Consider the following 72,089-nt stretch of genomic DNA (forward strand, 5'->3'; position numbering starts at 1 on the left):
CATGCAGAGTACATGGTCTTGGAGGGGGCACTAACTGAAAACAGCTGTCTCTTTGACCAGAAAAGCCTGAAACTATGGTATCATGCCACTGAAGAGAATGGAGGATTCTTGGAAGGAAAAACGCAAAAGAGGGTTTCACCAAAGTGCCTACCCATATTTCTGAGTGACCCCTGAGCCACGTATGTGTGAACACATATTTAATCAACTGAGCCACCCAGGTGCCCCAACCTGGAATTCTATATCCATGAAGAATGAAGATAAAATACAGACAGTTTCAGATGAAAGAAGACAGAATCCATCACCATCACCCACCACATAGGTCATGAAACCTACATGACCAGAAATTCTAAAGGAAGTTGTTGAGGCTGAAAGGAAATGATACCAGATGGAAAGCTGGATCCTCAAAAAAAAAAAAAAAAAAAAAAAAAAAAACAGATGCTAACAAAAGATAAACATCTGGAGACACAAATGATGGTTTTCTACTCTCCACTTTTTCCCCTTTTAAATTTTTTAAAGTCATAGAGTTGTTTAAAGCAAAAATTATAAAAATAATTTTGTTCTTGGTAATCACAAGTCAAATGTTTATTTACTCAGTATATGTTGATGAGCACCTATGTGGACAAAGGTATATACAACTTACTATAAGCCAGGCACCACATCCAGCCTTTTCCGTATCCGTTTCATTTACCATAGTAGTCCCAGAGAAGGGGGTAAACCCCCTTTTTACACCAGAGGAAACTGAATGTGTGAAAACATGAGTGACTTGCCAATGGCTGCCCTGCTCATGCATAGCAGAGCTGGTACCTGTTCTGTCTAATCCTCAAGCCGGGCCTCAACTCCTTACGATATCCTGCCTCTGGAAGAACCAATCTATCTGGTCTATAAGATTTGGGTCTGTGCGCCATGAAAGAGATAAAGAGGAGAAGAGCCTGTGGTGTTGTGGGAGGAGAGACTGCAGAGAAGCAGGGAAACCCTCAGTGAAGAAAGGGAGATTTTAATACGCCTTGAACAATGGTTCAGGTTTGTACTGGCACTAAAGTAGGAACAGGCAAAACATTTTGGTGAGGGAGTAACCCTATTAGACTTACCCAAGTATTTCGTGCTGGAAACGGGTGTGAAATTGGTTTAGAGAAGTAAATTGGAGCCAGACTAGAAAACCTCGGCTACCAGGTAAGTTACAGCCACACACCTGTGCACGTGCGTATGTATTTGCGTGTGGGCGCACATGTGCGTGCTTGTGTATCTCATATTCGAAGCCCTTTCCCAAACCCCAGACACCTCATGTGTTATAACCCTCTGTCCTGTCCTTCACATCCTCTTCTGGTTACACGGGCTGGGCTTGCCCTCCTACCCTCACCTCCTGCTGGCTTGTCAGTCCATGGAAATCTGGATGTTGTCTTCATCACCCCCTGAAATTGGTCATACTAAAGTCTCCAGTGATCTCTCAAGTTTCAAATCCAGAGTGCTTATCTTACAGCAATTAACGTTCCTAAGCACTCGTGTTGGAAGCAGAAGTTCCTGTTTGTCAGATTCTCTGTGTGGGTCAGCTTCACAATCTCTTCTTCCTTTCTCTCTTAATGGTTGCTGTTCTTGCACGTTCTCGTCTTTCTCGTGTTTCAAGTAGCATTCCTGCTCCCCCCACCCCCACCCAACCTCCCCAATCAGCACCTGGGACTTCAACCCACCTATACTCCAATGAGACCCCGGTTCTGAACTCCCGATCTGGATTTCTAACCATCTCTGGCCGGTTCTGTCCAGAACTGTGAAGAACCTGAGATTTATCTCCTTCCTGCCAGAGTTTTGTGGGTGCTGCTAAAAGACACAGGGATGAAAGGCAGTGCATTACTCGCAGCAAATGCAGTACCCAGAACATCAACCTTTTTGCGCTGGTTCCCAGAGCCCCAGTTCCCATTCGGCAAATAAAGAAGGCCAAGTGAGACTCGCACATGCAATGGACCACCTCATAGGAGAGGAGCCCTGAGCTTGGAGGATGCAGATCTTTCCCGCGGGCAGCAAGCATGCTCTTCTTTTGTTCCAGAGGGAGACACTCTTTTTCTTCAAAAGCCGCTCAAGTTTCTTTAGATTGTTTGCCACACAAACATCCCTAAAAAGATAGTCTGAAACAAGGAGCAGTCTGTGCCTTGCTCTCAAGATGTGCAGAAACTCAAGAGACTCGTGGAGAATGGTTTCTCAACGAGTTTCATTTTGCTATCCCACGGTCTCTTAAACTCAGTACAGAGTTAAACCAAGCTCATCCTCATCTTCTGAATTGGTGCCTTTCTGTCTTCACTATGTTGGATTAATGATAGTACCATTGATTTCCTTACCTCTCTACATCAGTATAGGCTAAAAGCCAAAAAAATACTTATAAAATCCAAAAATCTCAATGGCCTAAAACCAATAAAACTTTACATTACTCTTATGCAAAACCCAGTTCAGATGTTCCTGGGAAAGTGACTCTCTTGAGCAGCTCTCTTCCAAAAAATAAATGAAGTATCCAGGCTCCTTCTGTCTGTGGCTCTACCATCTTGTGGCTTCAGAGCCCCTTTGGCATAATCCCATGAGCAGAGTCATTCAACCCAACAGATTTACCTCTCTTATCATCTTCCTCTAGACCACTGCAACTGCCTGCCTCCAGTCTTACAACCTGTCACTTTTGCTACAGCAACCCATCAAAACTCATATCTGATTGTGTCACTTTCCCCCTGAAAATCCTCCATTGTCTTACCATTATGTACAAAGTAGAAAGTCCAAACTCCTTAGTAGAATATAAAGGCTCTCTTTGATCTGGTCCCTTCCTATCTTTCCAGCATCATTTCCCATATGACTAACCCACATGCACCCTTTGTTCTTACCAAATCCAATTACTAACAGCCTCCTGATTTTTAGTTGCTCTGCTTTACTTCCGTACTTTTGCACCTGTTATTTCTCTTGCCCATATTCATCTCCTCCACTACCCATCCACCCCACACAACATACACGGCACACAGGTATGTGCATTTGCCTATTTAGCAAACTTCTCATCCTTAAATTCTCAGTTTGAGTGTCCCTTCCTTGGGCTCCGGCATTCTGACAGCACAGAGACCGCACCTGAAGAACACTCGAGGGAGGAAAACATAGAGACAGTGTAGAGCAGCTTCCCCATTCACCATCACAATCTGGGAGTGCTTACAGGGATGAACCAGAACTGGCATTAGCCTCTGAAAGAGGAAGCTCAGTCCTGCCTTATTTCATGCACATGAGCACCTGCATAGTAGGGTAAGTACCAGGTCCTCCCCCGGCATGACTGCAGTCTGGGGCCCATGCCCTGTAGCTGCAACAGTGTGACAGGTGGATCCCTGGCTTCCAGCCCTGATCTGCCCCTCGGCACTCAGGACCAACTGTACTGCCTTAGACGTTCAGCTGAGGCCAGTGTGTGTGAAGCCTAGTCTAGTTCCGGTGGTCCTGTTCCACACGGGGCCAACTCCATCTCTGGAAGGCCACTCTTCAAGGATGAGTCCTTACCTCTCAGTTCACCTCCCTAAATTCAAAGGACACCTCGTCCCATCAGTATTTCACACCATTTCAACCACAAGGACTAAGAGTCCAGCCTTGACATCACTCAAAAGAGACATCACAGGACAGACCGGAGGCCATCAATCCAGATCCAGCCAAGAAAAGAGGTCACAGGGTCAAAGTCCACTAACTGGGGGCAGCTGCACAGAGCCCATTGCTTATAGGTCTCCAAACTTGATGTAATGCTCCGCTATACGGTCTTGACATTTTTAGTAAGGTTCGTACTAGGCCTGCAAACTAATATAGCCAGGCCTGTCACTGTGTTCACTGGGACATCATAAACAACCATCCTTCTCGCTTTGTGTGTAGGAGACTGATCTTTCTACCTGACCATTGGTATTGATCCATATTCAACATGATGTGTTGGCCAGCAGGCAGACAAACCCTTAGCTGGCCAACAGAAAGTCTGGAGCGATCCTGTTATCTAAAACTGCCCTGGCCAAGGAGGCAGGCCGTCTGCTGGGTCTCTATGGCATGGGAAGTCTCGCCACGTGTTTACCAAGCACAGCTAACAGATTGGGATTGCTGTCAGCTCCCCTCCCCACCCTCCCCACCCAAGTGACTGGAGGAACTCTGGTGCCTCCTATATTCCATCAGAATATTCTATCGCTGCAGGAAGGCTGTTCACTCACACTGGGGTCAGAGGATGGCTGTCTGGACAGCATCATATATAATCACAAGGATCAGTCAGTGGCCATTCTCCCCAGCCATGGGCACAGCGATGGCATGAGAACAGGCCAACCATGGCTCACCACGGTCTGCAGCTCGCAAGCATCCTCCCTCCAACAGCATTTCTTGTCATCTGGCAGATGAGTGTGGCCTGCTTGGCTCCGGGGCCAAAAGTCCATTGCTGGCAGTTGGTCTTACCTCAATTTTAGCAACTGTCACATGGGGTTTGCACCGTTAATTACCCTGTTTCTACCACTAGTCTTGGACCATGAGGACCAAGATGCACTTTGCATTTGAATTCCCAGTGTCCACAGAGCAAGCACCAACCAATGTCCACTGCATGAATAAACGGAGGCCGGATTAGCCCGATGATGCCGGCATAGGCTTAAACATGAACCGAGCTAGGACGTCAAGCTCACTTCACTTTGCTGTTTTCCATTAACCCCTTAATTTGCAGGCACGTGTGCTTATAATTCACCTCAGCTCATCTGTCACATCTTGAATGAACAATTGTTGCCCGAATGACCAACACCTCGGTCACTTAAGAATATTTTTGTGTCAACCTATTTTTCACACCTTGCCCATGACTTTGGCTTTTCCTGAGTTTCTAACATTCAGTCATGTGTGTTTATAAGATGAACCAATAAGATATATTATTTCAGATGCTGCTACTCACATCACCTAAAAGAAATTCCTTTCAAAAGTGAGTTTACAGGGGCGCCTGGGTGGTGCAGTCGGTTAAGCGTCCGACTTCGGCCAGGTCACAATCTCACAGTCCATGGGTTCGAGCCCCGCGTCAGGCTCTGGGCTGATGGCTCAGAGCCTGGAGCCTGTTTCCGATTCTGTGTCTCCCTCTCTCTCTGCCCCTCCCCCGTTCATGCTCTGTCTCTCTCTGTCCCAAAAATTAAAAAAAAAAAAATTAAAAAAAAAAAAAAAAAGGGTTCAAAAGTGAGTTTACGAATTCAGCTAACCAGTGCTTTGTTTTTCGCAGTTACCTTGTTGGATAAAACTAAGTTATTCAAAGCTTTACAGGCAAACTTATAAAATGCCACTTGGTTCAACTTCTTTGCACTAATACAGTCATACACGGAGGGCAGACAGGACTCTGTTTTCGGAGTTTAGGCCCAGACTCGAAGGCCAAGAAGAATGCAGCAGGTGGGAGCTGCTGTCCAGGTGGAAAGGTGCCCACGTGCAGGCCCAGGAGAGGCTTCTCTCTTTGCCCTCTGAAGCTGTCGGGAGTCGGGTCTTCTGGTCGGGGCTTGTTTGGGGGTGACTGGTGTTCTGTGCAGGGCCTAGGTGGGAAAGAGGCTGCCAGCTGACCACTCAGGAGTTTGACCTGTGTTCCTCGGAGTTGGAGTTAATGCTATTGAAGGGTTTATTGCAAACTTGAAAGAAGTATCACCAAACAGTAAAGAATGGTTTGACACACCATGTCATAAGCGACAAGCCCCAGTAACAAGAGCATCCCGACCCCGTGGGACATTCTCAGACAGGACCTACCATTTCCCGCGTTCCCACCAGCCCCTCTGACCAACAGCCTGGTGGCTTGGGGCATCTCGCAGGTGAAATTCCCAGCCATGGCTCAGCCGGTCGCTACAACAGGCAGCCTGTAGTGGCACAGCACCCAGTACAGTTGACCTTTGGACAACGTGGGGATCAGAGGCGCCAACCCCCCACAGTCAAAAATCCATGTATTACGCGGGACTGGGTCTGACTCTTAATTTCAGCCCAGGTCATGATCTCATGGTTCAGAGGATCAAGCCCCGTGTTGGGCTCTGTGCTGACAGCACTGAACTTGCTTGGGATTCTCTCTCCCTCCCTGCCTGTCTCTCTCTCTCTTCCTCTCTCTGCCTGCCCCTCCCCCACTCACACTGTTTATAAATAAACATTTTTTTTAAATCCATGTATTACTTTAACTCCCTAAAAACTTAACTACCAGTAGCCTGCCATTGACTGGAAGCCTTACCGGTAACAAAAACAGTCAATTTACACGTATTTTTTAATGTTTTATGTATTAAATATCGTATTCTGGTAATAAAGTAAGCTAGAGAAAAGAAAATATTGTTAAAGTGAGAAGGAAAATACAATTTACATTACTGTACTGTGTTGAAAAAGATTTGTGCGTGAGTGAACCTGCGTGGTTCAAACACACGTTCAGGGATCCACTGCACGTCTCCCTCAGCCCTGAGAGCCACTCAGAGCACGTTTGTTTTCATCAGCTTGGCTTCAAAGCAACCACAGCCAGCTACCTCATGGGATCTTTGAGGAACTCCCAAAAGTTCTCTTTGAGGGGCGCCTGGGTGGCTCAGTCGGTGAAGTGTCTGACTTCAGCTCCAGTCAAGATCTCGCGGTTCATGAGGTCGAGCCCCGCGTCAGGCTCTGTGCTGACAGCTCAGAGCCTGGAGCCTGCTTCAGATTCTGTGTCTCCCTCTGTCACTCTGTCGACCCCTCCCTGGTTTGCACTGGCTCTCTCTCAAAAATAAATAAACATTAAAAAAAAATTCTCCTAGAGAGGAAAAGCTGAGACACACATCCACCATCCAGAGGGACTAACGGCAGACCACAGCCCCATGCCTCTGAAGGCTTTCCCTCTCCCCACCTAGCCCCCAGGAGTAAGAAACAGGCTTCACAGCAAGTTGGGGAGACTGGGAGAAAAGAGGAAGAGCCGGTCACACCACCCCCAGCCCTCAGCCACCCCACTGTAGACCACCAAACCCAAAGCTGGCTGAGTCACAGGACGGAAGAAGCTTCCAGCTGGATGAGAGTCAAGTTCTGACTGTTGCACTGCATTAGATTCATTTAATATTAAAACAGGAGGTTTAAGTATCTTAAGAGTGATCAGAGGGACTCCTGGGTGGCTCAGTCGGTTAAGCGTCTGACTTCGGCTCAGGTCATGATCTCATGGTTCACGAGTTTGAACCCCACGTCAGGTTCTGTGCTGACAACACAGAGCCTGGAGCCTCCTTTGGATTCTGAGTCTCCCTCTCTCTCTCTGCCCCTCCCCAGCTTGTACTCTGTCTCTCTCTCTCTCAAAAATAAAATGAAACAAAAATAAGTAAATAAAGACTGATCAGAAAAGCCAAGAATCTGTCTGTTTCATTCAGGAAGCAAGGAGAAACAGGTCCACAGAGTGGGCTTAACAAGCCAGTGGGGGAAGCATACAGTTGTGTTCTGCCCGCCCCCTCTCCAGTCCAGCTTGTTCCATAATCTGGGTACACGGCCAAGGGGTGAAATGCATTCATTAAATGCTATGAAGGTGCACTTCTCAGACATTGCCACTGTGTCTAGTGTGTTGCATTTCATTTCACAACTGTTTATCTTTTTCTGCACATAACACAAAGGAAATGCAAACATACGTGTTTAGAGAACACTGAGTTTCTAAACAGACATAGCACCAGGCTGCCATCTTGCCGTGGTAAATTTTAATGCTTCGACCACTGGCAGGGTCCCTGAACTGTGAGTGAAAAACTACTATAATCGATAGAAAATATCAGGTATCTACTTCACGTCTTTTATTCTGATCCTTTTAGGAAAAGTCCTTAGAAATTTAAAAGCTTCCCCAAATGACAGGAATCCATACCATTTTGCACAATGCTGAACTGAATCAATTTAGTCGACAGAGTTCTCAATATTTATCTTCAAAGAGCTATATCTAGTTATCTTGTTTTTAAAAATCTATCAGAAAATGAGAACGGAGTTTTTAAACATCAACTAGTAGACTGAAAAAGCTCCTTGACAGCTGAACCTAAAAGAAACACATTACAGGCATTCTTGCGTTTGGAGGAGATTCAGGGCGGACCCCCGACATGCGGGCTGTGGCGGTGGCACCTCGAGAACTCAGCATCAGTGCGCTGACAGCTCATCAAGCAATGTTATGGCTCCAGCCTGTGGTTAGCCTGCTGTTCTAGAACTTGTTTAACACCAGACACTGAAGCAATAAAAATCAGGGGTTTATTTCCCCAAGGTCTACAAATTAGGCAATATTATTCAGTAGATTAGCTCAGCCTGATGGGTCATCCAAGACCATCCCAGCACATAATGTGTGTCTGATGAATGTTAATTTTTAACATGAGAACAATACTGAATGAGAACTATTGCCTTTGACCAGACACACAGAAGTGAGTTCACTGTATCTTATGGATAGATGTATTCGCTGTTGCTACATTAACACCTCTGTACACATACAAGGAATGCCATTTGCAGTTTGCCTCTCTTAAATAACTATGCAGAGAAATAACATAGTACTTCCAAAAGATGTTGAAAACATACTATGTGTTCCACGTAGGAAATCGTGTGTACCAAATTCTTTTTTCTTTGCTCTTGCGTCTGGACTGTAGAAATTGTTTCGTTCTAGCTTCTGTATTAATGTCTGGGCAAGGATGAAATCTGGGAAGGAGGAGAGAGAAATCGTTTTTCAGAAAGGAATGACATCAGATTTGTATTTTGGCGGTTTTGTTTTTGTTTCTATTTATTTTGACAGAGAAAGACTGGGGAAGGGGGAGAGAGAGAGAGGGAGGGAGGGAGAGAGAAAATCCCAAGCAGGCTCCGTGCTACCCGTGTCCCCTCACCCCTTGATGTGGGGCTCGAACTCACCAACCTTGAGATCATCATCTAAGCCAAAAATAAGATCAGACGCTTAACTGACTGAGCCGCCCAGGCGCCCCCCGATTTGTATTTTTTGAAGATAATTCTAGCAGAGCTTCAAAATAGATTTGCAATAAGACTGAAAACAGGAAGGTACACTTCCAGTTGTCTAGACAAGAGATCGTAAGGCAAGAGAGGGTGAGGGTTGAAAGTAAGAGCCAGTCATGAGAGACAAAGCTGAGAGATTACAGATGAAGCGAAGTGTGTAAATTAACAAACTGAGAGAAGATGAAATCAAATTTAGGTGAAGAAATTGGACTAATTAGTTGCTCTTTGAGTCTCAGTTTTCACAATTCTAAAATGGGGATGGGACAATATGTTCCCCCGGCCTCATCACAAGGTTCTTGTAAGAAATAAAATAGGTCTCACTGGGTTTCAGAAGCAATCCACAAGTATTGGTTGTTAGTTTTCGCTGTAATTGTTTTGTTTTGTTAATGTGAATTTATTTTTGAGAGAGAGAGAGAGACAGAGTGTGAGTCAGGGAGGGGAAGAGAGACAGGGAGACACAGAATCCGAAGCAGGCTCCAGGCTCCGAGCTGTCAGCACAGAGCCTGATGTGGGGCTCGAACTCATGGAGTATGAGATCACAACCTGAGCCAAAGTCAGATGCTCAGCCGACCGAACCAACCAGGCACCCTGCTGTAATTGATTTTTTAAAACTCCATGTGCTGGGGTGCCTGGGTGCCTCAGTTAAGCATGGGACTTGGGCTTAGGTTATGATATCACAGTTGGTGGTTCGAGCCCCAAATCAGGCTCTCTACTGTCAGCACAAAGCCTGATTCGGATCCTCTGTCTCCATCTCTCTGCCCCTCCCTCCCTCTCTCCCTCTCTCTCCCTCTCTCTCTCTCACTGTCTCTCTCCCTCTCAAAAATAAACATTTTAAAAAATTATAAAAAAGAAAGAAAATGTTTAATTAAAAAAAAAAAAAAAAAGAACCGCCCTAAGAAAAATCCATGCAAAAGGGTCACCGACAGGTGAAGCTGAGGGTCGTTTGGGCAACAAATGTACACGTGTATTTGCTACATGCCGGGCACTACTCTTCTAGACCTGATAACAGCTGTCCCGAAAAAGCCTTGCCCTCACAAAGCTCCCACTTGCACGACAGACGCAGGAGGAGCCGTCGCGAGCCCACCCTGCCTCTGACGGGGGAGAGTCGAGCAGAGCGGTGCCCGGGGCAGGAGGGGGGGCTGCCGATTTGCAGGGAGCCACGTGGCCGCTGCGGGTGTGGAGCGCAGTCGGGGTGGGCTGTCGGGAGACACCGTCGTGGAGGCGTGTGAGGAGCTGTGGGGGAGGGAGGAGAGCGTGGACCGGAGGAGAGCGTGGGTTTGGAGGCCCCATCATCAAGGTCAGAGCTGGGTCAGAAGCTTCAGAGGCCCTGGGGGTCGAGAGCGCAGAGGCCGCCGGCCAAGAGCTGCAGAGGGGCAGGTGCCGCTCAGCAAGGAGGAAGGAGTCGGTGAGGGGACCGGACGATACGGTGGGAAAACAGGAGAGGAAAACTGAAGAGATGAGTGGATAGAATGGAAGCTTGGACTTGCTTGTTAAGAAATCACGTACGCTCCTTTAGGCAGCCCTTCATCTTACTTTAAAATTAACTTAACTGGCAAAAATCAAACTTTATACAGACCCCACATATACATAAGCGGCATCTAAGAAAACCGTACCCAACCTTTCCACATTTTCAGACCCAAAACTAAAATCAGTCATGACAGACTATTAAAAGAATATCAGATTCTCTAAAATGAGCATATCAACACCTAATTGGTTTCTGAAGAAAGTGGTGAGCAGTTTCTTTCTGACGTTGATACAACGTCATGCTACGTTTCATCGTTCAGGGCAATGTCATCCAGTGAAATTTTACTCCCACACCTTTCCCCACAGAAAAGAAAGGTTGAATGGTGGCTCCCCAAAGACATCCACCCCCTAACCCCCAGCACCTGTAAAGATGTCGGCTTCCGCAGAAAAAAGATGTGATTGAAGTAAGGCTCTTGAGATGGGGAGAGGATCCCGGATGATGCAGCTGGGCCCAATGCAATCGCAAGTCACCTTGTAAGAGGGAAACAGGAGGGCCAGCGTCAGAGGTGGCGATGTGATGAAGGAAGCGGAGGTTGTAGTGATCTGTGGCCACAAGCCAAGAAACGTGGGCAGCCTCTAGACTTTGCTGGAAAAAAGCAAAGAAATATATTCTCCTCCAGAGCCTCCCGAAGGAACCGGCTCCACTAACACCTTGATTTTAGCCAATGGAAACGAAGTTTTGGCTTCTGACGTCCAGAATGGTTAAGATAATGACCGCGTACTGCTCCAGAGTCCCTGAGCGTGTGGTCATTTGTTACAGCAGTGAGAGGAAACTGACACACCTAATGAACATTTTTAGAGGAAGAGAGACCCTTAAAGTCAGGTGAGTGAATTGTCGAGATTCCTAAAACTTCAGGGATTCCTTGTACAGACTATCAGAAACCAAAACAAATCACAAAAAGCAAACCTATTCTCTGGAGTACATTAATAATCGACATGCCCACTGTCATGTTGCTGTTGATGGCATAGCAATTGCCACCCTCGGGTCTACTCCAGGAGAATTTTGTGCACATGTGGCCTCAAAAACCCCTGGGTGTTGAGACTTGTTTAATTTTCCATATTTGTTCAGATTCGTACAATACTTTTTCTTCTTCCAAGTTTAAGTATTCTGTAAGAACTTGACCCACGATAACAGAAAACACTGGCTATGGGCACCAGGTGAATGATTGTTCCCTGCACTACCCAAGCCATCAGCACAGCCTTGCACACAGCGGGTGCTCGATAAATGTCTGTTCAATAAATGAGCAGAGTGAGGCACAGCCCCCAGTGGGGAAGCCACAGCAGGGGAAGGTCCATCAGTTTGCTCATTCCCCTTCCTGCCTTTGCCCACTGCGGGCCTCAGCAAGAGCACCTGCTTGACGTCTCCGCCGGATGTGTGAGTACCGCGGGTGACAGCATCCTGCTGTCTCTGGCTTACTCCTCACCCTCAGTGACCGATGTCAAAGATGGTGTCAAAAGTCCTCCTCCACTTTCATCTGTGACCCTCCCGCAAATGCCCGCTTTTGAAGTCAATATAAATGTGACGTGTCTCATGCCTCCTGAACATCCTGCAAGGAACCTTCCTTGCAGGGTTTGAACGGGCAGTGCCGTGGGACTCCAGCCCACGAATGTGCAACGTGGACTCCAGCAAACGTGACAGGATCCTGGCTGCTGCAGGCATGGACACCTGCAACAGACACTTACCAGTGCAAGCGCCCAGAGCGTGTGAGGCTTTGTCGAGCGTGGAGGGTGATAGCTAAGTGAGGAAGACTCTCACGCTAAGCTCCCTGCGCTCGGCATGCAGCCTCCCGGACGCCCCAGATTTAGTGAGGTGTCATTATCCCCCTCGGTGCATGGGGAACTCACACCGCTGAGGTTAAGTACTGTGTCCCGAGGTCACACAACCATCCCAAAGCAGGGCCAGGACCCACAATCAGCCGGCTGGCTCCAGAGGCCCTCTCCCCACACCGCCTCCTCGTGAGCCTGGCAAGGAGTCAGCTAAGCGAATCAGGAAATGGGAATCTTAACTCCAGAAATTATGTTTACGTGCTAATTTTCAAGAGCCCTGACACCACATTAAGAAAAAAGTTGGGTTTTCAAGATTAATGCTGGTGCCGCGTTTCTGGTCATGTTTAGACCATATAGAACCTCAGAAAGTTGGTGTCACTTTAAAATAAAAAGTGACCATATTCACATATTTCACACAGGATTTCATTAAGGATAGAGCTAGTTCAACATAAATAAAGTAGAATAACAGTTTAAATGACACTTCTTCCCAGAAGGTCAAGAGAACAGTTTAGTTTATACATTTGTAATTTATCGTTCCTTTTCTCTCTCTCTTTTTTTCTTGGTAGTATCCATTAGGTTGCAATGCTTGGATTTTCCCTACAGGTAGACAAATATGTCCCTGATTCCGAGGAAAATTCATCACTTAAAATTTCCTTAAAATTCAGTTTCCCATTTTTCAGTTAGTATAAACAACAAAATATCCCTGAAATGACTCATCTACTTCTGGTCATTGAAAACAAAAACAAAAACAAAACAAAATTCATTTCCTCTATTTAGGAAAAAAAAAAATGTAATGGCAAATAAAACCTATCTATAGCAATTTCTTAAGCACACACGACACAAAGGACTCATAAATACACAAATTTGGTATTTCTAATACTTTCACTACTTGTGTAGTACCTGCTAAAACTATTCCTAACAAAATCACAAACAAGTAAAATATGTTTATATGGCATACCTAGTATAAATTATCATAATTTTAGGAGATCTAAAGACTACGGTGTTATAAATGCATCAACATCACTCATGTAAAATATTGGTCATTACTTTAATAATCTTCATACAATCTTTTTATCAGAGTCCTGTCAGCTAACATATTTCCACTGGACTCAGCCGAGCCATTCTTTCTGTATCCGAAAAGTGGGTCCTGTGGAAAATCATACTGTTTGGTCAGTAGATTTTTTCAATGAGATCACTGCCTTATATTAATGTGATTTTTTACATATTGTGTGTGTGTATCTATATCTATATCTATATCTATATCTATATCTATATCTATATCCTCACAGGGTACCTACTTTATCCAAGATCATTCTTAATCCTTTGCATCAAGAAGATTTTGACCACAAGACTTTGAATCATCTATTTATTTTTGGATGGGGAAGAAGGGTCAAAAACGTAAAGACTTCTGTTTTGTGGTTCTCTATTCAATCTATAGATTATTCACGAAACCTTTTTCTTAACACAGTTGTTTTCATTTGTGAGTCAGAAAAAACATAGGCCACTATCCATTCTTTCCGAAATAAAGAAAAGTAACATAAAAAGATAGCATTCAACAAGGAAAGGCTCAAGATCTTGCCTGTCAAACCAGTACATTTGAAGGAAGAAGGCAGAGCGCACATCTATGCCATGAGGGAGAAAACATCATCTGGTCTTTATACTTTGTCATTTATTTCCTCCATGAATATTTATTTAGTACCTACATATATCAGGCTCTGCTTTTGTGGCTAGGAACACGATGCAAACAAACACAGAAAGTTGCTGTCTTGACTTTTGCATCTTCTGGAAATGAATAAATAAAACCCAGCCCCCCTTCAATTAGCAAGCTCTGTCAGCCCCGTAATGATCATTATGAGATCCTCCTAAAAGTCATTTTTAAACAACACTCTTTTCAAGGAATGTGTGTTGATTCAGCGGGTCCCGGGTGGGGCCTGGGTATCATCTATTTAAAAGCTCCTCAAGGCAGTGGACTGTGCAGACACACACACAGTTGAAAAAGCTGAAAACCTCTTAGCGTTGTTTCTTCTCTGGGCTCTTTCATAAATGATGGTTTCTTTATCCTTTTTTGACCCAGAATATACTTCCCAATGTTACAGAAAAGGTGGAATTGGACCCAGCAAATTAGGAGCCACTGGCAGACCCTAGCAATTCTTGCCAATCTCTCAGTGCCCCCAGGACAGCGGCTGGTGGGGAGTAGGAGCCATATCCACAGTACCGGGGGAAATATGGTTCCGCTAACCCCATCCGCCTTCTCCCTCCATCTGCTACATGAAGTGGGCAGTTCAAAGCATGAATGAGAATTTGTGTCCACTGGGGGGAAATGCCAAAATTGTGCCTTTTGATGAAAATGACTATAACCAATTTGTATCTTATTTACTTTGGTATTGGTAAGAACAATTTTATAATCTATCCATTCTTATTCAGAAATTTAGGAGATATCTAGATTTTAAGAACACAGTCATGGATTTTATTATTATTAATATTGGCTCTGGCCAATATTACAATGGTAAAATAGTAGTATATAATCAAAATCATGAAGTATTAAAGCTTCAAGTTTAAGTAAGAGTTATCTTTTAATTGATCAGTTTTTAGTGTGACATATATATATATATAAAATTGTATATAGTGTGTGATAGATGTAGATGTAGATATAGATATAGATATAGATATAGATATAGATATAGATATAGATATAAAATACCTGGGGCACCTGGGTGCTCAGTTGGTTATCTGTCCAACTCTATTTCAGCTCAGGTCACGATCTCATGGTTCGTGAGTTCGAACCCCACGTTGGGCTCTGCGCTGTCAGTGTGGAAACTGCTTGGAATTCTGGCTCTCCCTCTCTCTGCCCCTCCCTTTCTCTCTCTCTCTCTCTCTCTCTCTCTCTCTCAAAGTAAAAAAATAAACTTTAAAAAAATAAATAAAATTCTTACAATATGAGAATTTTATGTCCCATAACTTGCTTTGGTTGAAAATGTAATTTTAACAAGAGGTAGTTTATGAGCATGAAAGTTGACAATGTACCGTAAGTTATAATGAATCAGACCGGGTGGAAAAGTCTCACAGCGTGTATACTATGGTCTGACCAATCCTGACATTTAGCTTATTGACCTCATATCACATTATTTTAGCCTCATATCATGTTATTTTAGCCTCATATCATGTTATTTTAAAACGATTTCATAAGTACCAAGACATACCCAACGCAGAATGTAGCACTTTTGAAGATAGAATCTCTCCCTACCCTTCAAGAGCTTCCAAATTAAGCAAAACTAAATATTTTGAATTGCTGTCTGGGAGAACAAAGGGGAGCTTATAGTTCTTGATAAAAACCACATACGCGTCTATAATCTGGAATTTGTCAGAGACCACTAATAATTTCCTTTTCTCCATGCGCTCATTCCTTCATTCCTTCTGCAAACATTTATCTCACTCCTAGGACTTCAAGACCCAAGGCTGAACGAGACAGACAGGGTCCCCCCCTACACAGAGTTCAGACTACCGCAATTGAAAGTTGCACCTCAAACTTCGGTTTGTTTTCCTGCAGAACAATCCAGGGTGTGCACAAACGCCATAAACAGCAATGGGGGTTTAGCCCAGACCCGGCACACATCGAGAACTGATAACAATGGTGGAGAGTCTTGATTTCATAGTAATCGTAAAGCATGACCATCTGGAGGCGAAGAGTGGAAAGACTTTTTTGTAAAATTCAAATTATACTATTTAAATATCTGAAACTAGCATTGACAAATAACTGCACTTAGGAAGGACAATTAGTTCTTTGAAGCATGGTACCGTTTAGTACCTGAGCAGGTCTAGCAACATGTTCTTTATGGTGTTTAGAAATATCGTGGATGTTGATTGCATTACCCCCAAACCTGATCCTCCCCAGAGCCCAGGAAAGGGAGGCATTATGTTTCACCAGTATTCCTCCTTCAGCTTCGGTTAATTCACTGACTCAAGAATCGGTGTTAAGAGACACTACACACCACCTGCTAAACGATTCTGATACTGACTTCAGACCGCACCAAACACTCCCCAGGAACAGAACACCTAAGTCAGCACATCGACTCTTTGAAACCAGCAAGGCTGCATCGGGCAGGCTCTGCAGGATCTGAAGGCAGAGCAATTAGGCTGATGTTGGAAGCCACTCAATCCTAAACCCCTTTTTGGAGCCTCTGAGCTTCTGGGAAAGAGCCTCACACAATTCATCCAGTTGAATTCAATATGCGACAGTGCAAGGTTAACAAAAGAACCCTTATAAGTTACCCGCTTCACCACCCTGAACTCGGACATAGGACCCAGGATGTTAGCCAGTGGGTTCCAAGGCCCTGAAATATGGGGAACACAGATAAATGAGCTTCCTGCTGCCAAAGAAACTCTTGGGACCAAAGATTCTGAAATGACGCAATAATGTTCCCATAAATACTTGAGTCGCCCCACACTTAAAAACAATACAATCAATTTCACTTACTTATCAACAAGACAGTCTAACCTATACTTTTACAGTAATTCTATAAATATACATTTAAATATTTTTGCATTCTTACTGTTTCTGGGTACTAAATAAAAATAGTAGATTTTGTAAATAAAGTTCTTGATCTAGCATTCTTAACTGAAACAAAAGTAACTTGCAAAAATACAAATGAGGCTTTCAGTTTGCTCTTAGGGCTTGAGGTGGAAAACTCCCCCGCCTTCTGTCCTCCCATGATTAGTGGCAACACGCATTCTTAGGGGATGTTGTAAGGGCAGTGCCCAAGGACTCTGAATGCTTAATTGGAAATCTCATTTGGTCATTCTGAATTGTTAGTGCAAAATGGTATCTCTTATAATCCGCTATCACATATGAAGGAAAACTAGTAAAAGGATTATGTACATTCCATGATCACATTCTCCATTGTGTGATCAGACAATACAAGCAACTATTTTAAACAAGGTTTTTCCTGGAAAATCCAACAGCTTTACTACACAAACGAATTAAATGTTTATGCATTTTATATTACAGAGACACTGTACTTCTGAAAGAACACACAAAACTGTATTTTTTCTCTCCTGGCTTACAATTTAATGCTGCTAAAGCTGTCGAAGAAGAAAATACTCTTATCTGATAATAAAGTCCTTGTGGGTTTTCTGCTTTTGAGAAACGTAAAAGAACAGTCCATAGTTGTGAAATGCAATTCCAGCATGCAGACAAAACCATGGATTTAAACACATTTACCACCTAGGTGGTAGTAGTCCAGGAAAATGAGCTTGCTACCCCTGAAAAAGATTTCGCTTGAATTTCAAGTTTTGGAAGCTCTGTTTTCATATATACATAACAGTTTTCATTGTTTTGCATGCACTGTCACTTTTCCCACTATGTATTCTCGTTACATAAAGTGACCTTACCTGGGATTTCCCACACAGCCTAAGCAATTTAGATGAGATTAATAACTTTTTAATGTTCATTTATTTCTGAGAGAGAGAGAGAGATAAGGAGACAGAGAGAGAAAGACAAAGCATGAGCGGGGGAGGGGCAGAGAGAGAAGGCACAGAATCCAAAGCAGGCTCCAGGCTCCCAGCTGTCAGCACAGAGCCCAATGCGGGGCTCAAACTCACAAACCTCGAGATTATGACCTGAGTTGAAGTCAGACGCTCAACTGACTGAGCCACCCAGGCACCCCAAGATCAAGTATTATTTTTTTTAATGGTGGTAAAGTTTCCACTACTGGCAAAATTGAGATATTTTTGCGATACTCTTACCAAGAATAATTAGGAAACCCAGACAGAATATAATAAAAGTGGGTTTGAAGGTGTCAGAGCTCTCCCAAGGCACTGAGTGTCTTCAGAGCTAAGAGAAGAAAGCTGTGGGAACCCAAGAGAAGTAAGCAGAACATCTGGGGCCACTTCTACCCTTGAGGCAATTGTAGACTTAGAAAGCAAAAACAGTGGCTGACAGGTTAAGAAGATGAGCAGAGCTTTTGACAATTTAAGGGCTTAAGGACTATTGAAAGAGCAGACCTAGGCCGGCTGACTCCATTTTGTTCTGTGTCCTCCATCTTGTTCTGTGTCCTCCATCTTGAGTGACTATGTCCCCGACATGGCCGCAGAAAGAAATTCCCGCTCAAACCGCAGACCACGCTTCCTCCCCTTGGGTAACTTCCCGATCAAACCACGCCCCGCAACCTAAGTAACGGGACTCTGGCCCTTCCCCAGCCAATCAGCTAAGGCCACGACCATTACCTCACCGACTACCCCTAGACCCCTATAAAACCTTTGTGCTTTTGAAACTCGCTGTCTCTCTCCGGTATCTCACCACTGCATCGGTGCAGGTAGGGGAATGAGCTTGAGCTAGCTCGAATAAAGGCTCTTTGCTTCTGCATCAGACTCAGCTCCCTGGTGGTCTTTGGGGATCACGAATTCTGAGCATAACACTATAACTGGCATTTCTGAGTCTGCCCCGGAGGAAGAGCCCTTGTCAGCACCCTCAGGTTTTGGTTGGGACCACAATTGCTAGATCCTTAGAAGAAGAGTAAACCAAAAATAGACAACTCTAAAAAAAGACTGGAGCCCAGGGGTGCCGAGTGGCTCATTTGGTTAAGCATCCGACTTTGGCTCAGGTCATGATCTCACGGTTCATATGTTCGAGCCCCGTGTCGGGCTCTGAGCTGGCAGTGTGGAGCCTGCTTGGGGTTCTCTCTCTTACCCACTCTCTCTGCCCCTCCCTGACTCGTGCTTTCTTTCTATAAATAAATAACTTAAAAAAAAAAAGATTGGAGCCCAGCTGTGAACCATCTCATTCTCTGACAAAGTCAGGATCTTTCCTTACCCAGCTGTCTGCCGAGGACAAGAGGGAAACCTCTCTAGAGGAAGACGACATCATGCAGAGCCTCAAATTATCACTAAAAATGTTGTATATAACATCTGGCACGCATTCAAAAATAACCAGAACTTAAGAGAAATCTGGAAAATTCCTTAGCCACGTGATCAAAACAGACATCCCTAAAAAAGGGACAGTCTGCGATCACAGGCCTCCTTAGTGATGCACCAAGAGGGACACAATCTCAGTTATAAGGTGCTTCTGCCAAACGAGTGGAACCTGATTCTACGCAATCAAACCCAAATAGAGAAACCTTCTCTAAAACAACTGGCCTGGCCTGGCCTCATCAAAACCGTCAATGTTACAAAACAAAGAACGGCTGAGAGAATATCTCACATTAAAGAAAATTAAAGAGACGGGACAAATAAATGCAAGAGGCGACCCTGGCTGGGTCAGGGATAAGGGAAAAATAGAAGAGATTGCAACGAAGGACATAATAGGAAAATTGGTGAAATTGGAATGTAGATTGTATTCAGACAAAACTGTAATATCAGTATTAAATTTCTTCAACTTGACCCTTGTGTTGCAGTTGTGTAAAAGAATGTCTTTGTTCTTAAAACACATACGCTGAAGTAGTTAGGGGGGAAAGGTTATGATGACGGCAACATATTCCCAAAACTACTACGTGTGTAACAAAAGCAGTACTAACAATAATATGGTGAGGGAGAGAGGGAGAAATGGTAAAATGTTAACAGCAACATTAGGTGAAGGTCTTATTCTCTGTGTTATTCTCGCAACTTCCCAGCAGACCTGGAATTTTTCCAACAGAAAAGCTCAAAAGGATATAAGCAAATGGTACAAATTAAATAACACTTTTAATTAACCCACGGATCAGAGAATAAGTCACGAGGCAACTTAGAAAATATCTTGAACTGAGCTAAAATGAAAATACAACATATCAAAATTTGCACACTCTACCAAAGGTTATGGAAACATTTACAGCTTTAAATGCTTATTATAGAAAAAATAAAGGCCTAAAATCCTTATCTAAGCTTTGACCTTAAGAAAATACAAAAAGAGTTAACTCAAAGCAAAAGAAAGAAAATAATAAAGATCAGAGCCGCAGTTGGTGAAAAAATAAGTAAATAACAGAAAAAATAACAGAAGACAAAAAGGACAAGAGTCAATGAAACCAAAACTGCTTCTTTGAAAAGAAAAAGAAAATTGATAGATCCTTAGCTAGACTGGTCAAGACTAAAACAAGACACAACAGATGAGCGCCTGGGTGGCTTAGTTAAGTGTCTGACTCTTCATTTTGGTTCGGGTCATGGTCTCACGGTTGTGAGATCTGTCCCCACATAGGGCTCTGTGCTGAGCATGGAGCCTGCTTAGGATTCTCTCTCCCTCTCCCTCTGCCCCTCCCCACCTTGCACACCTGCGTGTGTGCCCTCTCAAAAATATAAATCAATCAATCAATCAATAAATAAATGTCACAATGGAAAATAAGGGGGAGGAGGACACCACTAAACTGATAATCAAAGAAGAATATTAATGAACTTAAAAGTGTAATAAGGAAATGTTATGAAAAGTTTATGTCAACAAATCTAAGAACTTAGATGGAATGAACAAATTCCTTAAAAGATACAACTTACCAAATTCGAGAAGAAATTTTAAAATCTGAATAGACCTATATCGAGTAAAGAATCTGGCATTCCTGGGGCGCCTGGGTGGCGCAGTCGGTTAAGCATCCGACTTCAGCCAGGTCACGATCTCACGGTCCGTGAGTTCGAGCCCCGCGTCGGGCTCTGGGCTGATGGCTCAGAGCCTGGAGCCTGTTTCCGATTCTGTGTCTCCCTCTCTCTCTGCCCCTCCCCCGTTCATGCTCTGTCTCTCTCTGTCCCAAAAATAAATAAACGTTGAAAAAAAAATTAAAAAAAAAAAAAAAGAATCTGGCATTCCAGAAATACCAAGGCTGTGAGACCAAAATGGGGTAAGCAAGTAGACTGGGAAGAGGGAAGTTTGAGGCCATAACAGGACCGAATCACGTTCACCTGGAGGGTTGTTGGCAGGATTCCATTGGCTTTCCTCTAGGTGAAACGCAGAGTTAATGCAAGATTTTGAGACTAGGAAGACCTATTATCAATTTATTTCAATGGCATGTCAGCATCACCAACTCCTTAATAAAGAAGATTGCCCGGAGGACACAACTTCCAGGTGTCAAGGTGGAAAACAGTAAGAACGATTTGCAGGAGTTGAGAGCTTCTGTCCAGCAGCCTGCTTGGGGGCGTGTGCAGGGGGCAGAGATGAGGCATCAATAACTACGTTGCCACTATGTGATCCTGTGTCCCCTCTTCCACCTCTCCTTTGCTGACGCGCCCGTAAGAAAACGAGTGACCCAAGGTAGACACATGACACACTGTCGTCACATAGCAAGCTGGAATTTTAAAGAAAGAGACAGAAAACAACAGAGACTGGTAATTGCTAGTATCGGTCATATTAAAGGCAGTGCACTAAAGAGAGGCTTCCAGTTCCCCAGGTCTCCGGAGCCTCCCTTGGTCCTGCCCTTTCAAACAGTTGTTCCAATTCCCTGAAATCCCCTGGCCTCCTTCCAGTGAATTCTCCTTGGTTCAGAATAATTACAGAGTCGGTTTCTGATACTGGAAACCCAAACAGCCTCAGCAATTACAAGTAGATTACTCCAAAGCTTCAAACCTTGAAATGCAGTGAATGCAGAAGTTCCTGGGGGGTGGGGGAGTGGCATCTTGGCTGGTTGTAATAATTGTTTAAATAGTAATTTAATGATCATCTCTCTACCTCCTGCCACTATCTCTTCAGACAGAAATGACTTTCTAACACCCTTTGGAGAGCTGAAAGAGAACTCCAAACCTAGCTCGTATGTATTCTCCCACGCCGGCCTACTGCCACAGCCCGTGTGCTACATTATTTGATTATAATTTTTTGTTTGAAAGAGAGAGAGAGTGAGGGTGCAAGTGAGCAAAGGGCAGAGACAGAGAGAATCCCACAGGAGCAGAGAGAGGAGAGGGAGAGAGAGAAAACGAGAGAAGCTGGGTTCATGTTTTGTTTTGTGTTTTTTTACCTGCAGCGGGCTCGTGCTCACCCAATATGGAACTCGAATTCATGAACCATGAGATCATGACCTGAGCTGAAGTCAGATACTTAACGACCGGGCAACCCAGGTGCCCTGATCGTATTTTTGAAAGGGATTGTTTCTTGGTAACGATAGCCTGGCTCCTATAGTTTCACACAACTATTGGGAGGAAGGTATGGCCCCTGTTAGGTTTGTTCAGCTGGGCACAAAATCATGCTATGTGCCTCTCTCCACTTATGACAAAAGGGAGAGTTTGCACTCTATTAAAATGCTTGGCTGTATTGACCAATCAGGAGAATGAACTGGAACGTGCCATCCAAAACGTATTAATTTTAGAACACTTGATTTTCATAAACTGTAGCCAAATGATTATCACTTGATGTATGCTCACCTACTAAACAAAGTTTGTGCTAGATCCATCCTTCTGTCTCATTCAGTCACATCAAGTTCTGAAACATTAAAAAAATAAAGCAAACACTATTTACTTTAACTGGGTATTTTAAAATTTGTCATGCTGAGAAAAGGCTACCTCTCTTAGCTTCCAGGACAAGCACAAGTGGGCCACTCCTCAGTAAAGAGAATTCCAGCACTTTCCAAACTTCCCCATAGCAAGAATTATCTGGTTGCTTGTTAACCACACAGCCCCCAGGTGATTCTGACTTAGAGGGTCTGGGGTGGAGCCAGGGTCGTTAACAACTACTGCGTAGTTGTTCTCATCAGGAAAGCTGGACTTGATCATGGCTCTGTTCCTTCTCTGTTGCTGCTGCTCTTGATGACTTTGATTTGCAACAGTTGAATGATGTGTTCTCCAAGTGTCCAATCAAGCTGGCTGATAGTGTTGGTCAAATCTTCAGTAACATACTGATTATCTACCTGTTCTGTCAATTACTGAGAGGGGCTCTTAGAAATCTCCAATTATACCTGCAGATTTTTCTATTTCTCTCTCGTCATTTTTTGCTTCATGCATTTTGAAACCTTTTCATCAGGCGTATGCACATACAAGATTTTTAGGTCCCTTTTGCAACTGATCCTTCATAATTATAAATTTTCCAACTTTTTCTTTGGTAAGACTCATCTTGAAGTCTTCTTTGTATGATACTAATATAATCACATCAGTTTTCTTACACTTACCGATTACATGGTACAGCTTTTCCATCCTTTGACTTTCGACCTGTCTCTTTGTATTTAAAGTATGTCTCTTACAGCATAGAGTCTTCCTTTTTTCCAATCTGACAATCTGTAGATTTTTTTTTTCAACGTTTTTTATTTTTATTTTTGGGACAGAGAGAGACAGAGCATGAACAGGGGAGGGGCAGAGAGAGAGGGAGACACAGAATCGGAAACAGGCTCCAGGCTCCGAGCCATCAGCCCAGAGCCCGACGCGGGGCTCGAACCCACGGACCGCGAGATCGTGACCTGGCTGAAGTCGGACGCTTAACCGACTGCGCCACCCAGGCGCCCCTACAATCTGTAGATTTTAATAGAAGTTTTTACCCACTTATATTTAATGTAATTATTGTGCAATTGGGTATGTCTATGTAATTGTTGCTATAATTGGATTTAAGTCTACCATCTTCCCATTTGTTTTCTAGTTGTGCCATCTGCTTTTTTTTGGTTGGTTTGGTTGGTTTGTATTGCTTTGTTTGGGTTCCTCCTCTCAAGCCTTCTTCTGGGCTAAACAAATCTTTTTTAGTATTCCTTTTTAATTCCTATCTTGCCTCTTTAGCTATACCTCTTTATTTATTTAGTCATTATTCTGAGGTTACAATATACATACTATACTTACCACAGTCAACTTAGAGTTAATATTGCCACTTTACCTAAAATCTAAGATCCTAAAAGTAAAATTCCATTTCCTTCCCCATTTTTAGTGCTATTATTGTCATATATATTTCACATCTATATGTGTATACCCCATAATACAATGTTATAATTTTTGCTTTAACCAGAGGTCAGCAGACTATGGCCCATGAATCAGCACTCATTTCGGTAAAGAAAGTTTGTGTATTGTCTCTGGCTGCTTTCTTGCTACAAGGCAGAGCAGAGTAGTTATGTCAGGGACTGTTGGCCTGCAAAACTAAACTACTTACTATCTGTAAATAACACTGCTGAACACAGCTTTACATAGTCCGTTGCTTTTTCAATGATTAAGGGAAGAAAACAAAGTGGTTTATATTGACCTATATATTTACCATTTCCAGAACTTTTCCTTCCTTCCTGTAGATCGGAGTTTCCATCTGATGTCTTTCCCTTCAGCCTAAAGGACATCCTTTAGCATTTCTCACAGTATAGGGCTGCAGGGCTGCTGGTGACCTCTTTCATCTTTCATCCATCTGAAAATGACTTTTTCTTTCCCACTTCGATTTTTTTTTTTTATTTATTGATTTTTTTTAGAGAGAGAGAGAGAGACAGCAGGATGAGGGACAGAGAGAGAGGAAAGAGAGAATCCCAAGCAGGCCCCTCAGTGTCAGCACAGAGCCCAACGTGGGGCTTGATCCCATGAACTGTGAGGTCATGACCTGAGCCAAAATCAAGAGTTGGACACTTGACTGAGTCCTCTAGGCACAGCCCCCCTCACTTTCACTTCTGAAGAATGTTTTTACTGGATATGGAATTCTGGGATAACAGGTTTTTTTCCTTCATATCAGTCCATTATTTTTTTACCACTGTTGTTTCGCAGGAGAAGTCCAACATCATCTACATTGTCATTTCCCTATATGCTGTACATCTTTTTTCTGTGGATCTTTTTAAAGTTTTCTCTTAAAAAAAATAAATAAATAAAGTTTTTTCTCTATATCTCTGGCTTCCAACAGTTTGACTATGATAGCCTTAAGTGTGGTTCTCTATTTAAATCCTCTTTAGGGTTCCCTGAGCTACCTGGATCTATATATGGATGTTGATCATCAAATTTAGACGATTGAGTCTATTGTATCGTTGTATGGTTTTTCTGCCATTTTCTCTTTCCTCTTGCACTAGCATTCTGATTACTTGCATTTTAGACTGCTTGAAATTGCCCTCATGTCACTAAGGCTCTACTTATTTTTCTTAAATCTTTTTTTCTATTTATTCTTTAGATTTGATCATTTCTATTGATCTATTTTCAGATTCACTAACTTCTGCAGTCTTCTGTTAAGTAGTGAAATTTTCATTTTATGTATGTATCTTTTTGTTTCAAGATCTCCATTTGGTTCTTTAGTATAGTCCCATTTTTCTGAGTTTCTATTTATGTTCTCTCATGATCATCTCTTCCTTTAAGTCTGGGTAATTTTATAGAGGTTGCTCAAAGTACACATCTACAGCATCTAACATCAACATCCAGTGTCAACATCTACATCAATTTGGAGTCTATTTTTATTGACTGTTTTTTTGTCTCAATCATGGGTCACATTTTTATGCTTCTTTGTATGTCTACTAATTTTTTATTGTGTGGTAGACATTGTAAATGATATAGGGAGTTTGAATTATGTCACCTTCTTTCATAAGATGTTTGAGTTTTATTCTGGCAGGAATGTAAATTGCTACTGTATCTGTTTTTATCAGGATAGGCTAGTATTATTGTTTGTTAGAGAGGAATCTAATTTGGATTTGAATTTAGTCCTGAAGTATTGCTCTTACTCTATGACATAGTTCTTACTTCCTAGGCATAGACTTTCTAGGTCTCACTTGAATGGCCAAGGGGTTCAATGAGGTCCCTCTATTCAGGCCAGGCCAGGACTCCAACATCTCCTCTAACGTACAGCTCCAAGTATTACCATTCTGCTCTCAGCTCCACAATAGGCAATCTCTCTGAAGACTTGTGGAGTCTTGCCTTGGTCAAGGCATAGCCTAATTCTTGGTTAGGATTCACACAACAAATCCCCACACAAACGTCTGTCCCCAGTATCTTACATAGCTCCCTCTTCTCTAGTATCCCGCTCTGTAAACTTTAGCTGCTTCAGCAGCCCAGAACCCCAATCTCTGCCTCCTCACCTCAGTAAGGTCGCCACTCAGCTTGGGTTCCACCTCCCTGTATACCTACAGGCAGAAGAGCAGGGTCACTGTGAAATTCATGTTCTGTGTTTCCCTTACCTCAAGACTGCAGTCCTGCACAGTCTGTTACTCAACATCTCAAAATAGTTGACTCATATATTCTGTTCATTAAGAAACAAGACTATTGTGAGTTTCTCTATAATGGCCAGAAGTAGAAGCTCAGCAGATACGACTGTGGTTCTGAAACAGCGATGTTCAACCGTGACAACACGCTGGAATACCCTAATGGTTTTCTTTCCTTTTCAAAATAAAAAAATAATAACAATAACCTAACCTCTATGCCCAAAATGTGGAGTTCAAACTCACAACCCCAAGATTAAGAGTTGCGTGCTCTACTGACTGGGCCAACCAGATGCCCCTTACTTTTCTTTTGTAATCCTAGTGCCCAATACTCTGGTTTCTCTTCAGATCGTATAAATCTTTCGCCTTTTAATCCTAGTGCCCAGAGGACTTTTTATAAGCTCTCCAGATGACCTGAAGATGCAGCCCAGTTTGAGAAGCAGTCCAAAGAGCATCACAGTGTTTCTACTCTGGCTTCTCACTTTCATAAATTGTAGGCTTCTTGTTCTTACTTAATGCAAAGTAATCCCCTGAAACACTCTGGCTTCCTTGAATAAGCCCATGAAGAGAGTTTGACAGCTTACTTTATGGCACAAGGACAGCTAGGGGCCGTCCTTTATAATGACTTGCTGGGTCAGCTGCTCCTGGGAACTCCCAGTCCATGTTGACTTGATTAATAATTTACAGTCATCATGACTGTTACTCTGTTTTGGAAGCTCATTTTTTTAAACTATACCACGGCTCACAGGTTTTAACACAACATCAGCATAGGATTACTGACTGCTTTGGAGATTCTTCAAGACCCAAGACTGTTCCAGTAAAGCCAAGACAGTGCATTGAATTTGTATACTAGGAAGCCGATAACTATCTATAGAAAAAAACTGGTTTGAGCAGTACACCAGGCCAAGTCCCATGAATCCTAGTCACTAGTTGTGGGAGGAGGGTAGCACCCATGGGGTGGGGGAAAGTATCTGCAGAATGAGAGCAAGTGCAGTAGCATCCTTCGAGTAGAAGTCACCACATTTTTTATCTCATATCCCTATCAGTAGGTTTTCCTAAGTAATGTTTTCCTTTATTTGTAAATAGAACCAAAAAATGGTTTATCCTCATTGAGAATATTAATAGTATATGTAATATAATAGCAATAGTATATGTAATACTAATAATATTATAGAGGCAGCAATGTGATTTAAAATGTTTCATAATTTTCTTTTTTTTAAGTTTATTTATTCATTTTGAGAGAGAGAGAGAGAGAGAGAGAGAGAGAGAGAGAGAGAACCAGTGGGGGAAGGGCAGAGAGAGAAGGGGACAGAAGATCCGAAGTGGGGTCTGTGCTCACAGCAGAGAGCACATATTAGGGGTCAAACTCACGAACCGCGAGATCATGACCTGAGCCAAAGCCGGACGTTTAATGGACTGAGCCATCCAGGTGCCCCTGAAATGTTTTATAATTTTAAAAAATATCCATTTAATACTTTAATTCAAAAGTCTGGTTTTAAGTTCATTTTATTTCATTACTTGCATTTGATGGGTGCCTATAGCTCAAAAGATGAATAGAACCAAATGGCAGATATCATCACCTATGTTTGATTTACCATACTCGTGTATCAGTCCCATTCACCAATTACACAAAGGTTTTTTGTTGAAATTCTGCTACTAAATGTGAATCCTCTCTGATATCCATCAGTTGTTCTTGCAAACCAATCAGAGGGTGTTCCACTTTTATAATTTTAGCAAATAGTTTGAAAGCCTGAAGTTTTCATTTGGGACATTTTAAGCAGGTTAGGAATTTCTGTTTCCAACTTCTGAAATGGGAAAATAGGAAAATTTTAAAAAGTGCCACACATCATTTTCAATAACAAAATCACATATTGTAAGGGTAGGGCTAACCTGTAGCCTTAAGAGATAACATCTTTGCTTTAACATTATAGATTAAGAGATAACAGCCTTATCCTATCGATCAAGGGATGGATTAGCACTTGATTGGATTGGAGCAAGGGCCTGTTTGAACTGTTTCCACCTGGGAACTATTCCTTTGTTCTGTTCCCAGGTGATAATAAGACGATGTGGTCGGCTATAAAAACTCTGTACCCTGGCTGTTCGAGACCCGCACTCTGGTCAAGAGTGTCAGTCTGATCGATCGGTTTGCCTTGCCTCTCATTGCAATAAACTTTGTTGTGACTGTCACTGGTGCCCGTAGCATTCTGTTTCAGGAGTCATGTGGATGCAACAATATGACAGAAATAGTTCCAAACATATTTTGAAAATGTTCTCTAGGGGCGCCTGGGTGGTTCAGTCGGTTGAGTGTCTGACTTCGGCTCAGGTCATGATCTCACAGTCCGTGAGTCCGTGAGTGCTGACAGCTCAGAGCCTGGAGCCTGCTTCAGATTCTATGTCTCCCCCTCTCTCTGCCCCTCCCCTGCTCATGCTCTGTCTCTGTCTCAAAAAAAAAATAAATAAATAAAAACATTTTAAAAAACCATTTAAAAAAAAAGAAAATGTTCTCTAAACTTTCTTTTACTTTTTTTTTTTTTTTAATTTTTTTTTTTTTGGTAGAGAGAGAGAGAGAGAGAGAGAGAGGGAGAGCACAAGCAGGGTAGGGGCACAGAGAGAGGGAGACAGAGGATCTAAAACAGGCTCCACACTGTCAGCACAGAGCCCGACATGGGCTTTGAACTCACAAACCGTGAAATGAAATCAAAACCATGAGCTGAAATCAAGTCAGACGCTTAAACGACTAAGCCACCCAGGTGCCCCTAAACTTTCTTTTAGAAAACAATTACTGACATACTCAATGTTAAAATATCTCCTTTAATTATAAAGGATCAGATCAAGCATTTTTTTTCTCTTGGTTTTCAAAAATAGCCTCCAGGAATTGTATCTCTGAGAACAATTTGCCGTGTCAGTAAACATTAGCAAAGATCGAATACTGCCTCTTTACCTAAGACATTTGTGTAACTCATCTGCAATTTCCATAACTCTTTTACGAGAGCTAGTGTGCATCCATCCACAGGGTACAACAGATTTTCATAGTCATTTCCTAGGTCATCAAAAACCTCTGCAGATAACCCCAGTTTAGAGGGTTTTTTTTTTTTTTTTTTGCTTATACATCTTTATGGAGGCATAACTGACATACAATAAATAGCACATAATTAAGAGACAATTTGATGAGTTTGGACATATGTATATGCCCACGGAATCATCACCTGAATTAAGATAATGAACACATCTATCACCCTCAAAAGGTTTCTCCCGCCCCTTTGTCATCCATACACATAGCTCGTCCTCAGGCAACCACCGATCTGCTTTCTGACTCGGCAGATGTGTCTGCATCGTCTAAAATTTTATACAAATTGAGCCACACAGTATACACTTGTTTTGTTTGGCCTCTTTCACTCAGCCTACTTATGTCGGGGCTCATCCATATTGTTGTATGTGCAAGAGTTGACTCTCCTATCGGCAACACCGGTGCCTTGCAGTAATGGCCACCTCTCAATTCGTTTCTGTATTCGCCAGCTGAAGGGCCATAACCTCGTGGTCCGGCCCCTACTTGGGATGTGAGCTTCTGATTCCTGTTACATGAGTGAGTCAAGATGGGAAAGATAACTTATCTCCTCCAAGGGGCTGGGGGAATGCTCACATCCAGGAAGTGGGGTGGGAGACACGCCAATATGTAGGCCTGATGTCAAGTGTGGCATAATATTTCTACAGACTCCCCACTTCAGCAGAAGGGGAACAAGCAGCCTGGACGTTCCCACATGAAGGAGAGCGTTCTCTGGGAAGTGAGGAGCCATCTTTGTATCTGTGACCGATCCAAGCTCAGGTGTGAATTTCTGTGGTCCTCTGTGAAGTTGAGCTATTATGTCTTCTAAAACATCTTTATATCCTGAAGGGGGGAAAAAAAAGTGTGTGTGTGTGACAAAAATGCGAGGTCTTTGCTTCATGAGATTCTTATCAAGAAATGGCTGGCTGGCAAAGTTCACGTGAAAATGCCCATAATTGATTTCGCATGGCCTGTCATGGAATAACCTCTGGGCCCCACGGAACGGACCTAGGATTGGTTCATAATTCAAATGGGTAATTCGATGAAGCTGTTTAATGGTCTACCACAATAAAAGAGTAATCCTAACAGCTCCAAGCTATTTCTCGCACTGATCCTTACCCTAGAGGACTCGACCAACTACATCTACGTGTTTCCTGAGGAAAGAGCACAATTGGAAGAGGGCAGTCTCTCCATTGGTTTTTACCTCTCTGACCTAAGATGAATCTCCTTATCAGAAGTCTGGTGGGTAAGCCACAGAAGCTTCTCCTTTCCCCGGGCAGGGAATGACACAGCGGCTGAGTAGCCTGCACTCTCACTACCCAGACCTTCTGGCCAGGCTCCGTACTGGGGGAGGAGGAATGAAGAGAAGTTGGGGCGGGAGGGAAGAGAGGGAGAAAGGCTTCAAATGACTTTTTCAAAAATATTTTTTAATGTTTATTTTTGACAGAGAGCAAGAACATGAATGGGGGAGGGGCAGGGAGAGAGGGAGACAGAGAGAATCCAAATCAGGCTCCACATTGTCATCGCAGAGCCTGATGTGGGGCTCGAACCCACGAACTACGAGATCATGACCTGAGCCTCAGTCAGACGCTCGACCGAGTCACCTAGAAGCCCCTTCAAATAACTTTAAATGCAAACCTAGTCATCTTCTGGCCCAGTTTCTTTCTTTGGACCAAGAACTTATTGCAAAATAATTCTAAGGCTAACTAAGTATATATTCTAGAGTTCCTACCACTGTGCCCTCATTAAAGTGATTGGAGTGGGGATGACTGGTCAGAGATGAAGGCACAGCCCACTTGTTTGTTTGTCTGTTTGTTTGTTTTTAAGCAGGCTTCATGCCGGGCTAAGAGCACAACCTGCGGCCCAAACTCACAGCCTGAGATCAAGACCTGAGCTGAGATCAAGAGTCGGACGCTTAACTGACTGGGCCACCCAGGCGCCCCTGCACACTCACTTTAAACACCCATTTGAACCACAACAGCCTTCTCCCTGTGTGTGCAGGTTGTGTGTCGGAAACATCTAAGGAGAGGTGCTCAGCCTGAGGCCACCTTCAAGTCTCTATAGAACAACAACCCCCAGGGTGGGCTGCGGGACCAAATCCCTTTCCTGTGCTAACGTTCTGCCAGGTGCTAGGAAGAGACTTGGAGAAACCGGAAACAATTCTGCAAAGGCATTCTTTTTAAAGATGTTTCTCAACATTTGTTCCATTTCTACCTTGAAATCCACACCCAGATCGTGTCATCACGCTTTCTTCCCTCTTCACACATGCACGGTGTGGCCATTTGAACATCCTGCTGCTGCTCAACTGAAGGCCACGGGCCGTCTCGTTCACCCGAGTGTCCCTGGGGCCCACTGCAGCACCCGCAGCCAGGAGGAACACGAGAAGAAGTTATAAATGAGTGACTGAAGAAATTCACTGGATGGAGGTGCCTAACTGGCTCAGTCAGAAGAGCGGGAGACTCTTGATCTCATGGTCATGAGTTCCAGCCCCAAGTTGGGTGTAGAGATTACTAAATAAATAAAACTTAAAAAAGAAAAAGAAACTCGATGGATGGGTGGGTGGATGGGTGGATGGGAGGATGGACAGTGTCTGATCAGGAGGTGCTATGACTTAGGAAGATAGCATGGCCCTTTGGGAGGCAGGATAGGAAAACTACTAGAATCCAAAGAAAAATCAAGAAGACTCTGGCAGAGGGACTGAAGTGTAAGTTCCCCACTGCAATCACTCAGGGGTCTGCCCTGGGTAAGGCGCCTTTAAAGCTAGTAATTATTAATTTTTTATTTTATTATTTTTGAGAGAGAGAGTGTCGCTCCGAGCTGTGAGCATAGAACCTGCCGGGTGGAGGGTGGGGGGGAGGGCAGTGTGCAGATTGCCAAACTCAGGAATGGGGAGATCATGACCTGAACCGAAGTCGGACACTTAACCAACTGAGCCACCCAGGCGCCCCTAAAGCTCATGCTTTTTAACAACAAGACCTGTTATCTGCTAGTCTGAGGCATCTCCCCTGTCTCCGACTTCCAGCGCTCAGCTAAGTTACCCTCTAGGACCACCAGGCTCCATGTGGGCAGGAATCTCTGTTTTGAGTAGCTTCTATATTTTGCCCACATATTTATTATGAATACAACATATTTCGAGCGTCTAGCACAGTGCCCAGCACATAACACATCCCCATTGTATGTTTTTTGAATAAATGAATACAGTCAGAATGAGAAAGTCACCAAGGCTGTGGTGAGAGCCCTTATTCTCTGAGCAACCTGATATTTTTTTCTGGTGGAAAGTAGATGCAGATTTTGAAAACACAAGGCTTTCCTGTGACTTAGGTGAATGAATGACTGCAAACGGGGTCTACAAAGGAAAGCAGTAGAGTGATTGGACCTGCTGCCTGGGCACCAGGCCCAGCTTTGCCCCTCAGGAGCCATGCGTTCCTGTGTCCCTGACCGCCATGTGGGCCTAATGGCAGCACCTTCCTCTCAGCGTTTTTATGCAGATGAAGGAAGTCAGCTGGTTACAAGCACTTAGAAAAGGGCCCGGTGCATCCCACTAAATACTATGTGCCGTGTTTATGAGTGTTTTTCGGGATCCCATGAATTTGCAAAATTGTATGCAATTATTACATGAAAGAAGAATGCTGGATTCTGTCACCTCACAACTCCCTCCGCTTGTACTCACAAGGTCAGAGTCCCAGGTGGCATCTTGGTGAGAGTGACTGCCTTGTCCCAGCCCGCAGTCCTCGGGGTCACCTGTGTGGTCCACGTGAGGCAGTTGGGACATTAGTCCATCACCTCTGTACTTAAAGCCAGCCCGACATTTGGACTGTTAAGAGGTAACACCCTATAAAAAATAACACAAAGGCAAAAGGGGTGATTCACCTGGATGACAATATAGACGTTGAGCAAGGGGCCAGGTTGTTCCCAAATGGCAAGTGAAAATGCCGGAAAGGCAGCCTGCGTGGAGCTTACCATGTTAACCTTGATCTGTTTTAGGCATTATCGAAGAAAGGAGCTCTGAGGGCACATGGCAGCTTTAATCAATAGCTCGCTGTTCCATATTTGAGATGTTTTTTCCTTCTTTAGTGGAATTTTCCATTAGACTCACTGACAATGTTTCATGTCAAATAAGTAATGAATTGAGCTGAACAGTCAAGGCTGCGATGGGGCGATCCAGTAAGAAAGGCCACAAGCAAGTGCCAAAGGCACAGGTCAACACACTATTCCATCCCTGGCATATTCAGTTCCTAAAATGCAGTCACAAACATAAGGACTCAAATGAAGGTAAACTCTGAAACTCACAATTCAAGAAAAGTCGGACATTCCTGGCCCTTCTTTAATTGCTACATCTCAGGAGAACAACCGCAGCCACTAAGAGGCAACGCCCTTGAATTGCCTTCGGAGGAACTTTTCCAGGGCCCTAAATTCAAACAGCTGGAATTACCATTCCAGAACCATCCGCTCAGGCTTTGAAAATGAGAGATGTGCCTCCTCCTAGGAAATGTACATTTTGTTTCACGGATGGGACACAGTGTTCTGGACCTCGTTTATTCTCCATATAAACAGGATTTTTGGAGAATCACATGTTAGCCTTCACCGCGGACACAAGTTACTGCAAATTCATTCCCATCGCAAAAGGTTCTGAGTGTGCAGAGGAAGTTAATAAAAGCCTTATAACCAAACAACCTCTGCTCCCAAAGTTCCCAAAATTCCAAATAAAGAAGATTTTGGTGTGAAAACATCACTAAATTCCATTTTAAACATCCAAAATTCTTAAGAAGAGACTCAGCTGGGGGAGATGAAGTATTATAAGATAAATGACAGAGCAATGAAAACTTGGTGGCTCAGGTAGCAGAGGGCAGGTAAATCAGCAATGTGTTTGCACAGGACGAGGAGGCACCTGCCTGGTTTCCTAAGTTCTGCTCACATGCAGAAAGTGATATGGACGTCCCTAGCATTTCTAACAACTACAGGTAGATTTTTTAATTTATTAATGTTTATTTATTTTTGAGAGAGAGAGTATGAACAGGGGAGGGGCAGAGAGAGAGGGAGAGAAAAAGAATCCCAAGCAGGCTCCAAGCTGTCAGCACAGAGCCTGACACGGGGCTCGAACCCATGACCATGAGATCATGACCCGAGCTGAAATCGAGTCAGACACTCAACCCACGGAGCCACCCAGCTGCCCCTACAGGTAGTTTTAAAGGAGGAGGAAATCTTTGCAGAGTGAAGCCTTGACTCTCAGGCAGCCACATCTTCAAAACTCTCAGGGTTCCAAGCTGGGTCCCAAACATGAGATATTATGCACACACACACTGGCATACAAAGATACCTGGCATATATTTGAATCTCTATTTTCTAAACCAATTAAATATGTCTTGGCCTTGAACCACCAACCTCGCAGAAAATCCTGCCTGAGCTGTGCTTTGGGGATTCCCCTCTCTCTGAGCCTCTAGGCTCGTGCAGGAACCCCTGGGCCCCAGCAGTCCAGAGAACTGGAAAAAAAGACCACGTGGACGTCATGAAGGCCGGTTGCACATGCTCCTTTCTGACTGAGGATCAGCATGAAGATCTAAGCCAAGGCTTGCAGGTCAGGCTGGCTACTCTCCAAGGGCACGTGACTCAGGGGACCCATCCAACACCCTGTGGATATGCAGGGCATAGTTTTGGAAACTCTTATGGGCCTAAACTCAAGCCATCCCCCGCTGCCCACCCCTCCTCTTCCTGTCCAAGAAGCAGCCTTCTTCCTCTGTACTCGCGCTGGAGGAGGTGTGGGAGCAAATTCAGCCTCCTAACTGCCCTCCCTCAACTAGAGGGGTAACAAGATATTACAAACCACATGCCCGAAAGCAAAATTTTGGGGTGTTTTGTCCCTACTGTGTTTGTTTGCTTTTGTTACTTGCCAACACTTAAAAAAACCTAGAATTTTCATGTAGATATCCAGCTTCCTATTTTCTATTTAAAAATCAGGTGCTCTGGTAATAGTGGGGTGCCTGGGTAGCTGAGTCGGTTGAGCATCCAACTCTTGATTTCAGCTCAGGTCATGATCCCAGGGTCATGGGCTAGAGTCCTGTGGGATTCTCCTCTCTCTCTGCCCTTTTCCCCTGCTCGCACACTCTCTATCTCTAAAATAAAATAAAATAAATTAATGTTTATTTATTTTTGAGAGAGACAGACAGACAGACAGACAGAATGCACGTGGGTGAGGGGCAGAGATCGAGGGACACACAGAATCTGAAGCAGGCTCCAGGCTCAGAGCTGTCAGCGCAGAGCCCGACGCGGGGCTTGAACTCACAAACCATGAGATCGTGACCTGAGCTGAAGTCAGACGCTTAACTGACTGAGCCACCCAGGAGCCCCAAATAAAAAAAAATTTTTTAAACAAAAAGGTAAAAATAAAAGTCAGGTGCTCTGGAAATAGCAGGTGCACATTCGCACATGCCATGGCTGGTGGGAGCTGACTAATGGCTTTCTTTGGGACAAGAGTTCCCTGCTTGCCACAATCTCCACCACTCTCTATTGCCGCACTGGGGCTACGTCACAAACTTACATTACCTACTTGTGAGAATTGAATTTTACAATTCTTGATCCAGGCCTTAGGGCATAAACGCTTGGCTGCCTTTCTGAGAACAGGAAAAGGAACAATTACATATTCCTATCTGGGAATCGGAAAAGGAACTCTCAGATTTCCCAAAAGACAAGACAAAACATAATGTCTCAGTAGCTTATCCTGTCATTTACACACAAATATGACTCCTCTGATGGCAAAGCACAGGAAGGCCTAAGTGCCAGCAACCACGAACTTGCCCATCGCACATGGCACGCAGCAACTGATTTGTCCAAGCGTTAAGGAAAAAAAAAAATCATTCTGATACTTGATAAAGTCATAAGATGGACTTTGTTAGGGACCATCTCAATATGTGTGAGGATCGCTGCAATGGGCTTTTGCAGTAATACAACAAGAAAAGTGGGGATTTATAGCCAAGGGCCAGTGGGGGTCCGTGGATGGAAAGCTGACCAGGTGGAAACATCAGAAGTGAGGAAGATTTGGTTAAAAGGAGCCAACCAGATCCTTGCTGAAGGCAGGCTAGGTGAGCAGGCATCCATTGCCTGGGGGCTGGGGCGTGAGGAATCTGGTCACACAGGACTCCACGCATCACTGCAGGGGAGGGGGTTGCTGGCTAAGCTAACCTAGGCTGGCAGGCCCAAGGGCCAGGCCTACTTGAAAAAGAGTCAGAGGAGCCAGACGCGTACCCCCTTATAGATAGTCCTCTCCCCGGAAGACCAGAAGGGCCATCACCAGCCGGCAATGTCTATAAAATGGCAGCCTTTTTCTGCCCCAACTGAAGGAGCCACGACTGAAGAAAAGACAGGACAATGTGAAGAGCAGGACAAATTCCCAAAACAGCAGGGTGGGGTTTGTGAAAGGCGGCACTAGAAGTGACCAATATCCGAGCAACCTGGCTGGCTCCCGCAGGAGAGCATGTGACTCTTGATCTTGGAGTCATGAGTTTGAGCCCCACCTTGGAGGTAGAGTTGACTTAAAAAATAATAAATAATTAAAAAAAAAATGACCAACATTAACAGTTTAACCCACAGTAGAAAGAGAAGAGCTAGCCTAGAAGTGACAGGGGACATGGGCTCGCACTGCCACTGTCCACCGAGGGAGGCTATGCAGCCCATACAAGTGTGATATCACAACCCAACAGTTGAAGTCAGGAGATTGCGTCGCACATTACAGGAAAATATTAGAATGCAGAAAGTTAAAAGGTTGTTGGGTAACCTCCCAATATCCATCTCATCCCCTTAACAACGTCCCAGAAGTTTTTGGGAGTGAGTTTTCCAATGTACCTGAATCTCGAGGAAGACTTGAAAGAGGAAGAGGCCCCCTTCCCTGGGCACCCAGGCCACCGGATATAACCCAGCGTGGAGCTCACCCTGGTGCCCCAATACAGTGAACCATAACCAGCGTTGTTTGTCCCTTTCATTGGACAGGCTGGCAGAGATGTGCCACTGAGGGCAGGAACCAGGGGTCTGCCTCGCCTGGAGGACTTCCATCTGTCCAAGGAAGACATTCTCTGTAGACACATTGCATGAGCAATGCATTTTTGCCTTTGAAACATCTTTCAGATTCACAAATCTCATCCTCCAGACCCTTGAGCTGCAGTGTTAGTCTTTAGAAAGCAGCTACTCTTGACAAAATGCACACCCAAAATGAATAGCTACCTACCTTCTAGAACCCCACCCCACCCCACCTCACCCCACCCGACCCCCCAGGCTAGCCTGGCTCCTCTCCACCTCCTTCACTTTCTAAACTGCAGGTTTTGGCAGGACTGTTACGGAGACCATGATCCATCACAAAGTCAGGGAAAAGAGAAACGTGATTTATTCTCTCCACCCACCCCCCTCATCGGGGTTACCTGAATTTCTAAAGGTAGACGTAGAGGGGCCAAATATGCAAGAAAACTCAATCATCAGAAGTCCTGTGAGTAATAAATGACTAAAGAAGAGCTTTTCTTTCTTCAATCCTCAGAGCCCTCTTCCCCTCAGAGAAGTCCACAGAACTGGAAAGATACAGGAGACAAAAGAGGTAAAGAAAAATCTGGGGCAAAAAAACAAAGAAGTGGAAAACGGCAGGACAATGTTCTTGAATGCTAAACCAAGCCCCGACTAATCAACACCCAAGTCAATCTTTTCTTTTTCATTAAAAAGAAAATGTCTACAGTCTAACAGTTTAGACAACTGGTCTAAAATAGAATTGAAAATGTAAATTAAAAAATTTGTTACACCTAACTGAAGCAATAAAAAAAAAAAAAATGCGGGGAAGTGAAAGTAACTAAAATTGGCTTCCCTCCTGCTTTGTTTAAACATTTGTTGATGTCTGCTTAGAACCGAGCCAGAGAAAGGATGAACAGGGAGGGGGGCGGGGTGCCCGCTAATCAACTGTGCACTGGAACAGTGAGGGGGCAGGGGGAGGGCCGGGAGGGTTGGGGCTCGGGCCTAGGGTACTACTGCTCCCTCCCCCCACCGCCTCCCGGGCCTGGGCACCTCCACCTCTGAGCAGCCGCCTTCTTTCCACCTGCAAAGCTGCCTCCCGAGCCCAACTGCCCTTAGGAAGGTCTGTTACCGCGCGGCCTATCAAGCCCACAGCCTTCCGGGTTCAGTGGCTGCTAAGTCTTTTAGATGTTAATTTTATGATTCGCTCAAAGGCTTTCCAGAGAAAGAGGCTTTTTAAGTAACGAAAGAATCCAGTGGGTTTTAAAGCCTTGGCAAGCTGATTCAGATCGGTCTCTGGAAAGGTACAAAAGCATGCTGCAGAACTGGTCTGGCTTGGAACTGAAACCTCACTTAGGAGAAAAAGCGTCCCACACGGGGAGGCGCCGCTTCCAGGAGGGAACTTAGCAAGGGGCCCGTTTCCCAGCGTGGCTTTTTTACCTCAGGAGATTTCCTCCCTGTCCTGAGACACTGGGAAGAATCACCAAACGAAAACTCCTGTATCTCAATACTTAAGATGCGTCTCAACGCAGTACAAGTGCCTATGGCTGGATTGAATTCGATGAAAAACCATTTTTCACCAGTCTTGTCCAAGACTCAAACTTGGGATGACTTTTAACTTGCCGTGGAATTTTCTTTCCATTTGCAAGACTTAAGTGTTCAGCAAGTATGTGCTGGTGAAGGGGCTAACACAGCCCTGAAAGGCCACAGGAGACCGCCGGCACCGGGAGCTGCAGGGATGGGGGGGGGGGGGGGAAGGCGGAGGGGGGCATGCTCTTCCCCCGCCCCCTCCCACCGCAGTCACCACGGAAGCCCAGCTGACCCATCCCCCACACAGGCAGAGAGGGGCTTAAGTGGCTTTTCTTTCTTCCCCCTTTTTTTTAAATTTTATGAACTATTTCAAACATACACAAAGGCATAAGAAGTAATGCAATCAGTGCCTTTTATCCTCCACCACACAGCTCAAGGAATAAAACATTTCAAGACGAGTTCCCAACGTAATTCTAACCCTAACCTAATTCTCTCCCTTCAAGAAGCAACTCCCACCTTGAATTGAATTCTGCAGGGGCCCTGTCTACATAAATAATTTGAGTTGCCCATATTCGTGTGTCAGCACCACGCTGGCAGCCCCGTCTTGCTCTGCGCCGTGAAAGAGAAAGGGCAGCAGCCAGCTGGAACGGTCTGCTGACAGCCCTTGCTGGAACCTGGCTTGGCACAGAAAGGCACAGTCCAGAGCTCCTCTGACATCTGAGCAACAACGTGTGCTGTGCAGGGGGGGTGTGAGGACGGAGATCCACGCAGGTCTCTGTCCAAGCGCTGACCTCCCTGCCCAGAGGGCAGGCAGCCCCAGTCCCAGGCACTGGTGGGGGAGGTAAACCATGCCAAGGAAAGTGATCGAAAGTACAGGGACTCCTAGACAGGGGGACCCAGGACGGGGGTCCCATATTCCCCAGTCGAAGACTGGGACTGGTATACACAGTATGTATTCTTCTGCAATTTACATTTCCACGCAGTATTGTGAGATTTATCCATTCAGTATTCCACTATTTATCCATTCTCCAGATGATGGTAATTTCATGTTTGCAATTTTCCATTGCAAAAGAGTGATATTTTAGATAGTCCTGTACATGTCTCCTTGTCATGTGCAAGGACTTGTCTAGGGTATGTACCTAAGTGAAGATTTACTGGGATCTCGTGATCTCTTTTTTTTTTCAATTGGTTACATATTTAAATATTACTCTACCAAGTGGTCACCAGATTACATTCTGGCCCGTTTGCATCTCATCCACACCAGTAGTTGATGCCCATCGACAGTTGGAATTTTCATCGATCTGAAGGGTATAAAATATTTCATTGCGGTTTTAATGTTCTTTTGCCTGATTACCAGGAACATTTTCTATTAATTTTCCATTTTGTTTTTGTCTTGAGCGAATTGCCTGTCTTTTTCCACTGGGTTGTTCATCTTCCTGATTAACAGTTCTGCATGTATCCTGTCTATTAACCTTTTGCTGCTGGTACTTGCAGATAAAATACGTTGCACGTAACTTCTCAGAGTCGATGACTTATCTTTTTAATCCTGAATTTTGTCATGTGATGAAGTTTTGAAATTTAATACCAGGAAGTTCTCAATCTTGTTATTTATGCTTTTTTTGTGTGTGATTTGTAAGAAGTCTTACCATTTTTTCTTAAAGGTGGAAATTTTTTTTTTCAACGTTTATTTATTTTTGGGACAGAGAGAGACAGAGCATGAACGGGGGAGGGGCAGAGAGAGGGAGACACAGAATCCAAAGCAGGCTCCAGGCTCTGAGCCATCAGCCCAGAGCCTGACGCGGGGCTCGAACTCACGGACCGCGAGATCGTGACCTGGCTGAAGTCGGATGCTTAACCGACTGTGCCACCCAGGCGCCCCATTAAAGGTGGAAATTTTTGTCTTTCCTATTAGGATCTTTAATCTACCGTGGGACTGATTTTTATTTATAATGTGAAGATGTGAAGATTCCATCTTTTTTTTTTTAATATGTGTAAAACTTACCCTTTTTTTAAAGATTTTATTTTTAAGTAACTTCTACCCCTAACATGGGGCTGAAACTCACAGTCCTGAGATCAAGAGTCGCATGCTCTTCTGACTGAGCCAGCCAGGCGCCTCTGAAGATTCAATCTTATTTTTTCCCATCTGATTAACCAATTGTCTGCACACCATTCTTTCCCCACTGATCTTCCACGCCTTTGGAGGTTTATCAAATTTCCATGTACACATGGGTATTTTTCTGTGCTTTCCACTCTACACCATTCATCTACTTGTCTGTGTCTTCACCAATGCCACTCTGGACCACTTAGTCCTAGTAACCAATGCTAAACCTGTGTTTCTTCTAATCTAGTTATCCTGGCACTTTGTTTTTCTATAAAATTATAAAGTCAGCTTGTCAAGATCCCAGAAAACCCTGGTTTAGAATTTTTTTTAATGTTATTTTTGAGAGAGAGAGAGAGAGAGACAGAGCGCGAGTGGGGGAGGGGCAGAAAGAGAGGGGCACAGAATCCGAAGCAAGCTCCAGGCTCTGAGCTGTCAGCACAGAGCCCAACGTGGGGCTAAGAACCCACGAACCGTGCGATCATGACCTGAGCCGAAGTTGGAAGCCCAACAAACTGAGCCACCCAGGCGCCCCTGGTTTATAATTTTATTAGGATTCAATTAGAATTGAATTTATAGATAGATTTAGAGAGAATGGACAACTTTGTGAAATCATGTTTTCCTATTTTCCTTGCATATATTTTTTCACTTTTTTACTTTCAATTTTTTGATGTCTCTTATAAACAGCATATAGATTTGTCAAAAATCAATCTAAAATTCTGTCTTAAGAGGCAAATTTGGTCTATCAATATTTTTTATTAGCAGTACTAGTGTTAGTATTGATATACTTGGGATTGTTTCTACTTTGCTCTTTCCCCTGCTCATTTTATGCTACCATTTTTTTTTTCTCCTTCTCTACCTTATTTTGGATTAAGAAGTTTGACTTAGTGGGTATCTGGGTGGCTCAGTCAGTTAAGTGTCCATTTTGGTTTGGGTCAGGTCATGATCTCACAGTTCGTGGGTTCGAGCCCAGCATGGACCTCTCTGCTGTCAGAACAGAGCCAGCTTCAGATCCTCTGTCCCGTTCTCTCTCTGCCCCTCCCCTCTCATGCTCTCTCAAAAATAAATAAGCATTAAAAAAAAAAAAAAAAAGAAGTATGACTTAGTTGTTTTCCCTCCACTGGGTTCAAACGTATATAGTTAATTCCATGGTTCTCAAATGTTAGTGGCATCAGAATCACCTGAAGACCTTGTTAAAACACAGATTGCTGGGGCGCCTGGGTGGCGCAGTCGGTTAAGCGTCCGACTTCAGCCAGGTCACGATCTCGCGGTCCGTGAGTTCGAGCCCCGCGTCGGGCTCTGGGCTGATGGCTCAGAGCCTGGAGCCTGTTTCCAATTCTGTGTCTCCCTCTCTCTCTGCCCCTCCCCCATTCATGCTCTGTCTCTCTCTGTCCCAAAAATAAATAAACGTAAAAAAAAAAAAAATTAAAAAAAACACAGATTGCTGATCTCCAAATGAGCATTTCTGATTTAGATTTCTGGGACAGAACCCAATAATTTTCATTTCTAAAAAATGTTTCTCTGTGCTGCTGATAATACTGGCCCAGGGAGCACACTTTGAGGAACACTGCTCAAATTCTATTCTTTTAGTGCTCAGCCTTTGATTTCTAACATTCATAATTAACAAAGCATAGAACTAGTAAGTATCTAGGCTATTCTTCCCCAAAATATGGGGACTTTAAAATATCTGAAGTCTAATTTTCCTCTCCCATCACACATGTTTCTGTGATCCAGGATTTTAATCTGACCTTGTCTTTTAACTCCCAAATCAGATCCTATTGTAGGCTGAGTTACAAAGACCTTCACATATGCTTACCAGTTTTGTTCACTCAGTTTTGCTTCTTGCATTTAAGAACTTCCTTCTGGAATTAGTTTCCTTCTTGTGGATCACATGCTTTAGAAGTTCTCTCCGTGAAGCTGTGCAGGCAGTAAATGCTCAATAGTTTTTGCTGCCTTTGTTGTTTTTGTATTTGTCTGTTTTGTTTGCGGGGGTGTTGGGGGGGGGGTCTGAAAACATCTTCTTTGCACCCACATTCTTGAAGGATAAATTAGCCAAACGTATAATTCTATTTACCAGCTACTACTGTGTCTCTGCATTTGGAAGGCACCGCCCCTCTCCTGCCTCCACTTCCACTGTCACCTTTGAGGAATCTGGTGTTGAACTCACTGCTCTGCCTTCATAAGGCACCTGTCTTTTCTGTGGCTGCATGTGGTTCTGGTTTTCTTCAGTGATCTCTGTACCATGGTGCTGAGTCAAGGTGTTTGTTTTATTTATTCCGCTTGGGACTCGCTATTATTCATGAATCTAAAGACTCATAGCTTTTAGCAATTATGAAAAATTCCCAGAAATTCTCTTGTTGAAAAAAAAACACCTTTTACCTGTTCTCTCCACTGTTCTTCTGCAAGTTTTATTGGAAACATATCTGGTAACTCCTGCCTTTTCTCCATTATTTTGTTTCTCTGTGCTGTGTTCTGGAAAATTCTTCAGCTCTAATTCGATTAATTCCCTAAATCTTTCTTTAGATATATCAAATCTATTTAATGCATTTGGTGATTTGTTTTTTGAATTTCATTGACTATACTTTCAAGCTCTTATTTTATTTGGTGCTTTTTCAAATCAGCCTAAAACTAATCTGTGCTATTAGAAGTCAGGATAGTAGTTATCCTTAGGAGAGGTATGAGTAATGACTTACAGGAAATATGGGGGATGTTCAGATTGTGAAATTTCACCAAGCTGTACACTTATAATTTGTGTACTTTTTGGCATGCATATTATACTATTATATAGTATCTCTTGTTCCTTTCTTGTGTATAGTTCATTTTATTTTTATTTTATATTTTTAAATTTTTTAAAATGTCTATTTATTTTGAGAGAGAGAGATCGCAAGCAGAAGAGGGGCAGAGAGAAAAGGAGAGAGAGCATCTCAAGCAGGCTCTGCGCTGGTAGCTATCAGTGCAGAGCCTGATGCGGGGCTCAAACTCAGCAACAGAGAGATCATGACCTGAGCAGAAATCAAGAGTTGGTCACTTAACCGACTGAGCCACTCAGGCACTCCTCTTGTGTGTATTTTAAATTTAATGAAACATTTTAGACATTCTTGTTTTATATTCTGCATTTGATAAATCCAGAATCATAAGTTTTTAGGAGTTTCTGTTAATTTTAATTTATGGTAGGTTGTTTCTTCATCTTTTTAATTTTGGAGTGAAAGAGTATATTCAGCTGGAGTTTTCCTATAAGGCCTAGATTGAGGCTATGTCTCCCCAGAAAGATCTGCACAGCCTCTGTGACATATCCTAAATTGTTACCAACTCAGTGTAGATTCAAACCTCAAGCCCAAAACCCATACAAGTGGCAATGTATGGTTACGAATTCTCAGAAGCTCCTTCCCCGCCCCAGGACACCCCGCCTCCGCACCCCCTCCCAACCCCGCCCCGCCCAGCATGGGCAAAGACAAATTTCGTTATTTCTCTTTGCTAAAAGTCAGATTTTTTTTTTTTTAATTCAGTCCATTCTTTCCCAGGGACATAGCCCTTTGGGGGGGGGGGTCTTCGAACCCTCAGTTTCATCTCCCTAACGAGGCACAGGCTCCCAAACCCACGTACCATCCAAGCACCTAGGTTACCAGACTAAGCACCCGCGCAAGGCCTTAGCGTTTGATTGCAATGCCCGTTTCCTGCTCCCTTTCCATTTGTGGCCCCAGGGAGTCTCCACGACCTCCTCCTGACCTCATATACACTTAATAGGATGTTTGTTGCATTAACTTAGCATTTCTAGGTATTTTGTGACTTGGGTTGTTTTCACTTTGTTGCTGTTGTCTGTTCCGATGGCAGAATTAGCAGTGGTTCCGGCCTAGTTCACAGCGTGGTGTGTGTTGGGAACAGGACGCAAAGCTTCATTCTCAGAGTCATTTCTAGAAGCCTAGCGCAGGATTCCTGCTCCTCCAGCCCTTCCAGGGATTCTGGAAGAAGCTAATTCCCTTTGTCTAACTCTTCCTCCTTAACCTAGAAGGAGTGCTGGGGCACCTGGGTGGCTCAGTGGGATAAGTGTGTGACTTCAACTCAGGTCATGATCTCACAGTTTGTGGGTTTGAGCCCGCGTGGGGCTCTGTGCTGACAACACACAGCCTGCTTAGGATTCTCTCTCTCCTCTCTCTTTGCCCCTCCCCCTGCTCATGTGCTCTCTCCCTTCTCTCAGAAATAAACATTAAGAAAAAAAAGAAAGGAAAACAATAGAAAGAGTGGTTTCTGTTACCTACAGCTGAGCCCTGCCTGACAGACATCAAGAGTCTCAAGACAGAAGAGGAGGTTACTAAATACACAAGGGTTTGACCACATTTGTGATTGAAGAAATGCAAATTAAAATGAGATACTTTAGGGGCGCCTGGGTGGCGCAGTCGGTTAAGCGTCCGACTTCAACCAGGTCACGATCTCACAGTCCGTGAGTTCGAGCCCCACGTCGGGCTCTGGGCTGATGGCTCAGAGCCTGGAGCCTGTTTCCGATTCTGTGTCTCCCTCTCTCTCTGCCCCTCCCCCGTTCATGCTCTGTCTCTCTCTGTCCCAAAAATAAATAAACGTTGAAAAAAAAAATTAAAAAAATAAATAAATAAAATAAAATAAATAAATAAATAAAATGAGATACTTTAAATTTTTTAAATTACTTTTCAAGAAGGTCCATTTCACCTATATATTGGCAACTATTCAAAATAAAATGCCCGGGATGGTAAAGATTTGAGGAGACAGAGGCCCTCTCATTCACTGCTGCTGCTAATGGAAAATTAGTACAACCTTTCTGGATAACAGAGCTTTAAAAATGTATACAACCTTTGACAGAGTGATTCTACTTCTGAGTTTATCCTCCAGGAATAATTAAGTAGGTGCACAAAGACTTAATTGCAAGAGTGTCCAATGAATTATTGTCTGTAATTTTTTAAAAAGGACATGATCTCCTGTGGAACAATGGAGGGCCGGCCAAATAAATTACGGCACATACATCATACAGAACATCATCCGGACTTTGAAAAATCCGCAGCACAAGAATGCTAAAGACCAGGGAAACTGTTGCCAATGTGCTAAATGGGGAGACCAGTGACAAACAATATGCACAAGATGATTCCTTTTTGGCAAAATAAGAAGCTGATAAGATTTTCAACATATCTGCAAACAATATGCATCTCAGACATTATTTTGAACAAAAGGAGTCAGATATAAAAACTTCATCTTAAAAGAAGCCCAAATCATGTTTGCCTTTTTGTGTCCAGGGAGGAGAGGAGTCAGGGAAAAATGGATATTGACTGGAAACAAACATAGAGACATTTCTGTGCTGGAAATGTTTCCTACCTTGAGCTCAAATGTAGTCATACAGGTACCCACAAATGTAAAACTGTATTGAGCTATGCGCTTAAGACAAGTGTGTTTCGTGCACCTTATTGTCTGTGTGTTAAAACGTGAAGAAGTAAATCTTTCTGCCAGTGCATCCCTGCCCCCAAACACCACTACCGCACACTGGAGCCTATGGTCAGTCACGTGTTGACTGTATGGAGAGAGGTGTGACAAAGAGACAGTCTGTGTGGCAGTGGCTTCTGTCAGGCCACACTCCTCCCCGAGCTGCCCCTAGAGCTATACCAGCTGCCGTGCCTGTAGAGTCCAGTTAGAACCTTCCTTAGCCATTGGATATGCCCATCTTCATGCTGAGGTTTGCCCTGGTCTCTGCCCCTACCCATGCAGATGACTCCAGCTGAAATCCTCTGAGGGCAAGAAAAAGGCAGAGAGAAGGAGGATGTGCCCCAGGAGAGGAGGGGGTTGAGGGTGAGAGGTGGGGAGCACAGACACTGAAAGGGGTCTAATTCTAGGAATTACCAAGCAGGCACAGTGGTTAAACACCTCCCATTGGGAAGGAAGGAAGGAAGGAAGGAAGGAAGGAAGGAAGGAAGGAAGGAAGGAAGGAAGGAAGGAAGGAAGGGAGGGAGGAAGGAAGGGTAAAGGAAGGAGAGAAGGAGAGAGGGAGAGAGGGAGGGAGGCAAGGAGCATAAAAGATTTCGGTGATGTGCACTAAAACAGAGTTATGGATGATTTTAATTTTTTGCTGGTCTGTATTATCTAATTTTTTTCAGCAAATGTACGTTATTTTTTGCAATAAAAAGAAGAGGGTGTTTTGTTTGTGTTTTCCAGTACTTAAACAACATGCCACAGTAGGAAGTGGATAATATGTTTCAGTTCCCAAAAGGTCCTGTTCAATTTTGATCAAACGTCAATGTGCCCTGATCTTGATCTCAGGTCAACCCACTCTGGTGTCTGATCATCCTGGGCAATTTATCACCTTTAGGATTGTGCAAGAAACATGATTTTGCTGGGAGTCTTTTTCTCGATAACAAATTACTAAAGATAGAGCCAAGAAAAAATGTTGTCTGGCACACAAATGATCAGACTGTGCATTACTCCAGCACCACACACAGCGTGGATCCTGGCACAGAGCTGTGAAGCCAGCTTTCCCGGCTTTCCAGGCTTTCTCCCTTTCAACACCTGTTCCCAGGAAAGGCTCTACAGACTCTTTAAAAGCACTTGGAGACCGCTCAGGATGCTCAGAATCTAAGGAGACATTCTCTGGAGATTTCTGCAAAAAAGTCAACTGCTGCACAGGTGTCTTAAGGATGGCACAGGAAGTCTCTGTGATGCCTTTAAGGTCAGCCCATACAAGCTCCGCCCACTCTGCCACTCAAAGACCCTGATCCAACTCCATTCCCCACTTATTGTTCTTACTTCTCTGTTCCTGACCCGGATAGCCTGGTTGTTGTGAGGTGTTGTTGCCACAATTTAAAATCACGTAGATATTAGGGTGTTTGGGGCGCTCAGTCGCTTCCCGCTCAGGTCATGATCTCATGGGTTTGCGAATTTGTGCCCCACATCAGGCTTGCTGTTGTCAGCAGAGCCAGCCTCGGATCCTCTGACCCCCTCTCTCTCTGCCCCTCCCCCACTCACACACACTGTCTCTCTCTCTCTCTCTCTCAAAAAATAAATTAAAAAAACATAAAATCATGTCAATGTTGACATAACACCATTCTACACTCTGTTTGGTGATTATGTGCTTCTGAAAAGCAAGTCTGAGGTGACCTGGGATGCCCAAGGGGCTTCTTTGCAGGAGGTGGGTTTACCAAGTCCTAGAAAGGTGCACGTAGTTGGAACAGGCAAGGAGATAGTTTGCAAGGGCTTGGAGGCAGGACTATGATGAAACCCCATCTAGCTGGAGCAGAGAATTTAGGTGGAGCTCCTCCCCAGAGGCCAGATAGAAGCTCAAGCCACATTTAATGATAGGACGGAAGGGAGGGTAGGATCTAGGAGAGCAGCTGATTAATTTGGATTTTACTCTGAGCAGCCCAGTGATAAGCTGGAAATGTACTTTAGGCAGATAGATATGTGTGGGATAGATAAGGAAGGGAGAAGTGGCGAGGAAGAAGCTGGGCTGGAGGCTAACCTCCCAGAAGAGGGAGGACTTAGGGAAGCAGTCATAAAAACAGACATTGCAAAATAAGAATCATTGGATTTTAGTGCCTAACTGGATGTGAAGGGTCCCAAGCAGGAAAGAATCAGTCAGTGCTGACATATAAACCTAGCGAAATTTGATTCACTCTCTTGCCTCCTTCCCATTCATTCATTCACTGCTCATCAATTGAGCATTTACTATGTAGCAGGCCCCGTGCAAAAGACAGAAAGGAAAAAGATGGATAAGAGAGATAGCATCTGCTCCGGAAGTTTATAGCCTAGTGCAGGAAAAGATAGAATCCATAGTTATAAAAATGATGTGGAGCTGCAGGACTGGCATGTGGCCCAGGGTATTGCAGAGCATGGAGAAGGGTCTTTAATCCCTTATGACAGGTTGCCATCAGCGTCAACACCTCTCCCCCACACTGGCTCACTGCCAGGACTTTAGATGAAGGCAAAAGATGCAAATTCCCAAAGGGCCAAGGGTCGAGTCTCTCGGACCTCTGGGAAGGAGGAGTAAACAGGAAGGAACTCAAGAAGCCTGGCTTCCTTTACTGAGCACACGGTGTGGTGGGTGGATCCCAACCGTACCAGGTAACCACATATTTGGTAGATCCCTGCTTAGCTTTTCATCTACCTTCCTCCCACTATTCTGAAGATAATGCTGAGAATACTGGATACTGGAGTTGGAAAAGAACTGTGTATGATATACACAGCCTTAATTTCTAGATGAAGAAACTCCCCTGGCAATTTCAACCATAGCCAATTTCAAACCCCATGGCCAATTTCATATGGCTTTTTACACCTCTCCACTTGCTCTCACCAACAAAACTTAACTACATTGATTGGGTCATTAGAAAGCTAGGTGATGAATACACAATACTGTATTAATGAATCACAGAATGGTATTAAGACCTATAATGACTTTTTCCTTCTAGGTTCATTTATATTTTGTAACAGAAAGTTCTTAAATGCCCTTAACAAAAGACAGGTAAAGAAACGCATGCCCCCAGGTAAATACAACCTGGTAGGAGCAGAAGAGGTAAATAGGCTATCAGCAGAAGGGAGTGAGAGCTTCTCTGATTTCACCCTCCACACCCAAGTCACTGCCTCCTTGGATTTCTATGAATGCAGCCAATCCTATACATTCAAATTCTCACATGGACCAAGCTGATGGTGGTATGATCTAATTAGGAGAAAGGGCAGGTGGAAGATAACAGTCATGAAGGCAAGAGGACACTGAAGAAACAAGACAGGAGTGATGCTACATCCCAAAATTGGGATTTGCAACTATTTCACAAAGTAAGGTATGTAATGTCAGTTGCGTATGAGAGATTTAGATCAATGATTTGGGGTCAGAATCCCTTGGAAGCATCAAAAGATGGGCCCTCTCCTCCTAGTGCTGACAATGATGAGCTGGGACCCACTTCCCCAGGGCAGGTTGACTCTGTTCTCCAGTCCTCTGGCCTATCTTCCTCTCCAAACAGTGCACAATGTCTGTGCTGCACCAAGTCCCAGCCAAAGGGACAGAAAGGCTGAAATCCAGCTCAGGCTCAGCTCACCAAGCCCTATGTCATGGCCAGGTCTTTATCAGTCCAAAGAAAAGAGTAACTTTTCTTTTAGTGATCTAACCAAAGAAGTGTCTGTTTCTAATTTGAACGAAGGTATATACAGATCAGGGGCATCTATCGATCTCTTGCCTCCCTGGAGCCTACAAAAGACTAAATTGATGTCTTTGGAAATAAGTAAGGTAACCTCAGTCACTCCCAGGACCCATGACAGACCGTGCCAAACAAAAAACAGTTCTGAATTAAAAAGAACACACTGGAGAGTAATCTCCTTCATCACTCCAAGTCTCTTGGAAGGTGTCCACTATCACCACCTCCATTCAACATTGTACTGAAGGTCTCAAATAATGCAATAAGGCAAGAAAAAGAAATAAAAGGCATAAATATTGGACAGGGAGAAATAAAACTATATGTATTTGTAGACGACATGATTATAAACATAGAAAAACTAAAATAAAATTATAATTAATAAATTCATCAAAGTCACTGTCTATAAGGTTAATACACAAAAATCAACCATATTTCTGTATATCTACTACCAAAAATTTGAAAATAAAAAAATTGAATACCATTTACAAGAGTATCAAAACTATAAATACCTAGGATTAAATCTAACAACAACAACAAAAATTGCCAGATCTCTATACTGAGAACTGCAACACATTTCTGAGAGAGATTAAAGAAAACCCGAATAAATAGATATTCCAACATGAAGGAAGAAGGGATCTGTGTAGTAGATAGATGTATCTTTGACTTGAAGTGATATTAGTTCTAATTAGGCTGTGAAATGTTAAGACTGTGAAATGTACATTACAATTCCTAAAGCCACCACTAAAAACATATACAAAGATATATAATGAAAAATTCAACAGAAAATTAATATGGAATATTAAAAATTATTCTAATAATCCAAAATAAGGCAGGAGAGAGGAAATAAAGATTGAAAAACAGGATAAAAACAAAAAGAAATAAAATTAAAAAAAAAATAATCTAAATCCAGACATGTCAATAACTACATTAAACACAAATAATCTAGAGGAGCCTGGGTGGTTCACTCAGTTGAGTGTCCAACTCTGGATTTTGGCTTGGGTCATGATCCCAGGTTCATGGGATTGAGCCCCGCTTTGGCCCCTGCACTAAGCACAGAACCTGCTTGGGATTCATTCTCTCTCTCTCTCTCTCTTTCTGCCCCTCTCCCCTGCTCATGATCTTTCTCCTGAAAAAAAAATTTTTTTAGTTAAAAAAAGAAGAAACCATAAGTAATCTAAACCAGGGTCTGAAAATTTTTTCTAGAGAGTGCCAAAGAGTAAATATTTGGGGATTTCTGAGTCATATGGTCTCTGTTGCAACTACTCAATTCTGCTTTTGTAAAGGAAAAGCAGCCAAAGAAAAGCTATAAATGAATGAGCACAGCGATGTTTCAATAAAACTTTAGTTACAAAAACAGGCAGCTAACCAGATCTGATTCACAGGCATAATTTGCCAGCTCCTGATCTAAATATGCAAATTAGGAAATAAGAGATTTTCAGGGTAGTAAAAAAACAAGACCAAACAATACGCTGTCTACAAAACAAAACACACACACACACACACACACACACACACACACACACACACAACACCTCATCTTAAATATAATGATAGAGGTAGGTTAAAAATGAAAAGATGGAGGGGCACCTGGGTGGCTCAGCTGGTTGAGCATCCGACTTTGACTCAGGTCATGATCTCTGGTTTGTGGGTTCAAGCCCCATGTTGGGCTCTGTGCTGACAGCTCAGAGCCTGGAGCCTGCTTAGGATTCTGTGTCTCCCTCTCCCTGCCCCTCCCCCATTTGTGCGCGCGCGCGCGCGCGCTCTCTCTCTCTCTCTCTCTCAAAAACAAATAAACATTAAAAAATCTTTTTAATGAAAAGATGGAAACCAATGTGCCATGCAAACACTAACCAAAAGAAAGTTGGAGTGGCTAGGCTAATATCAGACAAAGTAGACTTCAGAGCAAGAAAAAGTTACCGGGGATAAGAGGGACATTGTTGCTAAAAGACAATTCTCTAAAGACTCTCTGAACACCTTGTGAGCAGATCTGACCCAGAGGCAACGACTGTCTTGGATCTGGATTATCTTTTCAAGGATGTTTGTATACAGTCAACAGCACTGGGAACAGAAACAGTGCTTCCCTCTCAAGTAAGACAGCGGCTAGTTTGCTTCCAGTCCGGGATAATAGCGATAGTATCTCCCTTTGGTGCAAAGGTCAGGAAGATTGCAAAGATTTGGGTTCCCTAATCACAGGGATCCTCTGCTGTGATTCAAGGAACAGCCTTGTGGGTGCCATCTGGACGATGGCTGCCTCATCCCCTGAGAAATGGGGCTTAAGGAAGCAGCACAAATGCTGAGTGTGGCTACTGCTCGTGGCTAATAGCATCCTGTGTCTTCTGCCAGCATCCATGAAACTGTGGCAGGCTAACGCAGTAGCTTGCAAGTGGGGTAAAACCTCGTAGCCTTCACTGTCCTTGCAAATGATAAAAGGGTCACCAAGATAGCACAGCCATTCTAATATATGCACCTGACAACAGAGCTTCAAAGTACCTGCAGCAAAAATCGATAAAATGAAGGAGAAATGGACAAATCCAGAATTATAGGTGAAAAGTCCAACACTCCTCTCAATAATCAACCAAACAAGTAGACAGAAAATCCGGAAGGATACAGAACTGAAAAACACCATCAACCAACTAATGTAATTGATACTTGAATAACAGTTTGTTTAATATGTTCTTCCTGAGGAACACTGACCAAAAGAGAGATATCCAGGGTTATAAGACAAGACCTGACACAGTTAAAAGAACTGAAATAATATAAAATACGTTTTATGCCCACCATGGAAATCAGATATCAGTAAGAGAAAGATAACTGGAAAATCTTCGTACTTAAAATTAATCAACACAACTTCTGGTTTCAGGTCTCCTGGAGGTCCAGTCTTAGAGGGTCCTCACATTTTCCTGGGCTTTATCTCCAGAAGCCCCACTATGCTTTTAGGCAGGAAAATTAACCATTTTGAAAAACACCCAAAGATGTCTCCAAGTAACAAAGGCCTGCCCTCTTAGGGAAACTACCAGAGTCTTATCTGATTTGAAGGAATGGCAATTATCCAATTCTAGGCCTCTCAAGCCTTCATGTCTCAGGTAAGGAGAGAGGAAAAAAAAAAGGTTAAGAACTGCTTCTAAAGGTCACAACCCAAGGACTCAGGCCCACTAAAAACAGATTTGATTATATGATTACAGAACACCTCCCTCCCCTCACATCTTACCACCATATCCACAGGGCTCCGGATACAGTAACAGGGATTACAATGGACAGAGCTAGCTGCAAAACAGTGTCTATTCAAGGAGTTCTTAGGGAAACCCAAAGACAACAGGGAAGCATAGAAAAATAAGGAAACTAGAGGAAGCCTCTCGTACCTACAACTATAGCAAACTAAACGTAGGCAACTCCTGGCCAGATTAACATAAAACTTTACCCTAAAAGCCTGATCACCCCAGTTCCTCTTACCTAATACATTATGTCTAGCATTCAGCAAAAAATTACCAGGCATGTTAAAAGATAAGAAAAAATAGAGTTTGAAAAGACAAAGGGAGCATCAGAACCTGACTTAGAGATGACACAGAGTTTGCAGTTGTCAGATAGGGAATTTTTAATAATTATGATGAGTAAATTGAGGACAACAAGGAAAAAGTAAACATGTAAGAACGATGGTAATAAGCACACAATATGGCCAATGACCGTTCACACAGATGCAAAGTCAATTCAGTAGAAGAAAGTCTTTGAAAGGACCTATATCCAGAATACATAAATAATTCTCAAAATTCAATAGTAAAAAAAATAACCTGTTTTTCTTTTAATGGGAAAAAGGCCTGAACAGACCTTTCACCAATGAGAATAAATGCATCTCAAACAAGCCCATAAAATAATGCTCAACATCATTAGCCTTTATAAAATGGCACATTAAAACCACAATGATATACCACCATCTCCTATTGGAATCACTAAAATAAAAAGTGACAATAACAAGTGCTGATAAGGATGCAGAGCAACTGGAACTCTGACATTTCTGATGGGAACACAAAATGGTTCTCTCTGGGAAACAGTTTGGCAGATTTGTATAAAGTTAAATATATATTTCCCAAGTCACCCAGTATTGCTCTCCTGGGTATTTAAACTTAAAGAAGCCAGACTCAAAAGGCTATTCACTGTATCATTCCATTCATATGCTATTTTGGAAAAGGCAAAACTATAACAAAGAACAGATTCATGATTCCCAGAGATAACAGGTGGCAGTAGGATATGACTACAAAGGGAGTTTTCTGGGTGATGGAACAGTCTGGATCCCGATTATGGTGGTGGTTACACTATTTACACGTGTCAAACCTCATAGAAGTGTCAATTTTTAAAAACTCAATGTTATTGTACGTTCATTTAAAAAAAGTAAAATAAAGATACCATAAAAAACTAAATAGCAGGCGCCTGGGTAGCTCAGCAGTTAGGCATCCAAATTCGGCTCAAGTCATGATCTCACCGTTTGTGAGCCCCATGTGGGGTTCTGTGCTGACAGCTCAGAGCCTGGAGCCTGCTTCAGATTCTGTGTCTCCCTCTCTCTCTGCCCCTCCCCTGCTCGTGCTCTCTCTCTCTCTCTCCCTTAAAAATAAACAAACATTAAAAAATATTAAAAGAAAAAAAACTAAATAGACAAGGCAGACAAGGAGAATATATTCATGATACACAATGCTTAACAAAAGACTCATATTCAGAAAATACAAAGCATTCCTAGGAATCCTAGGGAAAAGACAGACAAGTCTATTTTTCATGAAAAAATGTTACCCAAATGGCTAATAAGTTATAAAAGGGGCTCGACATCATCATTCATTTGGAAATACAAATGAAAACCACAAGAAAATACTGCTACATACTCACGAAGGATTTAGAAGACTGTTAATGCCAACTGTTGGCAAGGATATTAAGTAACTAACTTTCAAAAACTGATTCAACCTTTTGGGGAAACTGCTAGGCAGTGTCTATTAAAACTAAACACACACCTATCCTATGACAGAAATTACATACCTGCTGCTACATACCCAATAAAATCGAGGGCATTTATTCACCAAAAGACTGTAAGAATGTTCACAGCAGCTTCTTCATAATAGCCCAAAACTGAAAACAACCAAATTAACCATCAATGATAGAATTGGATAAATTAATTGAAGTGTATTCATACAAAAGAATACTGCCCAACAATAAACAAACTATTGATATATGCAATACCATGCATCAATCTTACAGACATTATGTTGGGTGAAATAAACCAGACAGGGAAAAAAAGCACACTTCTTGATTGCAATTATATAAAATTTAAGAATAGGCAAATTAATATATATTAATAGACTGCAAATAGTGATTACCTCTGGGGTGATAAGCATTGGCTGGGAAGGAGCAGGTGGAAACTGGGGTGACTGAAACGTCCTACATCTTGATCTGGGAGCTGATTTCTTGTGTATACATACATACATAAAAGTTCACCTACGTGTCCTCTTAAGTTCTGTGCAGGTTATTATGTGTAGGTTATACCTCAATTAGAAAAAAGAAAAATGAAGGAATGAAGGAGAAAAGAAAGAAAATGGAATGAAAGGAAGAGACTGAGTAAAGAAGAGAGGGAGTAAAATTGAGGGAGAAATTAACATGATCACCCGGGGCGGGCAGGGGAGGGAGGGGCTCCTCAAAAATGTTACTGGGCATCTACTGCTATCTGCATCTTAAAGATGGAAACGCTCTGAGCTTTGCTGATGTGTTCAGGGTTCACAGAGCGGGGGTGTGACCCGTGCAGAGGCTGGAACCCTGATGTGTACGACGTCAAAGCCTTTTTGTTTCCACCTAATAGCTCAAAAGTCACCTCCTCCTAGAAAGGTGACCTGGAGAAATGCCTTCCACCCTGCACTGACCTCTTCCTCCAGGGAAGGACGTCTATCTTACTACCATAGGCTTCGGCTGGGCGTGGACCCTCTATCTCCTACCCACAATTGTGAGCCTGCTCCCAGAGGGTAGAGCCGCGCCCCTTCATCTAAGACTTCTTGCAGGGCTCAGCGCCGGCTAAATTAACGTGTTCTCGGGTGGGCCCAGGAGTCGCCCCTGGAAACTCGGTTGCGGTCTGCTCTTTAAACCTGCCCTTTGATTACGCAAGCCGCAAGTTGCGGTCGGCGCTTTTTTCCGACTTGGAAACCAGTCAGGAGAGCAGCCACGACTTGTATTGAACGAGAGCCCAGAGTCGGGGTTACACAGACCGCAGGTTCCGCGACCTCCGGAGAAGCGGCCGACTGCCTTTCCGGCACACGTCCAGCGGAAGCAGGTGTGCGCCGGCCCCGCCCCGCTCACCTGCGCGCGCAACCCCGCCCCAGCGCGCGGCTCGGAGACTCCGGCTCCGGCACGCACGCCTTTATATGGCGCTATTTTTGTCACGCGCCCCGATTGGCCGGTTGCGAGTGACGACACGCTCGCGCGCCGCGGGGCGGAGCCGAGATCCAGGGGAGGGGCGCTTCCGGCGGGACCGGCGCCCCCTGAGGGTGTGTGTTCCCGTCCCCAGGCTTCGGCAGTCTGTAGGGGTACTCCGTGCCCACTCCGCAATCTGTCGGGTGCCTTATGGTTTAGTGAAAAAGCCTGTGTGGCCGAAAGGGCTGCTGAGAACCGCACTAACTCATGCTTCTGGGAGGGAGTTGCCAGATGGCATTAAACTTCTTACAAACCACATGGTAGAAACAGCACGAACCTTACCAGATGCCAGACCGACGCTGCTCCCGAGTCATTTCCTGTCTAGAAGGGCTTGTCAGCCCCATCTGCAGACCTGTCTTTGCCATCCTTACCTCTCCCTTTGCTGAAACAGCCCTCTGAGGCCTCTGTGCTTCCTCTGACAGTCGCTGGGCCTCACGTCTTCTCTTTCCTCGGTGCTGTCATCTGTCATCTGTCTGTCTCTGAAGCCAGAGGAACGAAACACTTCTTAGAAGTCTCAAAAGGCTCTCGTTTCCACCGTATTCACGTCCCATATCGTGATCAGAGCCACGTCTGGCCTTTCCTGCTTTTCTGGCTGTCCATCGATCAGGCCGCATTACTTAGTTCTGAGTCTCCAGGTTTTTCTGTTTATTTTTTGGTGACTGGTTTTGAGCTTCTTTGGTAAAAGTTACTGAATAAATGCCAACTGTGGTTCACCGAAAATCCTTTTACTACTACATAAGCAGAAGAGACCATTCGAAGCCACTACTCCCTGTTGGATGATAACTAAGCTTGAAAGGGTTTCTGTTGATGAGTTCTGATCCTCCTTAGAATCACCTATCCTCACCTCTGGGTATAAAGCCCATAAAGGCTCTGTGATTTCCTTAGCTTACAGCCTTGATTGTCATTTGCAGTTGGGTGTAGAAAGAACATAACTTAGTGACAATTGAACATGAACAACATCACTAAAAATTGTCATTCATTAATTTCAATGTGCCAGGCATTGCCAGTGCTTCAGAGGTGTTTCCTTTAATCCTAACAAAATCGCCACCCATGGCTTAGATACCATTATTATTATACCCATTTTACAGAAAAGGAAACAAAGGCCCAGAGAAGATAGAATAACTTGATCGAAGTCACATGTTAGTATAAAGGCCGTGCCAGGATTCTTACCCAAGTTTGTCTGACTCCAGTGTTTGTGCCCTGAATTACTAAGTTCTGTGGTTCTTTTATCCTTGTCGTATCTAATTAGAAATCCAGTCTTAGGCTGGCACAGAATTGAATTGAGATCAGTTCGTAAGTGTTATAAATCCTTATTAAGATGTGTGTACTGCTGCTGGCTTCAGAAAAGAATTACTACTGAGGGAAAATAATGGTGCCAGGGGTCTTAAAAATCTCCACTTCCCTGGAAAACAGATCATATGAAACCTGCAGCACAAGTTTTTTAAAATGATTCTGGATCCCGCTGTGCTCATTAATACGGAGACCGGACTGTTTACAAGGGGGTTCACTTAGATCCACTTCGCTGGTTAGGAACCAAGAAGCAAACTGGTTAGAAGAATGACTTTCAGGTTGTCTGGGTTGCTCCGTTGATTGAGTTTCTGACTCTTGATTTCGGCTCAGGTCACGATCTCAGGGTCACGGGATTGAGCCCCATGCTTAAGATTGTCTGTCTCTTTCCCTCTGCCTCTCTCCCCCACTTGTGCTCTCTTTTTCTCTCTCTAAAACAATAGAAGAAGGAGAAGAAAAGTGCTGTTCAAACATTTTTCTACACTTTACCCTATACAACTACCAGAACTACCTAATGGAAGTTCCAAATACAGCAGACGCTCAGTGGGGACTCCCCCCAGGACTGGAGATGATCCCCAGACTATCACTCACCCTCTCTGGTTAATGCTGTGTGAATTTCCCAGTTTCTCTGAAACTCATTTTCCTTATCTGTAACCTATTTTGCTGAAAGGAAGAAGTGAAATATATGAAGTTCCTGGATTCTTTTGTGGTGTATATAGATATTCAAAAATATTAGTCCTCTTTCTCGCCCCTTCCCCTGAGTGTTTAAGAAGGAAAGCACAAAACTGTGATGATTATGCCTTTATTGTTTCTTCTAGAGAGCTACATTTACCGTACTGAATGTCACAGTCAGGTGGTAATTTACATTAAGACCACTTTTACCATCCATAACTTTATTTTTTTTAATGTTTATTTTTATTTTTGAGAGAGAGACAGAACATGAGCGGGGAAGGGGCAGAGAGAGAGGGAGACAGAATTTGAGGCAGGCTCCAGGCTCTGAGCTAACAGCACGGAGCCCAACGCAGGGCTTGGACTCACGAAACATGAGATCATGACCTGAGCCACCCAGGCGCCCCAACCATCCATAACTTTAAGTGTCCTTATTGAAACTTCAGTAACATCATTTTCAAATATCAGCTTCAGCTTTAATTGTGTCTGCCATTCATTTAACAGTTACTGAAAAATCTATTAAGTAGAAAACATCAGTTTCTTTAGTAGAGCTTTCTGAAATATTTCACCAAAATAGCCTGTTTCACAAATAGGCATTAGGCATACTTTTATGGTAATAATGACCTGTTCTTTCTAACTGGTCCCAAGCTCCAACTCTGACTATAGTTCTTAATGAAAATGATTTGGTCTGGTAAGACCAAAAAGAAAACAAACACAAAGAACTAAGAACAGCGCGAGGCATTAAGAAAAATTAAAGGTTTTCTAAAATATATATATAATTTAGAGGATGTTGTTCTCTTTGAAAGTCATTCATTTTGTTAATTGATCTTGCATAATCAATTGTTTTCATCACTGCCAGTCAAAGGGAGACTTTTACAGCCTCTTCTCAAGTTTAAAGCTATAAAATGTACTGCGCGTGTGTACATGTGTGTGTTGCACAGTGAGGTAGCAGTGAATATAACTTCAAAACTGAAAACTGCAAAGCATTACACATCCAAATATGTTTTAAGTGAACTGAGTTTCCAGAAACTCACAAAGCATTAAGTTTAACTAAAGGATTTAAGGGTGAGCGGAGCTATTTTTTCCTAACTCAAAAGTGTGTGACTTAGGCAGCATGTTCTTGACATCGAATATCTTTTTGGATTATGTGATTCAGTCAGATGAGCAGCCAATTCAATAGAAAAGAAATTAGACGAACCCACTTTGTTAGACTACATTAACCCATACTTTTAGATGTAGCAGTCTTGGGGCACCTGGGTGGCTCAGTCAGTTGAGCAACCAACTTCGGCCCAGGTCATGATCTCACAGTTTGTGAGTTCAAGCCCACGTCGTGCTCTTTGTTGACAGCTCAGATCCTGGAGCCTCTTTGGATTCTGTGTCTCCCTCTCATTCTGCCCCTCCCTGACTTGTGCTCTGTCCGTCTCTCTCTCAAAAACAAATAAACATTAAAAAAAATTTTTTTTTAGATGTAGCGGTCTTCAATAGAACTTGTATTTTAAGTATGAGAAATTAACATACAATTATATGTAATATGATATGAGAAATTAATATATAACATGTAATATACAAGATCAGTTATGGCAAAAAAAAACCTGATGTTTTTAGCTACAAAAATAGTAATATGAACTGAGCGTGTAATGTAATAGATGCTGGCTGCCAATGTGCTTTAATATAATGGTTTTGATTCATTTTTTTGTAATGTTTATTTTTGAGAAAGAGAGACAGAGGGCGAGTGGGGGAGGGGCAGAGAGAGAGGGAGACAGAATCCGAGGCAGATTTTCAAACTCATGAACCCAGAGATCATGACCTGAGCCAAAGTGGGATGCTTAACCAACTGAGCCACCTAGGAGCCCCTGATTCATTCTTTTAACTCCTTTCATTGCCAGCAAGAGTGATTTAAGGTGTGATTCACTCAGATTATTGTTTGCTCCGGTAAAGGACTGCTTTTGAAAACCTGTCTATGCCCTAATGCTTTACTGTTGCCCCAATATAACATCCTCTGTTGACAAAACCAAGGAACCAAGCAGTAGCAGGTAATGGAAGTGTTTCCTACTATTGCTAAGCAAGTGAACACAACCCCCACACAGGAACCTGAGCCCATGAGAATCAACATTTTCAATGGCACCTTTGAAGCATGCAAGCATTCATTCATTCCCTCATTTATGCATTCAACAAATAAGTCTTGATCTCTGTATATATCGCAAGCACACAAATAAATCTGAGTAGGTCATGGTACCTGTTACTACTGGCTTGCAGTCTAGAGGGGATAAGAGATGAATAAGCAAATAATACAGCTGAGAACTAATTGGTACAATGGAGGAATGTGAGTATGTGTGCAAGGGCATAGAAATGGAGATCATAGGCGCACGGGCTCTGGATGCGGGGGGGTTGAGAAATGAAGGTAGCCAGAACCACAGGAGCCTGAGAGCCACACAAAAGCATCTGCCCACCATTTTGCAGGTAGTGTGGAGCCTAAGGAAGTGAAGAAGATATCAGGAAAGCAGCTCCCCGGGGTCTGCAGACTGGCTTTCCATGCTGTAGTACATACAGGAAGAAAAGTGGAGGACTCAGATCCGGAGTACAGTTCTCTTCCCCCAAATATTTGCCATGGTAAGGTGTTTCACTGTTTCTGCCTTACGCAAGGTGACAACTTCAGGTGAACTTTTGGGGGTATTGTTAGGGAAATTATTTTGCCAGACATCAATCATTCTTCTCCAATATTAAAAAAAAAAAAATGCTCCAGTAGCCTGGGGGTAATTACCAGTTTTATTTTATTTTATTTTATTTTATTTTATTTTATTTTATTTATTTTAAAGGGGACAGAAGTTTATTGAATACACCACAAGAGAGCAGCAGGCAAGACAGCACAGGAGAAGCTGTCTACCTACGTACCACATTTAATACATACAGTATTATAATATATTTAGGGGTGCCTGGATGGCCCAGTCTGCTCAGAATCTGAAGCCTGCTTTGGATTCTGCCTCTCCCTCTGCTCTCTGCCCCTCTCCTGCTCACGCTCTTTCTCTCTCTCTCTCAAAAATAAATAAACATTAAAAAAAATTTTAATAATATATTTAGACATGGCCTTTTGTTTAAAAACTACAAGTTTGAGGCTTACTGACATTGCTCACTTTACTGTGAAATACACGATGATGCTTTCTGCTGGCACACACTGGGGAGTCTATAATGGCTTGTTCAAGGCCTTAGCCAGCAAGGCTACATTACGGAATGCCAGGGTTGTTAAAGGGACACATTCTTTTTTTTTCTTATTGAATGTTTATTCATTTTTGAGAGACAGAGAGAGACAGAGCCCAAGTGGAGGAGGAGCAGAGAGAAAGGGAGACACAGAACCCGAAGCAGGCTCCAGGCTCTGAGCTGTCAGCACAGAGCCCGACGCAGGGCTCCAACTCACAAAGAGAGTTCGTGACTGTGAGATCACAACCTGAGCTGAAGTCAGACGCTTAACGGACTGAACCACTCAGGCGCCCCTTAAGGGACACATTCTAACATAAAAACAATTGCTATTGGTAAGATTAAGGCTGAGTATTCCTGCCAAAAAATCGGTAGAACACAAGAAATGCACGCCATGGAATGAACACCTGAGACCAGTTTAGAGGCACATGTGAGCTGGGAAAGATGCTGGTTACTGATTCTACAAGAATGGCTGTGTCCAGAAACTATGTAACTCAAAATCCAATAGGATGAAATATAGAAATGTTCCCAGCCATTTGCTGTGCCTGGCACTGGGGAATCTTAATTATTCTCTTTTTTTTTTTTTTTTTAAAAAAAAATTTTTTTTTCGTTTATTTATTTTTGGGACAGAGCATGAACGGGGGAGGGGCAGAGAGAGAGGGAGACACAGAATCGGAAACAGGCTCCAGGCTCTGAGCCATCAGCCCAGAGCCCGACGCGGGGCTCGAACTCAGGGACCACGAGATCGTGACCTGGCTGAAGTCGGACGCTTAACCGACTGCGCCACCCAGGCGCCCCATATTCTCTTGATGCCAAAACTAAAGAATTATATCACATTGGATGGATCCGAGCAGAATGGTTCAAGACAATAGCAGTTTATACCAGGAATCTTAAAAATGCCTGGAATGCAAGATAAACCCTTCCCTGGTTAAAGTCAGCAATCATTAGATATATTCACACAGTCCTTAGCCACCAAGCCCTTTTCCAAAGTTCACTTCAGATGACAGAGATCAATGTCTGAAACATTGTGGTGATTGCCATGGGACTCTTGGCTAATGGGATGGATGGATAGATAGGTAGATAGATAGACAGGCAACAGACAAGTAGGGCAGCTTCACCAAGTAAATGAAAGGCCTTTTAAGAAGGAGCTGATTCACACCACTAGAAATAGGTTGTTAAAAAAAAAAAAAAAAAGAGGGGCGCCTGGGTGGCTCAGTCGGTTAAGTGTCCGACTTCAGCTCAGGTCATGATCTCGCAGTCCATGAGTTCGAGCCCTACGTCAGGTTCTGTGCTGACAGCTCAGAGTCTGGAGCCTGTTTCAGATTCTGTGTCTCCCTCTCTCTCTGACCCTCCCCCATCCATGCTGTGTCTCTCTCTGTCTCAAAAATAAATAAACATGTAAAAAAAAAAAGAAAAGAAAAAAGAGTCAAGATAGGCAGACTTTGAAAAAGCCTGATGTCGGGGCGCCTGGGTGGCGCAGTCGGTTAAGCGTCCGACTTCAGCCAGGTCACGATCTCGCGGTCTGTGAGTTCGAGCCCCGCGTCGGGCTCTGGGCTGATGGCTCAGAGCCTGGAGCCTGTTTCCGATTCTGTGTCTCCCTCTCTCTCTGCCCCTCCCCCGTTCATGCTCTGTCTCTCTCTGTCCCAAAAATAAAATAAACGTTGAAAAAAAAAATTAAAAAAAAAAAAGAAAGAAAAAGCCTGATGTCCAGCTGCTGTCTAGAGTTTTCCTAAGCATACTCCAAGAATTGGAAGTTTCCAAGGGGGAGCCAGTGACATTCATTCTAGACCTGGCCACATGACAATTCACTTGCCAGTAGAGGGGTACTTTTCTGAGTAATTACTCAATTAAAATAATTTCAAGCCAGGTGTTCAGGACTGAAGTTTCTGGTAGCAAGTTGGACAGTTGAATTTGAAAACATTTTCACCACAAAACACCTAAAAATTCTAGTTAAAATAAAGCAAACTTCTCTTTAACTGCATATTTAAACTAGCAAGACATGATTATCTCAGAGCTTGGGGATATTAGGATGTCCTATTTTATCCCTATAAAGTTTGTCACAGAGTTTGTGAAAAGTGAAAGACACAAAATCAAAATTTCTGAAGTCACCTTCTTTTTCTTTTTTTAAAATATTTTATTTTTAGGTAATCTCTACACCCACCCTGGGGCTTGAGCTCAGGACTTGAACCTGAGATAAGAGTCACACGTTCCACTGACTAAGCCAACCAAGTGTCCCTGAAGTCACCTTCTTAACCTGTTCCCCGTTGTTGATGTTGCTTATCATCAAATATAAAGTATATACAATCCATAATATTCTCATTCTAAAAATAAAGCAAAGCTCTTCCTTCCTTAAAAATTCAGTTGCAAAGTCCTTGGGATCAGTGGCCCATACAAAGGTGTGTTGTGCAGGGCAGTGGCCTGGCAGAGTCAGGAGATTGGCTTCATACAAAGAGATTGAGCAAATAAGCAAATATATAGAGGATAATGGGGGTGAAGTTTCTCACTGTTGAAAAGAGGAGTTACAAATGTGGAAAGGGGAGAAGCTAGAATGAACCACGTGGTATTGCGTTGGAATTGGAAGTATTAATATGTACTGGTAGTTTGTGTGTGCGTGCGTGTGTGTGTGTGTGTGTGTGAGAGAGAGAGAGAGAGAGAGAGAGAGAGAAGGAGATTATACAGATATTTTCTACTTCTGACTATGGAGAAAGCCTAAAGCAGTAAGACTCCAGTAGAAATGAACATCCCTAGCACCAAAATCTTGGTTTCTAAAGCCCATTCGCCACTAAAAGCAACCAGGGTTCCCTGATTCCAGGGCTGAGTCAGGGAAAGTATAAGATGAACCTTTTGTTGGAACATTTTGTTGGTCTAGAAAGTAAAGCACTCAAAGTAGGATGAAGGTAAGTAAAAAAGACACGGAGGCTAATTTGAATAGGGCCCCACTAGCCGAATCTGGGACAATTCAGGCATCAAAACGTATAATGGTAATAAGAGAATTATAATTGATTAAAATAAGAAAACCATTGAATAAAATAGGAAACCATGATTCTATACTGAGATAGATGATAGATAGATAGAGAAGAGACAACTTAAAATTATTGTAGCATGCCAACACATAAATGTAGATGGCATGATACAATTCTGGTAGAATTTTGGTAACCATCATCATAATAATTTAAGCAACAAACTTCGATGGATGTTAAGCCAAGTGAATGAAAGTTTGAGAAGGAATGAGATATTTGCAGTCACGAATAAGTTCTTATTAGAAACAAGGAGCAAATACATAAGTTAATGGTGGAAAAACCCAACAGATACCACCTGAATCAAGTCATCAAAGTTAACCTCATTTGGTGGCTATAGAGCAGACATGCCAAGTCTAAGAACCACACTGCACACAGTCAGTCCCAAGAATGGTGCAAGAAACTATAAAGATAATGAATCTGTTAGTGGGATAGACCCCAAATTCTTTGCCAAGAAGCACAAGAAGAGCTTGAGGAAAATGCAGGCCAACAATGTCAAGGCCATGAGTGTGCATGGTCCGAGCCTGTCAAGGTCCTTGTAAAGCCCAAGGAGGTCAAGTCCAAGATCCCAAAAGGCATCAGCCCCAAGTTCAGCTAATTTACCTACACTGGCCATGTCATGCTCAGGAAGCATGCTGATGCCCACAGCACCAAGGGTCTCAGACTCTGCTGGACAGAGGCCAAGGCCAAGGCTCAAACCAAGCTCCCAGTTCTAGCTCTGGCTCTAGCTCAGGCCCCCTAAAGGTGCCTGCACCCCACAAAGGCCCTGCCGTAGAGGCTTCCATGTGTCAGTGTGAGGAAAGAAGGACTGGTCTCTTCCTAGGCTGCAGTCCTCCTGTGCCATTTGTACAAATAACCAGAGGCGGGAGCTGTCAAGAAATAATTAATATCATTGATAATGGGGCAAATAAAATCATGTGCCACCTGACAGGATGCAGTGTGGACACGAATCGCTTTTGTGAAATTCCTATCAAAAACACCTAACTTGAATCTGATTATGAGAAAACATTAGACATACCCAAATTGAGGAACATTCTACAAGTTTAATTGGCCTGTAATTTTCAAAATGTCAGTGTTTTGAGAGAAGAGGAAAGACAGAGCAACCATTCCAGATTGAAAGAGATTAAAGACCCCTGACGGCTGAACGTACCACCTACTCCTGGCTTGGACCATTTGACTATACTACACTTGATCTTAGCCAAAAGGCCGAGAAGCGATGGACCATTTGACTATAAAGAACAGTATTCAGTTGGCAAAGCCTCACTGGCATTGATCGTAGTTGTAATGTTCCAGTGCTGATCCCCTCGTCTTGATGGGTCGGTTGCGGTTACACCGAACACTGTCTTTGTAGGCAACGTACGCTAACGTTTTTAGGAGTAAGGGGAAATCCAGCCTGCCACCTACTCTGAAATTGTTCAAGAGCTAAAAAGTTCTCTGAGTTATTCCCACGACACTTTTGTATTTTTGAAAGTATTAAAAAAAACACAAAAACCCAAGGACTTCAAACATGTAATAAGTTTTTACTGCAATGGCTCCCATTCGTTCATTAAAGCTGTCGTAGGCACCCCCTAGGCGCTAGCTACATACAGTGCGTATGGTCACCCTTACTTATCTGGTCTCTGCCCCCCTGAAGGAAAGGATTCTGAAAAGTTGGGCCTGGCAGCAAAAATTTACTTTTGAGATCAAGTGTCTAAGTCAGAATCTGCAGCACAGTGAACGCAAACCATTCATTCTCTCCATTGAAGCATTTCTCTCGAGATAAATCCAAGGCTTTATTTGGGCTATCCCTTTAGGTACCCTTTTGGTATCGACTGCACCCACTTTTGAAGGAGAACATACTCTGTAGAGCGCTAGAGTTCCAAAGGGTGTGTGCACCAGGCAAACACATTTGTTTAGAGCCATGCTTCACATGCAGAGATCTTATAATAAGGCCCCAGAGAACAACTGTGGGCTTTACAATGCACTCTGGAAAATGGTACAAGGTTGTTTTCTCGGTTTGTAAGAAAAAGTTTATTTATTTATTTTGAAAGAGACAAAGATAGCTCAAGTGGGGTGGGGCAGAGGGAGAGGGAGACAGAGAATCCCAAGTAGGCTCTCCATTGTCATCGTGGAGCCCAATGTGAGGCTTGAACGCAGGAAACCATGAGATCATGACCTGAGCCCAAAGCAAGAGTCTGACACTTAGCCAACTCAGCCACCCAGGCACCCCAAAAATGGTACCAGCTTGTTAAGCCTAGTAACGACTTACTGCAATATTTCCCTCACCTATCTATGCCTTGTAGGGAACATCCCCTGTATGAAATCTACTAAGTGGGCACACGTAGGTACTTCTCCAGATACTGCAGACGTTCCCGACAGGGACCTCCTAAGTCTCCTCTTCACTGGATCCTCCACAGCACCACCCACCTCCTGTCAATCTCGAGGTCTCATCGGTGGAAACACCACAGTCCTCAAAAGGTCACTCTTCTATTTAGGTCCTCCTTGGCCTTCCCTCCCCTCAGGCTTGTTCCATCCCCACTCTAGTCAAAGTGGACTGCTGTCCCTGAAGAGGGCACATTCTTTCATGGCCACCTTTTTCCTCCACGTCCTTCTCTCACAGCCTGGCGTGTCTTCTCCCCTCTTCTCCCTGTGGCAAACTTCTGATCTGCCCTCAAAAAACAGCCTGACTTCGTCCATTTGGGCTGCTGTAACAAAACACCACAGACTGGGTGGCTTACAAACAACAGAAATGTATTTCTCAGAGTTCTGGAGGCTGGAGGTCCAAGGTCAGGGCACCGGCGTGGTCATGTTCTGATGAGAGCCCACTTCTGGCACGTTCCTGCTGTGTCCTCATGTGATAGAAGGGGTGACGGAGCTCCCTGGGGCCTCTTTTATAAGGGCACCAGTCCCCTTCATCAGGCTCTGCCCTCACAACCCAAGGATCGCTCACATGTCCCACCTTCTAGTACCATTATCTTTGGGGTTTGAGAGTTTAGCATAGTGAACTGAGGGAGGCCCATTTAGATCGTAGCCCCGCGCGAATGTCACCTCCTCAGACCATAGCACAGCCCAAATGTCACCTCCTCTGTGAGGTTTTCTCACCTCTCAGAGGTAGACTCAGCCACTTCCTCACATGCATCTGGGGCACTGAGCACTGTGTTCTCACTTCTACCTTCATGGCCTTCAGTGTGTCCATCATCCCCAGTGGCTTGGAAACAGCCAGAGGCAGGGGACACATTCCGCTCATCTCTGTAGAGCCAGTACCCTTACAACCGTGCCTGGTGTATGGCTGGCACTCAATTATTTCAATGAGCCTTAACTATTAATAACAATAAAAATATCAACAAGTATCTATTTACTGGATCCTCTGCCAGGTGATTTCCTAAATAAAGCAATCAAGGCGGCGGCTAAAATGCATATAGGACCCAGGGAAGGGTAGGGGGGCTTCCGGGAGACCTCCTCCCTGAAGTAAATGTGAGTGACACAACTGAATTGTCGCCTTGGACTGAGACCTGGCAAGAGGAAGTCCATGGGTGGGAGGGGCTCCCAGCTGGTAAACTTTGGTCAGCCAGAGGCCACTGTGGGAGCCTCCTGGGGTGGGGGTGGGGGTGGGGGTGGGCGTGGGGCCCCTCAGGAGGATGGAGCAAGGAGACCCAGCCTTGGTGCTAGGCAGGAGAGGGGACACACAGCTTAGTGAGGATGGTTTGCCTTGTGTCTCTTTGCCTCTAACACTGGGAAACCTCTTTGCATGTGGGCTCAGTCCTGGAAAGAGCAGATAAAGAGCTGAAGTAGCCAGAGGCCCCGATGGCCAGGTAAAAACTTCACGGGTTCACGTGCAAATCCATCTGAGGAAAACACAGAGCATGGCCATTTGGCCTTCAGATGGTTTGCCCTGCCCTGCTAAAGAGAGGAGGAGGAGAAGAAAATTGAGGGTGAAAAACTGCCAGAGACTTTGGAAAATAAATCATTGCTGTTTAGACTCTGCCCATTTTCATCGACATTCGCAGTTGCTCTCCAGAGGTCTGGCCTAACTGGGGCAAGCATCGCCTGATACCTTCCGTTTATCTCTTGCTTTAACTCTCAAAGGGAAATATTTGGAAAAGGTGAGGCTTTCTGCCCAAAGAGCCTTAGTGGCTGCCTCCAGCCCTTGGCTTGGAGCAGAGGGTCAGGGCATGAGGTACAGGGGGCCCTGGAGATAGCTGGCCTCAGGAAACCTGGGACTAGTGAAACCCCATCCTGAATCTGGGGCACCTGGGGTTAGAACATGTCCTGCTATCCTGTGGCTGAAACAGAATCTGCCATTTGGTGACATTTCAATGACATAACAGGCTTTTGAATAACTTTTTTCCACTACTAAATTAGTCTTGAGAACCCTGAATCATTTCCCCTGTTTATGCCCAGGGTCAGGGACAGTCTTGGTCCTTCCTAGACCCTGGGCGTGAGGCCTTCTGCCTCCTGTTAAAGCGGTCCACTTCTCCAGTCCATTCCGGCATCACTGGCCAACCTGCACCCGGGGACACGAATGGGGAGAAGGGAGTGCCTGCCTCAACCAGGAGCGATCTGTTTGGGATATGTCGGCCCAAGGCTCAGAGGTAAATAGGAAGTCACTTTCGCTGTTAATAATAATAATAATAGTAATAATATCAGGGCACCTCGGTGGCTTAGTCGGTTCAGCGTCCGACTTCGGCTCAGGTCATGATCTCATGGTTAGTGAATTCCAGTTCATCGAGTTGTCCGCTGTGAGCACAGAGCCCGCTTCAGATCCTCTGTCCCCTTGTGTCTCTGCCCCTCCCCCACCAGCACTGTCTCTCTCAAAAATAAATAAAACATTAAAAAAGTTAATAATAAGGGGCACCCGGGTGGCTCGGTCAGTTAAGCGTCCGACTTCGGCTCAGGTCATGATCTCGTGTTTCATGGGTTCAAGCCCTGTGTCTGGATCCGTGCTGACAGCTCAGAGCCTGGAGCCTGCTTCAGATTCTGCGTCTCCCTCTCTGACTGCCCCTCGCCCATTCACACTCTGTCTCTCTCAAAAAACAAATAAATGTTAAAAAATGTTTAATTTTAAAATAATAATGATATCAACAAGTGTTCTATTTGCTGACTGCTTATGCTGTGCCAGGCCCTGAACTAAGCCTCTTATATACCATCTCATCTAATTACTATCCCCATCTTTCAGACCTGCCTAGTCTCCCGGCTACTGAATGGCAGAGTCCGGTTTCCAACCTCCTAACTGCCCGGACCCTTCAGCTTCCCCAAGGGCACCTGGCCAGCTAATCCTGGTCCTTACACAAGGGGCCATTGCCATTCTCCCTGGAGTTCATCGGGTCACCCACCGCCTTACCAGGGAGATCTGGGGTATCTTTCCTCTCCATCCAATCTCACCACCAACACCTGTCTCAAACCTCATGCCCCAGGTCCCCCCGACTCTCCCAGGGTTGATCTCCACCGAACACCCCGCTCGCGTGTTGTCTGGCACCCCAGTGCTTGACGTGTGGTCCACGGGCAGGCAGCCTGGGCTCTGACAAACACAAATGCAGAGTCTCAGACCCTACCCTAAGTCCACATTTTAACGAGGCCCCGGGTGACGGCATACACCCAGGCTCTTTGTAGTTTAGGTCTTCCTCACTTATCAGTGGTTTTGTATGGTCCCAGAGCTGTTTGTTGGGTGGCATCTTTGTCATTTTGGAGAAATGACAGGTGGAATGTTGGTCTGACCCGATCACTGACGACTACCCAGATTGCATACTGGGAATAGAACTGGTGACCTGGGGTTCTTGCTCCCAGAGTGATCACGTCGTAAGCCCCTTGAATGGCAGCCTAACCGTCAGTATTATCCGAAGGCCTCCAGTCCTCTCTCAGACCCTACCTCCCCCTGACCTTTGTTTGGGTCCCGGAGGTGCCGAAACAAGCACTTGTTTATGGAGGGGCTTATAGGGGCCTGCCAGAAGGTTCATGAAAGAATTGACACTTTGATTTTCTCAATGCTAAAAGAACATTCTCTCCTAGGGCTCTGACCCCACATCTCAGGTGTCCCAATTGCCCCAATCCTGGGTACATTCTTGGTGGCATAGCAGCGCTGAGTCACAGAAGGAGCCACCTCCTGCGGGCTCTGGAATTTCAGAGCCCTGTTTATAAAAGAGTTTATAGGAATCCTGTGGTCTCCGCCCAGCTACTGCCACAGTCCCCTGACTCATTGTTCTTCTCCAGAGCTGTCACTGCCTCTTAAATAGCTCTCGATTTTTAAAATCACCTATTTAACAGTGTGCCAGCCCTTAGAGAACAACTATATATTTACTCTTTCTCGCTTCCTGTGGGAAGGGTGGGGCCCACCGCTGACTGCTCTTGAGCAGTTGCTATGATTCATCCTGGGAGTGAGCCTTGCAGCGGGGCGGGAAGTGATTTGTGTGGTCTTTGGAATGCAGGTAGGGCCTTACCTTCTGAAGTGTTTGCTGATAAAGGAGAGATGTGGGAAGGCAAACCTGTTATATAAGAGCACTTGAGTGTTTGTGTGTAGCTGCCCCCCAGCCCCCACCCCACTGGAGGAGAGGGCAGTCTTTTCGGACAGCCTTTGGCAGGGTCAGAGCACCAGAATGTTCTCTCTGTCATGAGAGTCAGTGCCTCTCCTTGGGTGCAGCCCCAGGCCTGCCCTTGTGGGAAATGCATCTCCTCCAGGCACATGTGTTTGGAGTCAGAGTGCCTTGCCTGGCTCCCCACGAAGGGCTTTCAGGGAGCAGGTCTGGAGGGTTAAGCCTCAAGGCAAGCCCTGGGGGAGGCTGGGCTCAGGTGCAGCACAGGCCTAGGCCTAGTGCTCTGGGGCTGAGCCACGCTTGCACTCACTCACATTTGCAAGACCCTTAGGCCTTGGTGTGAGCGAGCCCCTGACCAGCCCGGAACAAGGCCAAGGAGAGTGTACTGCGAGAGGCAGCAGGTGGGTGGAGAGTCCACACCCGGCATGGTTGACAATCCGGGTGTCAGGACTTGCTTTTCCCTTCTCTGTTTCAGAGGTGGCTCAGAGCAGGGTCGAGAGAGTGAAGTCTGGGGTTAGCCTGTCGGTTCCAAACTCAGTTCTGCCACATGCTGGATGCAGAGTCCTAAGGCAAGTGACTTAACCTCTCTGAGCCTCAGTTCCTTCCTCTATAAAAAGGACAATAATAGGGGTGCCTGGGTGGCTCTGTCGGTTGACCGGCCGACTTTGGCTCAGGTCATGATCTCACGGTTCATGAGTTCAAGCCCTGCATCAGGCTCTGTGCTGACAGCTCAGAGCCTGGAGACTGCTTCGGATTCTGTGTCTCCCTCTCTCTCTGCCCCTCCCCCACTGGTGCTCTGTCTCTCAAAAATAAATAAAAACATTCAAAAAACTTTTTTTTTTTTAAAAAAAACAGGATTGTTGTGAGGATTAAGGGATTAATCCATGTAAAGAGCTTAGAAGAGTGGTTAGCACATAGCAAGCACTTGATGAATATTAACCATTATTCTTTGGGAACAAAAATCAATGTTCCAGAGTGTGGCAGGGATGGGGTA

At 44.0% G+C, this 72,089-nt stretch overlaps 1 long non-coding RNA gene across 1 annotated transcript; it reads right to left on the minus strand.

Annotated features, from left to right (window-relative positions):
• Window positions 1-7,712: 7,712 nt before the first annotated feature.
• LOC121013240 (uncharacterized) lies at window positions 7,713-37,863 on the minus strand. The gene is made up of 5 exons (XR_005782594.1): window positions 37,653-37,863; window positions 33,208-33,482; window positions 32,918-33,079; window positions 10,803-10,911; window positions 7,713-8,610 (listed from the first exon to the last, which is right to left on the minus strand). It is a non-coding gene; the product is annotated as an uncharacterized LOC121013240 (long non-coding RNA).
• Window positions 37,864-72,089: the final 34,226 nt, after the last annotated feature.

This window comes from Herpailurus yagouaroundi, unplaced genomic scaffold (assembly GCF_014898765.1).
Source record: "Herpailurus yagouaroundi ecotype Mexico unplaced genomic scaffold, PumYag 198, whole genome shotgun sequence".
In the NCBI taxonomy this organism is placed as follows: domain Eukaryota; kingdom Metazoa; phylum Chordata; class Mammalia; order Carnivora; family Felidae; genus Herpailurus; species Herpailurus yagouaroundi.